Source organism: Cricetulus griseus, chromosome 7 (assembly GCF_003668045.3).
Source record: "Cricetulus griseus strain 17A/GY chromosome 7, alternate assembly CriGri-PICRH-1.0, whole genome shotgun sequence".
Lineage (NCBI taxonomy): Eukaryota > Metazoa > Chordata > Mammalia > Rodentia > Cricetidae > Cricetulus > Cricetulus griseus.
Genome location: NC_048600.1, coordinates 131,234,600 through 131,306,688, shown reverse-complemented (window position 1 = coordinate 131,306,688; position 72,089 = coordinate 131,234,600).

Below are 72,089 nucleotides of genomic sequence, written 5' to 3'. Positions count from 1 at the left end.
CTCTCTCTCTCTCACGCACACGCACACGCACACGCACACACACACACAGATATATACACAGACACACACACAGACATACACACAGACACACACAGATACACAGGCACACACAGAGACACACAGAGACATACACACAGGTACACACACACACACACACACACACACACAGTACTCCCCCAAACACCACCATACAGAATGGGAAGGCTAGGAATGGGCAGGGGCTGCCAGAGGGCCTCTCTCCTATCACAATCCCAAGGGGAAAAGATGGTACAGTGAGGCTTCTGTGCAAGCACCCATGTCCTTCCCCTCCCCCTGCCCCCACCTAAGGGCTGGGGAACATATACCTGAGGTTCTGTCCTGAGGTTCTGAGGCCACAGTGGAGGGACACCTGCGGATGGGGCTGGGTGCTGAGGGCAAGGCCACAGAAGGACAGAGCAGTCAGGGCACCTGCAGATGGGGCTGGGTGCTGAGGGCAAGGCCACAGAAGGACAGAGCAGTCAGGGCACCTGCAGATGGGGCCGGGTGCTGAGGGAAAGGCCACAGAAGGACAGAGCAGTCAGGGCACCTGCAGATGTTGAATTCCTGACCCCGTCACAGGGCCTCCCCCTTTCTCTGCCTCCTGCCTCTCTGAAATCAGCACAGCTAGTGCCCAGTCTCAGCCTTGCAGGGGTCCCCATGGTGATACCAGATCTTTAGGAGGCCAAATGTAGCTTGCAAAACCACACTGGGGTGATAGACTCATGTTCCTGTGTCTCCCAACTACCATACCCACCTTGTTCCGTTGCCCAACAACTAGTAGGCTGAGCCTATTGCTTCTTGTGCAAGGTATGCTTGTGTGCCACCTCCCTCATGGCCCATTTACTACGTGCTTTCTTCAGAGTGGAGAGGCAGGGGGGTGATGCCATGGGGTCCTCGTATGTTTGGCCCAGCCTAATTTCCTTCAGTGTCAAAGGGAGCCATCCAAGAGAGACCGCCTTTCTCTGACATCAGCCTTCAGTTCAGAGGGCTCCATGGCCATCATCAGGCTTCCTGTTGCCTAGAGGGACATACAGCCCAACAAGCCAATTGTCCATGGTTACGGCATTGCTGAGACAGCACAGGTTTGAGCTCGTCAAAGGGAAAGACACAAGAGGTGACAGAGAGCATGGAGAGCGGCTCCTAGGCCCCTCCCTCATGGAGTTGGGACTCACTTTCGTGACATGGTGACAATAGTCATGGGTATGACCAGCTGGAGATGCTCCTACCCTCGGGATCTATGATCTATTGGAGTCCTGCACAGAGACATAGGGGGACCCCCATGGCTAACCCCAGTCTCCAGCCATGTCTAAGCCCTACTTCACGTTACCTTGTTCGTATGGCTCAAAGCTCCAACCCCACCACATTATCTTTCCTTGGCTGACCCAAGATCCCAGGGCCATCAAGACCAGCAGACTACCTACTGGCCAAAAGACAAGAGCAAAAGCCTGATTCCCCTCCCTCCGGGCAGGATAAACTCCACAGTGTGTAGCCCCTACCTCCTAAAGCAACATGACCTTGACCTGCAGAGCTGAAGCTAGGGAACAAAGAGGAGCCCTATGCCATTCTGCTCCCTAGCCTGGCCTGCCTTGCCTAGGGTCACCACATAGAGACACACTCGGAACCCCAGGCAGGTCATTCTCCAGATGTCCAGCCCCAAGGGACAAAAGTGCTAGATAGATACAGGACATGGTCCTTAAGGAAGAAAGCCTAAGAGGACCCTTGACGTCCCACCCTCGTTTCTTTCTGCATCTCTCTTGGTGGAAAGTGTTCTCATGGGGAGTACCTAGCTGACTGGGTGCCACTCATATGTTCCGAGAGACTTGTAGACACAGTATTTCTTTAAGAGCAGTCTTTAAGATGGACTCAGATAGCCTTGCACTCCTGTGCAGAGAGGACCTTTTGGGAAGTGACTCACCAGCTAATTTCTAGGTCTTTAACACCAAATTTGTCTAAAAGAGGGCATACCTGCCAAGCATCCCATATCTCCCCCCATCCCCTGAGAAGGAGGAATGGGACATGGAATGCCTGGCAGCCAGGGCTCCCGCAGAGCAGCACTGCTTGAGGCTGTGTGTGCAGACCCTCACGTTGAGAGCCAAGAGCTCTGCAGAGGAAGGTGTCTTTCCCACAACATGGACAAGGTGATGTTGAGCTCTGGCTGCCACGGGGCCACTCCAATCCATTCTGCTTCCTGCATCTGTGAGTCTCAGGGCCCCGGGAGCTTCTGGAGTTCACAGAGGCCTTGCACATGTATGCGCGCACGCACATGCACACACACACACACACACACACACACACACACACACACACACACACACATTCATACATGCATGGGCACACATACACCATTCGTGCCCACATACATACATGCCTGGAAGCTTCTATTGTTATCATCTGTCCAGCAGAGTCTGCTTCCTGAAGTTCCTATCTCATCTACACCCACATGAAATGTGCACATGTACAGGTCTTGGCAGCTCTCAGGATCCGGTCTGTTCTTGGTGTTCCGGAACCCTCTCTGGTGACGGCCGTTGGTGGGAGGAGGGTTGACACAGGGCAGTGGGGTGAGGGAGGGTGATCAGTGCTCGATAGCCCCGTGTGGGGTACATACACAGCTGCTCTCACCATGGATGGTTCCAGGTATAGGCGGAGCTGCATCCCAACCCAGGGACAGGCTTAAAGTGGTGGGGGATGGGGAGATAAAATAAGCAACTCTGAGAAACAGAGCCACAGACGGCAGCGTATGCCACGCACACACATGCACCCGCGTGCACATGCGTGGAGGGCAGCATGCAGGCAGGGAGGCGGCTTGAGAGAAAATGAAATTGTGGGTAATTGCTTAGCTGCCATAGGGATGTTCCCTGCTAATTTATGGCGTTTGGAGGACTTGGGCTGCGATTTCTCCTCCAGTACTTGGACATACGGTCCCAAGACACCAGCAGCCGTAATTATCCACATTTAACCGAGGAGCTTGTAAAAATCTATTTGTCTAACAGAATGTGAGTATAATTGCTGTAAATTAAATAAAGACACAGTTGTGGCTGGGTCATGACCCAATCCAAGTTAGCAAGGGAAGAAGGGTGCAGGTCCCCTTGAACCTCCCTCACCAAAGCCCTGCTGAGGTCCCAGTGAACCAGCTATGCTGCCCCTGCCTGCCCTGTACTGCATTCCCCTCTTGTATGCTCAGGGCAGGTGTGCCTCCTTGAGCTGCAGGTTTGAACTGAGTGGTGTTTGCCTCAGAGACTTGGGAGACACCGTGTGCCATTGGCCCAGCCCCGTCCACCTCTCCTTGCCATGGCCAGCTTATCTCTGGGTTCCTCTTGTGACTTGCTCTTCTTGGCAGCCAGGTTTGGCTTTTGCTCTGGACTGACCACAGCCTACACACCCTGGTGTGACCGTGGCTCAGTGCTGCCTTCCTTTGTGTTCTCGGCCAAAGGAAGCAGGCCCCTGGTTGACCCACACATGGCCTGTCACCTGATTCTGTCAACATGGCAGCAATGAGCAGTTCTCCACCTGAGCAGCTTCTGTGACTTTTTGTGACGTTGCTGAAGGAAACTCAGATTGGAGAGATGCCGGGGATGGAGACCTTTCTGTAACACAGAGAAACTTGGCCAGTGTTTAACAGAGTGTGCATATGCGCACGTGTGTGTGTGTGTGTGTGTGTGTGCGTATGCGCACATGCGTGAGTGTGTGTGTGTGTGTGTGTGTGTGTGTGTGTGTGTGTCTGAAAATACGTTTTGGAGGCTGAGAAGATGGCTCAGCTGGTGAACTGCTTGTGCACAACCATGGGCCCTGTGATTGATCATGAATGACCAAGTGAGAAGCCAAGTGTGGCTGATGCCTGTTCATAATCCTAGCACTGGGCAGGCAGAGAGAGATGAGTCCCAGGGCCTCACTGGTCAGACAGTGTGGCCTAATGGGCAAGCCCCAGATCCCAACGAGAGATCCTGTCTCAACAAATGAGGTGAGAAATGGCATTTGAGGCTACCCTCTAACCCCAGATGCATGCACACACAGACGTGTTGTTTTTATGTACCTGTGTAAAGCATACTTAATAAAGTCTAGTGTCACTTTTTCCAGTATGAAGTTCAAATGTCATACAACACTCAGTGTTGAAATGCCAGCTGTCACTGTCCAGTTCTAGAAGGAATAATTCTCTGGTTTTACCCCCTCCCTGTCTCCAGCCACCCCCTTTCAGGCTCCTTTCTGTTTCTGTGAGTGAGGAACCTTGTAGAAGGGACCCTGCAGGAATTGACTTTGTGAGTCACTCCGCCCAAAGTATCTTCTTCAAGACATGTCTGTGCCATCGCAAGGGTCAGCAATGTCTTCCCTTTTCTTTCCTTTCTCTCGTGTGTGTGTATGTGCGTGCGTGCGTGTGTGCGTGCGTGCGTGTGGGTGTTTGTGTAGGCCTGAGACTGATGTCACACTGAACCACATTCCACTGTGGGACTATTCTGTTGGCAAATGGGTGGGCTCTTCTTCCTCCACCACTGCTTGTGTTGAAATACAATGAACTAAAATGTTCCAGGCCTCTGGGATTCTCAGGGCCCATCAACTGCAGGTGTGACACCCACAGAACCTGTCAACAGCAGATGGGGTGCCTGGCCTCAAGGTCACATAGTTACCTCTCACTCAATAGTGGCCTGACCACCACATGAAACCTGCAAGGAGGCCTTGGGATGTTCCAACTCCAGCCTGGTGTCTCTAGGCCCTGACAAGCATGCCTGGGTGCCAGGCTGTGGTTCTGGAAGCATGCATCTGCTCTTAAAACAACAGAGACTCTACCCTGGCTTGCTAGGCTTCAGCTGGTCACCTTCAGGGCCAACTGGGCTCTGATGTCTGATGGAGTCAGGGGTGGGAGATACGGTGGGGTGTCACTGAGCAGTCATTTGAACCCTGGAGACTCAGAATTCTAGATGGAAGTGTACCCCAGGAGGGTGGGATGGGTGTCTGTCTGTCTTACATGTGCACTGGTAGTCACTGTTCCTCATCTTCTAGCTAACAGGCCTGTGTGCTGGCTGCTGGCAGATCAGTGTTTGGGAAACGCTGGGAACAGAGGGCTAGACCACGGTGGCCTCTCCAGTGGCTGTCACTCTTGTCTTCATGGAGCTGAGGCTACCTTGGCTGTTTTCAGCCCACTGCCAGGCTGTGGCTAAATGGTTCTTCCTAGCCACAGGCAATTAGCAGCTGCCTGGGCTGAAAAGCACAGATGCCAACGATGAGGCATCATGTCATGGGACCCCATTCTGCCCAGCTGCTGGGTGTCTACGAATGCTAGGGTCTTTCCCCGGGGTGGGGCACTCTCCTCTGGGTTTGCTTCCTTCCACGTATGCTGCCCTAGAGGCTTCCTCCTGGCCCGCTCTTCCAAACTGTAACCTTAATTGGAGCAGCTGGCAGACAGACAGGCAGAAAGCAGACCGACTGACGCATAGGCATGAGGCCAAGAGAAAGAGGAGAGCAGGTGGGACCAGCCCGGATGGATCTGGACCTTCACCCTGTGTGTGTAAACATGGGGTGCACCTGTGTGAACATGTTGGAACAGGTCCATTCTGAGGGGCTCCCTCTGGGAAGTTCTGTGTGTTAATCCATCTTTGCAAGGAAAGAGAGAAATTATTCATAATTAAAAAGTAATAATAACGTGTTGTGAAGGAACTCGGCAGCACATTACCCAGAAAGAAGGGGGAGGGCAGGCAGTCTATTTTTAATGGTCTCCATGGCAACAGAGATTTTGTTTACACTGATTTTTTTCCCACCTCGTTCTTCAGTAAGGCAATTGCTGATTTGCATGTTACTGAAAAATGTGGCATGCAAGTCCCTGATGTGGACAAGGGGCCCTAGGGTCTAGAGAGCCCCACTCCCCATCCCAGGATGCTGCTGGAGCCTTGTGTGCAGCTTCAGGTCCTGGAGGAACTGCAAATCTGAGGCCAGTGAGCCTGTGGGAAGCCTTCCTTCCCACAGCCTGGACCCTACTCCCCTTGTCCACCCCCATCCTGCAGGGGGCACTGCCCTGCCCTCCATGCCCACTGTACCTGCTCTACAGAGACCCTCACCACCTGCACAGACAGCTGGTCAGCTTCCCATCATCTCCGTCTCCTGCTGTGCCAGGCAGGTGGGGGTTTCTGGGCACAGAGCCTAGGCCACCAGCAGAGGGGCAAATGGGCAGCAGCAGTCCACCTTGGGGAAGCCGATGCCTGTGGGTGCCGGGCAGGTCCAAGAAGGGCGGTGCAGACGGGGCATGCAGGTGTGCACATGCCCTGGGCTAAGGCCTCAGTCCTTGGCTGCACTGCCCAGCAGGCTGCCTCCCAGCGTCTGTCCTTTGCCCTTATCTAGTTGTGGACCTCCCTTGCTGTACTTGCAGCTCAGCCATCACTGGCCGCTTTTCCCACCAGTCTCGGCTCTGGACTGGACATGCTTGGGAGAAAGCCTGCTGGCCGGGTGCCTCTGCCTGACAGCAGGTGCACTGGGCAGGCTCCCGCAGCTCCTGAAGCATCCGTGCCCACCACACAGACAACAGCCTGAATGACTGTGCCTCCCCATGTCCCGTGACACCAAGATTTCTAGACGATGAGTGCAGAAGGCCTCTGACTGCAGCAGCTGGTAAGGGGAGCCTGCTATGTCTGCCATCCACTGAGAGGCTTAACTCTTCCTTCAGGGGACTGTGAGGAGAGTGAGGAAGTGTGGCCGTCATAGCCACATGCAGCTTCCCTCACAGACACAGGAACAGCCAAATATACACAGCACGTGTGTGTATATATAAAATGTTTATATTAAACATTCACACCCACAACCATGCAGCAGTGCAGCCTACACCTTCACACACATTTCTATACTTATACACACGTTCACATATTTGTATGCATTCAACCCATGTATGCAGAACACAGGCATTCATACAAAAGACATACAACACGTGCAGTGCACCACACACATTCTCACGCACATGTATCCATTAAACACACATCATACAACATACACAATACTATAAGCATGCATGCATGTTCCCATATGTGTCAGCACTCAGGCCATTCATACACATGTGCAACATGCCACACAATTCACAGTGTATGCGTCCACGCAACACATACCTTAGCACAAACACGTGTTAACATATATGTACATGCATGTTCATTTCTGTATTAGTTACCTTCTGTTGCTATGGTGAAATGGCATGACCAAGGCAACTTATAGGAGGGATTATTTTGACTCATAGCTGTACATCATGGCAGCAATTGGTGGGCACGGCAGTAGGAGCTGGAAGCTGAGCACTCACTTCTCCACCATGAGCACAAAGCAGAGAGATTGGACTAGAAATATGTATAAACACTCCGGCCATGCACATGCACCACACGCGTGCACACAAGCACACATTTAACACACTACACACATTCAGACGCATACATCCATGCAGTGCATGCCTTCATTCGCACACACACACTCGCATGTTCACATACATATATGTGTAAGCATTCAGCCTGTGCATACACACCACAGACATCCATGCAAAATGTACACCACACATGTAATAGGCCACACACTCGTGCATCCACACAATCATATACGTAAACATACACATGACACCACACACATTTGCATGCAGGTACAGCTACCCATGTGCACATGCACACATGCACACATGCACACATACACAGAACATACATACCTGTATCACACACATCTCATACTCTCTCCACACGTCACATTTCACTGGCCCCAGGCTAAGGGCTTGCCTGGTTCTGTGAGTCCCAAGGCTGGGCTTTCCTCTTGGCTTGCCCACGGAAGGTGTCTGGAACTGTTGGCTGGACGAATGAATGAATGAATGAATGCCGCTTGCTAGACCCTGAAGGTAACTGGAGAGACACAAGGGAAGGGACCCTGGGCCTGCTGTGGTGGACTTGCAGTCTTGTTGGGCAGGTGGAAATGTGGGAGCCACATACAGGCAGAGGCATGGAGGGAGAGGGCCCACAGAGGGGAGTCTGAGTCTGGGGAGCAGAAGGAGGGATACCTGCTCAGACCTGACAAAGGCTGGGGAAGCAGGATGTGCTTAGGTGGGGGCTACAGGCTACGCTGTCCGTGGGGAAGTCCGTACAGAGGGGTGCACTGGAGAGCTGGTCTCTAGTGAGCCACGGTTCCCCATAACTGCTGACTCAAGAATGAGTTTGGTGGCTTCTGGTATAGATGGTCCCCAGCTAACAACAGTTCTGTTTAAAACCCCTCCCCTTTATAATGATTCAAAACTGGTGTGCATTCCCTGGAAACCCTACCTTTAGTTCTGAGCTTTGCTCTTTCTCAGGCCAGGTTGGCCACAGGCAACAGGGTCATTTACCTGATGCTGGGCCCTGGTGCAAGCAAAGCTCTCAGTCAGCCCCATGGTCACAGAGGGAAAAGCCAGCATGCTTGCTCCAGAGGGTGTGTGCCAAGTTTGGGTGTAGGGTGGGTTGGAGGTGCAATGTGTGTTTTTGGCTTAGGTGATTTTCAACTTAGCACAGCCGCATCAGAGGTCAAGGGGGATTTCATTTGCATTTTAACCTCTGATGACTGTGGGGTGTGTTATGATAAAGTGCGAGGGGAACCTTGCTGGGGGGACTTTGGTAGGCGAGGTTGACAGAGGCTTAGGTACAAACCTGTCAGGCAGACAGAGCGGAAATGAGTTTTATTAGAAAGGGGAGGGAAAGAGAAGAGAGGTAAAGAGACACAGAGACAGAAAGAGGACAGAAGAGGAGAGGAAGACAGGAAAAGTCCTGTCTGCCCCAGGGGAACAGCAGGAAAGAGAGGAGCAGGAAAAAGAGAGCCTAAGAGGGCGGGGTCTTTCTTTTAATGGGGTCCTTTGCACTGGCAGACTACACAACCATGGAACCCTGGGCTGACCAGGGCACTGCCTGAGTGCATTCTGCCAGGTGGCTGGGGCAGGCCAGCATAATGCCTGAGTCCTTACAGCATGCCTAGGACACATGTGTCCAGACACAAGTACACAAGTGAGCAGAGCAAGATGCACGCGAGGCAGTCAGAGGCGGTCAGAGCCCCCTTGACCCTGATACTGAGCACCAGAGCCATGCTTGTGCTGAAGGCCTGGCAAATGACCCCTGCTCAAGGTGGCCACTGTTTTCCTTCAACAGAGGGGGCAATGGAGACACAGAATGTCCAAGTGACTGTCTCAGGCCTCACCACTAGGAGGTCAAGGCTGCGCACCACTGTACAGTGTTGGAGATTGACTGGGGGCTCTTAGTGTGGCAGTCAGGCACCGTGGACAAGGTTGGGCGGGGAAGGGGGGACTTTGATGTTGCCCAAGGCAGCCAGGCTCCGAGGACCTTGTGCTCCAAGGCACTTGTCTGACATTCCAAACACTGGAAAAGGACAGCTGCTGGCATGTGGCAGAGGAGTGGAGGTTTTCAGGGGAGAGGGACGGGGAGGAAGAAAGGGAGGAGCTGCTGTCCCTGTAGAAGCTACCAGGCATCTGTCTATTGGCATTGAAAGTCACTCAAGATACCAGCAGGCTGCCTTGCCCTCCCATGATGCCATGCGGCTCCATCAGCAGATTCCAGAGGTGTTGGGGTGAGGGGTTCTCAGGAGCCAGACAGCACTCTCGCTGCAGGCCATATGCTGCCATCTCCAGGGCACATGTCTTCGTCCGATGCCACAAGGCAGGGCTCCTGGCACCTGCCCACCTTAGCGGTGTGGTGGACCCCCACTGCCAACTCCAAGGCTCAGCACACCTGCTCTGGGCTTTCAGACACATCAGCGCCTAGATGCCTATTGTACTTATCGCCTAGAATGTTTCAAATGGACAAGAGGAATGAAGCCAATTTCCCTCTGTGTGCCACCAATGAGTCCCAGGAGGTCAACCCTACGGAGAAGTGGCTGATGGCCGCTTTATTTATACACCACTAGACTTTTGTTTTTTAGAAAAAGGGAAATAGCAAGTTTTGGTAGAAAGAAACTGGAGCCCTCTTACATGACTGGTAGGAGTTAGGAACATGAAAAGGGCTAATTTTGTGTTATGTGAACTTCACCTCGGTAAATAAAAAAATAATGAAAATGTTAATAATAAAATTACTTGTTGTGAGAGGCCTCTAACTCAAGGGAAATGATGATAATTTTAACATATTCGGCCTTACCTGTTGTTATAATTGTTGTTGTTATGTAGATAAATTCGGTGTTAATTCAGCCAACCTCTGGGAATTTCACTGGCTATACACCTCCTACTAATAGAACACCATAGATGTTCCTTGCTGTAGTGCCTCCTAGAGGCCACATCCAGATCATTTGAACTGGGTGTCTTTGAATTCGTGGGGGTCTCGGGTTCCTGGGTGGCCCTGGAGCTTGACCTGACCCAGGCTCCATGTTCTGGGGAAGCCTCTGCCGCTCACTGCCTGCCCGGACTGAAAGGCTCTAAACGTTTTTCTGTGTAAAGTTTCCTGAAGCTTCTGCCTCACAGACCAGCCACCCATCTGTGCAGCTCAAAACCACATGGGCGTCTATGTCCATCTTGCTGGGGATATCATCCTCTGTCCCCCTCTGTCCAGGTACGTCTCCCTAGGCTATGTAGAAATAGTGGCACTGTAAGGCAGGGGGTACCTGAGCCAGGTACCCTGCTACAGTCCCAGCAGGCATTGCTGTGGATCCCAGTTTGGCCTAGGAGACAGCTCCCTATGGGTCTCATTTTACAGGTGAGGAGATGGGACCAAGGACTAAGACAGAAGCAGCTGTGATGAGGTCTCCAAGCTGTTGAAGGGTGAAGACAGGATGGGACGGAGCACCAGCTGACTCCAGTGTCCTCACTGTGACAGGCCCAGGCAGTGCCTGAGCCACAGGGGTCTGGGAGGAAAGGCGTGGCTTTGCCTTTGCCCTGGCCTGGTTCATGTTACATAAGTGAATGAATGAACGAGCACTGCCCTTTCTTGTGGGAGCACAGGGTTCCCTCACGAGCTCTCAGGAGGCCCCCTCCCCAGGCTTTTAGAATTGGCAGCACCGTCCAATTCACCCTGAGTGACTTCCTTTCACAGTCATTCTCTCCTCCTCCCTCTCCACTCTTTCGTAATTCTGAGGAATTCCCACGTGTCTCATGTCCCCTATCCTGAGAGATTCCCCCTCCTCTTTGTAGTGAACTTGGGGCCCAGTGTGGGGTTTTGACTGGGTTGTGTCTTTCTGGATCCCCAATCAGATTGCTCTCGTCTGCAGAGCTGGGCAAGACTGACTCTGGAGCTAGTTGCTGGCCCAGAGTTCATCGGCTGCAAGCACACGCCCCAGTCCACCCTTCAATGAGGACTTCGTTTCACAATGAGAACAAATCTCCAAGGCTCTGTCCAATATGTGTATGTGTGTGTTGGGGGGGGGGCTTGTTTGTTCACTCACAGCATTTGTGTAGCTTGCTGCTGCCCCGGGCAACAGGAAGTGAGCCTGTACCCTACTTCCCCTTGGTGGTGGCTCCTCAGCATCCTTCCTGGAAGTCCACACAGACCCAGATCCCCCTCACACCCAATGCATACAGTGTGCAGTATCTTACATTTGTTTGTATCTGTCTGCCCCTGGGATACAGTAGTGATGATGGCGTGACATCAACCTTTCTCCTCAGGGACAAGCTCCTTAAGCAGAGAGAGGGCTCCTGAATTTGGTTAAGTGGGACCTTGTCACCCAGGGGCACGCCCATGAAGTTTGCCCAGTGGAAGATAGGGTGGAGGCTAGCGAGATAGCTAAGTGGGTGAAAAGGCATCTGCTGTCAAGGTTGACCACACGTCTTTGATTCCTGGAACCTATAGGGTGGGAGGCTAAAACTGACTGCTGCAAATTGTCCTCTGGCTGCCACGTATATGCCATGGCACATGTGCACACACACACACACACACACACACACACACACACACACACACACACTCGATAGATGATAGATAGATACATAGATAGATAGATAGATAGATAGATAGATAGATAGAGTAATTAGGACGGGAAGACAAGGCAGTTTGCAGGAGTGAAGGTGCCTTGGACACCATTGCACATGGTCTTTGTGCCCTGGCATGTCCCCATGCTTGGTGATTGGCTGTAAGGTAGAATTTCGTGGAGGGAAAGATAAAGCAGGAGAGTAAGAGGTGGCACCCTCAGTGGTCCTGAAGGAGGTAGCCGCCACCGTGGACAGGTACAGGTGCTACAGCAGACCTCGGAGGGCTGGCTGTTCCGGGCAGAATCGGGACATCCACTGAGAGCTGGGGCCTTAGACCCTGTGCTGCCTCTGACTCCGTTGCTGATGTAGGGAAAAGGTGTGCGAGGCTGCTTTTCTCCACTCGGTTCTGTCCTTGAGAGAGAAGGCACAACGGCATAAGAACACAGCTTCTGACATGGATCCAAACAAAAGATGTTTGTGTGACTGGATGAATGTGTACGAGCCCAGAGGGGGAGCCACCCAATTTCCAGCAGGGTCCCGGGAAGTAAGCCATGGCTATTGTCTTTTAAGGAGAAGTACATGGCAATGGCAAAGGAGCAAAGAGCGTTTGTGTGAGAGAGGGCTGAGGCTAGACCCTCCATGTACAGCCAGGTGCAGAGGGCGCGATTCCACTCTAGACGGTTCCAAAACAGGAACTTTAATCAACTGTGGAGAGAGCAGCCCCCAGGCCTCTGCGTGTTGTTTGAGTTCATTGTTACCGCCCACCGACATGCGGCTCCTCCTTTCTCCACCTCCCTGGGCCACGCCCATCACAGGAGCCCTCCGGTTCTTTCTCCAAGTCCTCTCGTTAATACCCGCCAGCAGCAAGCAAACAAACTCCCGCTCCATTTATTTCACGAGCCTCCCGATTTAATTAGGTTTTCCAGTTTTTCGCCTGTCCTGGGCCAATCAGCCCTTGAAACAGTGGAGAATTCATTTCCACCTGCTGTCGGAAGGCGGCTCTCCTCGGTTAGAAAAATAATTACCCCATCATCACACATCAGGGGTAATCAGTGTTTCCCGTTTGTGGAGGATCATTTGTATTGTAACCCCCCATACCGGCCAAGGAGGTGTCAGCTCGGTCCCAGCAGCGTCCATGTCCCCATCCCTTCAACCCTGGCTGGGAAGCCCTTCCCCCTCTCGGCTGGGGGTGGAGTGGGGGGGGGGGCAGCAGCCTCTGAGGACCTGAAGCCTCACTTTGGTTCTTGGTACCCAGCTACAGAGGTCACCTGTTTCTGTTCCCCCAACAACTTTCTGGGGACCACAGTAGGTGCGACCAGTAGGAGAGCCGTTGTGGCGCCTCCCCCCGGGCCTCTATTCCAGGAGTAAGCAGTGGCTCCCTCCATATCTCGTGCAGCCTGGAACCAGAAATCTAGGAACAAGGTTGTCTGCAGCCCAGGGCGGGATCCACCGGCTCCTTCTAGGCCTGTGGCCCCCAGCCTTCCTTGGAGTTCTTTGACTTGTAGACTTATCGCTCCAGCATGCGCCTCGGGTGTACCACAGCCTTCCTTCCTGTGTGTCCTTCTGTGTGTCCCTGGGTCAAGTCTCCTTCCGCTCTCTCGGTCCCTCTCATCACATCCCAACCCTCCTCTTGCCTTAGCTTCAGGGCAACGTTCCTGCCTGAGGACCTCTGCTTCCCACACTTCCAGTTACTGTGGCTCTCAAACGATGAAGCGGAAAATTCCAGAAACAAACCATTCATAATTTCCAAATAATTCTTATTACGGTGTACCGTCAGAATTGCTGCATTTTATTACTGTGATTTATCGTCGGTTATTATCTCTTACTGGACTTAATTTGTGGATTAAACCTCATCACGGGGATGAACATTTTGCAGGAAAGCCTGGTGGATGGATGAGTGGGAGGTTCAGTGTTCCCTGATGTCTCAGTCATGCGCCCTGGGTCTTGGATGTGACCTCATGTGGTGGGCATCCTGGGTCGTGTCCCCACGGATAAGGCCACACATCTGTGAAGACTCTTTCTAGATAAGGTCTGGTCATAGGTTCTAGAGGGCTTGCCCTTTGGTCTCTGACCTCCGGGGGCTCCTCATCCACATCTATGTCCCCTCCCCACAATCCCCCCATTGCAATGTGGGGAGGTCAACAGGCTGGGGCTGCAGTGTCCATCCAGAGCATCTGAGCCTGGCCATCCATCTCTAATGCCGGCTGCCATGAGGCAGGTGTTGAGGTGTGCAAGAGGGAGGGGCTCTAGGACCCTGTGTGGCCCCCAGAGGGATTCACATGCCTGTCTTGGAGCAGGCTCAGCATGGGGTTGTTGTGAAGGGGGTTCTAGAATAAACAGGGTCTGTTGAGGTATCCCACCCTTCAAATGAAACAATGGATCTGAGTTCCTTGCCTCCTGGGTGTACCCAGGTGTACCCAGACACTGTCTCAGGATGTTGGGACACACCAGAATGTGGAATGAAGTATTTTCATTTTAAGATCCTCTTGAGGTCATGTAATTGACTGGCTGACTGATTGATTGCTCAATTGATTGATTGACTGACTGACTGACTGACGATGGAGCCCATTGACTTCTGGCTGGAGTTGGCCTCTTTGAACGTTGTAGTGCCCATCGCTCACCACTGGATGGAGCCCACAAACAGCCAATGAGTGAGGGTGGTACCAAAATGTTGGGCGTGGCTGGGATCCTGCAGAACCATCCAGGCACAGAAGTCCCCATGTGCTAACCTTTCTGTTCATGCTCTTCTTACCTTACCCTCAGGTCCTAGTTTGTTTCTGTCACTGTGATAAAGGCCACAGCCCAAAGCAATGGAGGGTGGGGAGGAAGCAGAGAGAAGGAGGGAGGGAGGGAGGGAGGGAAGGGTTTATTTCAGCTTCTTACATGAAGGGAAATCGGGGCAGGAGCTCAGAGCAGGAGCCCAAGGCAGGAACGGACACAGAGACCAGTGGTGGCATGCTGCTTACTGACTTGTGCAGGCTGCTTTCTCACACACCCTAGGACCACCTGTCCAAGAGTGGTCCGCCCACAGTGGGCTGGGCCCTCGAATATCAAGCATAAATTAAGAAAATGCCCCGAGGGCAAACTGATGAAGGCGTTTTCTCAGTTGAGGTCCCCTCTTCTGAGACTATTCTAGCCTGTGTCAATTGACTAAAAAACTATCCAGGACTCCTCTCATTCCCTGTCCTCCCCTCCCCCTCACTCCGTTCTAAGCAGCTCTCTGCTGCCCCCACTTGGAACTGGCTCAATCTCCAGATGTGCTGACATAACCGTCCTTCTGGGAGGGGACGCCTGGCAGTCCCGTGCTCACCCAGGCAAAGTGCCCACTCAAGACTCATCTTACCTGAGGGCTTCCCAGAGCTGGGTTCCTGCCCATCACTAGAGGAATGGGCACATGCTGTGGTCCTGGAGCCTTCCAAGGGATTGGCCATCGTTGGGTCATTGAGCTTGCAGGCGTCAGGCATGTTGGACCTGTCTCACTAAGCAGGCTCAGAAGTTGTCACCTTTGAGGTAAGGGCCATCTAGTGGTGACCCTTGAAGTTGGAAATGAAATAGGCCAGGGGCCAACTTCTTCCTCGGGTCTTTGCAAAGCTTTAGTCCAGCTGAGCCTGTGTGGGACTCAGATGTGAGTCTGCTGTGACAGTCTGGCCTGTCAGTCAGCCATCAAACGTCTGTGGCCATGATGCTCCTTAGGATAGGCTGTTGATCCTGGGAGATTTCTGAGAAGTTATTCTTGAATTTGGAGCCCTGTCTCCTCTCTGTAGCACCTCCTAAGAACTTACCTGCCCCCGCCCCTGCAACTCACGCATAGAGTCTCCACACCCCTTCTCAGGCTCTCATCTGGACACTAGCATGAAGCTCCGGGCTCCTTGCATTGCTTTTTCTCTGATTCTTCTTCCTCAACTGCTCATCACCTTAGCAGGTGGCAGTCTGGTGCACAGAGGAGCCCAGCAGTGGGGAATGTGGCTCACTCTGGGGAGAGGAGAGGAGTGAGGAAGACCACATGGTGGTTGCTGTGAACATATATTTAGTGTATTTCCTTTATTCACTCGTCCCACTGGGAGGTCTGTATGCCACGTCAAAGACCTGAAGTGCACACAGAAGCAGGCAGGACTGCCCCCACCCTGGCTTTCTCCCTTCTCAGCTGAGCACTGAGGTGCTCACTTGTAGTACAAGCACAGTGTGGGTCTCATTTCCTGACAGTAACCTCCACTTGCACTTTGGGGACCACTGCACAATGATGGAATCAGTGTTGCTCCTGGGATACCCTCTGCACTGGCTTCCTGTCAGTGCAGCTGAGACAGGCTTGTGTGGGCTGCTCCCACAGCTCTGAGTGATGCTAACCTCTCGTCACCTGATGACCCTTTGTCCAGTGCCTTCTGTCCTCTCCTCTGGTGTCCAGGCTCCAGCTAAGGAGTCAGTCTGAGTGATGATCTGTTTCATGTTGCTCTAACATCCACAGATGGCCAGGGCACCGAGCAGCTCCAGTTAGTACCACCAGGTGGCACCAGGGACCGTGCAGAGGAAGGCATTGGTGGCTGGGTGCACCCAATTCACCACAGCAGGTGCTGGCTGGCTCAGCTTCCCTTGTTGGCATGTCTCATCTGGTCTTGTCTTCCAATAAATAAGTTAGGAGTGTGTGTGTGTGTGGGGGGGTCTTGTTAGAGAAAGAAGGTGACCCCAGTTTTGTCCCCTTTGCTATTACCAGGTGAATATGAACCCCAAATCCGTTTCCTTAACGGTTCCTCCAGCTCACATCAGATGTGTTTCGAATTATATAACAAGTATATGTTAAGTGAGGAAGAACTGGGTTTTGTTCAGAGGAAGCTGCATGTCGGTCAGCAGGTTCCCGAGATGTTCAGTAACAACGCCACATCAAAGTTCCATAAACTAAGTTCGTATCTGGCTCATGGCATTGTGGCTTGCTGAACTCAATGAGGCCTGCTATGACCATACTCCAGTGCCCAAGCTCAGGAAGCAACTGCCTAGCAGTTGATAGACAGAAAAAACAATGTTTACCCCACACTCCAGTTCTGCAAACTTCCGCCAGAAATAGAACACGCCCACACCCGTATCATTGGCCAAAGCAAGTCACGTGACACTGCCTGCCGTGAAATGGATGAGAAAGGTAGCAGAAGTGGCAGGAAGATGAGCACGGCTACAGGCCACAAAATACCAGCTGGTTCGTGGGTCCAGGTACCTGCAGGCGGCAGGGGCCTGGGTTCGGTTTAGGAATCCAAGCAGGGGTTGATTCACAAGTGGTCACAGCCCTGCGATGATCTGAGCGTAGCGCGGTAGTCAAGGCCAGGATGCCGGGTGGGGACAGCAACCTCTGCCTCCATTGCCTGGTGTGCACTGGCTGGGTAACAGCTGCTCTTCACCGGGATGGGAAGAGATGACGGGGCCAGGAGTTGCCATGTCCCTATTTATCTCTCCCCAGCACCGTCCCACCCTGACAAGGGTTGCCACAACCCCCAGCAACTGTGGGGGTGGAGCAGGTAGATTGGACTGAGCAGGGAGATAGAAATCAGAGGCAGCAAGCAGGAAGCCTGGCCCTCGGCAGCCTTGGTGGGAGCATTGCTATGCAAACTCCCTTCCACCAGGGGGCAGCAGAATCCTGTGCAAAGCACCGCAAAGCGCGCTTGCCATCCAGGAATTCCCAGACCAGAGCTGGTCGGGCCAGGCCGTTATTGCAGATCTCGAATCTGCGGTGCACATCACGGTGTGCCACCTCACACACTTGCGTAATGATCGCCACGTGGGGTCAGTGTCTCCATGTGCCCCCACTCCAACACACACACACACACACACACACACAAACCCCGCGTATGCATGGGTATGCAGACATGCGTGCAGCCTCATGTGTCTGTTTTCCCTCAGTTCTTCAATCATACACCCCTCCCCCACCTCACCCCAGCCCCGGGGTGGTCAGATTGGTGTCAGATGAAAAGCAGCGTCGTGACTGTCTTTTGGCAATCTGGTCCTGAGCTTGAAGCTTGATGTGGTACAAGGGGGCTATGTATGACGCCATTATTAACGAGGAAACGGAGGCCACCTTCCATGCTTTCCTCGGTCACACCTAGTCTAGGTGTGCTCGGTCTAAATCGCTTCCTCTCTGCCCCTCCGGCATTTCTTCCAGACTGCTTAGCTGGGTTAGCAGGAAGGCGCTGTGGCGCCGCCCAGTGGCTGTGCTGGGGAATGTGGTTGTCAGGAGGGAGGCAGGCGGTGTGAAAGATTGACTTCCAGGGAAACCAACCAGGACCAGCGTGAGAAAAAGAAGGCAGGAGCTGCGGGAGGAGTCACCCGCCACCCGCCACCCGCCACCCACCGGCCACCAGGTGCAAAGGCTCTGGTGACTGCGTGGAGAAAAGGAAGGAGCATGGAGGAGCTGCCTGGAGCGCGATCAGGAGGGCGGGAGGGAGACGTGCAGTTGGCAGGAGCCTCCGAGGTCTGAAGATTCCCCCTCCATGCTGGAGACGAGTGTCTCAGCCCTGGCGTCTGAGCAGGGAGCCCCTAACATTCCACCCCCGCCGGGGCGCCCTGCTGTCTGGGTGCACCCTGAGCTAGCCCCTGGCAGGTTAGGGGGCAATGCTGGGCACCACAACAGGTGTCAGGGAGAGAGAGCGTCAAAGCAGGAACATCCAACCACACAGCCCAGGCAGGAAGGGGTTTAAGAATCCCACTTGTAGCCTGGCCTGTGGCGCACACCTTTAACCCTAGCCCTCAGAGGCAGAGGCAGGAGGATCTCTGTGAGTTCGAGGCCAGCCTGGGCTACATAGTGAGTGCCAGAACAGCCAAGGCTACAGTAAGACCTTGTCAAAAATTAATAATAATAATAATAATAACGAATAGGTAAATTTTTAAATTTAAAAGCGCCCCTCTGATGTTGAGTTTACCTGAAGGATCAGACCACAGGCAGAGGGACTGCGGGGGGGGGAGATCTGTTATTGGTGAGGTTTCCAGGCACAGAACCCCAAAGCCATGGGGCACTTCACCCTCCAGATGAATGTCTCCCCTCCATAAATCCACTCTGCTGCCACCAGCTCCCGTACCCCAGGCTCTAATGGCCACAGACAACTTTCCCCTCAGCTGTACATGGTTATGTCCTGAAAACATGGAGAAACGAGTTCCCAGCCCTTCAGGATCAAAGCTGGCCTCCTGCCCCAGCTACTCTCTCTTTCTCCTTTGAAGCTTTTCTCTTCCATCTTTGAACCAACCAATCCACGCAATGCAGGTGGAAGGCTCCCAACGCCAGGCAGGTGGTCCTGGCGTTGTCCTACCAAGGAACTGCCAGAAATGTGAACCATGTGTCCCAGACAGAGCGGTGAGATTGGCACCCTGGGGGTGAGACCAGTGCCTTGGATGACAGCCCCCGGGGATGGAGACCACAGGGTCAAGCAGGGGTGTAACAACACATGTTTATTAATGTCAGCCTCCTCCGGGGGTGAGAACCACTCTGAGTGTGCCCGCAGACATGCGTAGCCACCAGTTCCCATGTGGAGATTCTCCAGGCCACAGGCCTTAGATCCATGTCTGCACACAGCAACAAAGGAAGTCTCAAGTCCAGAATGGGAGCGGAGCCTACAGGACCAAGGGGTTGTCTTAGGAAACCAATCCAGCCTTGGTGTATGTGAGCTTGGGCGTCTCATCTGCAGGGGCCCCAAACCCCAACTCCATTTTGTTGCAGATCCTAGGGGGTACCCTCAGTGGACCCCCTAGGAGCTGTGTGATGCTGGGGGAGGGGGGCTCCTCGTGTTGCTAACAGGGGCTGGAACAGGAAGGAGACACGCAGGCACTTCACACACTCCGTCCTTTCCACCTAGGAGCTCACAGCCACCTTCTGTGTTGGTCTGTGTGGTTAGGCTCAAGAACATGTGGATGGCAGGACACAGAGAGCCCTAAGTGCAGGTGACGATTACATGGATGGTGGCCCTGGCTCTGTTCATCTCTCTTGAACCCACTCTGTGGGGGGAGGGGGGTTGTTCTCCATCTCTGTGACGCCTGATCCTTCCGCTCCTCCCTCAACACCAGCCTGAGACTTGGTCAGAAATCCAGGCCTGTGCACCTCTCTCAGGAAGGCAAGAAGGAGTTGGGGTGTCAGCTGGCGGAGGGGCAGCTGCTGTCGGCAGGGGTGTGAGGATTGGCCTTGAGAACGAAGTGGAGAGAGGCCACAGGTCCTCAGAGGAGAGTCACAGGCTAACTGGCTGAGAGAGGGGTCGCTCAGTGGCTCTGACTGGAGTGAAATGCCTCACCCACCCGGGGAAGCATCTTGTTTGAAAGGTTGAAAGCTCTTGTTAGAGCATCCTGGGAGCCTGCTTGAGAGGTGGCTGGGGATGCTGGGTGCTCTGTCTCCTGTGGTCAGTGTGGACATGCACAGACACACAAGGGCAGCACACCCCAGGCGGTGGGGGGGGGGAGGCTCCTTTGAAATGCAAGAAGCAAGGAAAGCTGATGTGAGGTGTTAGCAGCAGGCTCACTACTAAAAGGATTAGAGGGCCTGGCTGCTGGGAAGAGCGAGGAGAAGGCTCTCCCCAGGCCTGAGGCCTGGAAGAAGGAGATTAAGGTGGGTCGGGTGACAGCAGCTGACAGATAAGTGGAGAGAGAAATTGTGAGGGTGTGTGTGGGGGGGGCTTCAGAAAACGATGTGGAAGCCAGGCATGGGCAGTCTTTGGCAGCTGCGGGGCACCTGGCAGAAGTGCTATTCAGAGAGAAAGGCTGGTCACCTGATACTGTGTCTTCGCCATAAGGCCTGTCTGAGGACACTGGCAGTCTTAGTGAGGACACAGGGACCCGCACAGCTGCTAGTGGGGATGAGTACGCTGACCCAGAGGGGCAAGGTGCTTGTGATCCTTGTAAATCCTGCAGGTCTGAAGGGAAGAGCATCTACAATAAATCCCCTTCAAAAGCTGCTGGCTTGCCGGGTGGTGGTGGTGCACGCCTTTAATCCCAGCACTCGGGAGGCAGAGGCAGGTGGATCTCTGTGAGTTCAAGACCAGCCTGGTCTACAAGAGCTAGTTCCAGGAAAGCTTACAAAGCCACAGAGAAAAAAGTCTTGAAAAACAAAACACAAGGAAGGAAGGAAGGAAGGAAGGAAGGAAGGAAGGAAGGAAGGAGGGAGCTACTGGCTTTGGTGGCTAAGGAAGGCATGCAGGCAGAGCTGGATCTGGCTGAAATGGGTTCGGTGTGGTGTTAAGCAGGGGCACTGGCTCCCTGAGCTGGGAGCCACTGTTCTCCAAACTGCAGCCAGGGAGCTTCTGATGGCTTTGTACCCAACTTGTCCATGGCTGTGCCTGAGCACTTTGGAGATTCTGGGAGGATCCTGTCATAATGGCATCCCAAGCCCACCCTGTGGCAGAGCCCCTAGTCATGACCTATATGGGAACCTCTGTCTGAGAGGCCTGTGTGGTCACGACGTCTGCTAACACGCGCGCGCGCGCGCGCGCACACACACACACACACACACACACACACACACACACACACACACTCACTCATAAACAGGTATGCATGCATGAACTTATGTGCACACATTGTACCATGGGCACAGTGTGAGTACCCGAATAAGCAATGTATATATGGGTGTGATATGTACTTAGCACGCAGTGTATCCTGTGAAGTGTACATGCACACATGTGTATAAAACACAGGCATGGAGTATAAAAGTACAAGTGGGCACACACTGCATAAATCACACATAATGAGTACACACACACACACACACACACACACACATCTGTGTGCACACTGCATTGACCACACAAGGTCTATGTGCACATGTGTACATGCATGCACAGAACACGGAAGCAGTGGAATGCATAGAATACATGCACTGCATAGTGCACCCGTATGACGGAGCATACATACTTGCACATACATGTCCACACTGTATACAACACACACACCCATATGATGGAGCATACATACATGTACATACATGCACACACTGTATAGAACACACATGTGAGTGTTCACACACACAGATGCACACTGTGCATGCACACACTCATGCACATACATGCACACACTGTATAGAACACACACATGAGTGTTCACACACACATGCACACTGTGCATGCACACACTCATGCACATACATGTCCACACTGTATAGAACACACACACACACGTGAGTGTTCACACACACATGCACACTGTGCATGCACACACTCATGCACATACATGGCCACACTGTATAGAACACACACACATGAGTGTTCACACGCGCAGATGCACACTGTGCATGCACACACTCATGCACATACACGCACACACTGTATAGAACACACACGTGAGTGTTCACACACACAGATGCACACTGTGCATGCACACACTCATGCACATACATGTCCACACTGTATAGAACACACACGTGAGTGTTCACACACACAGATGCACACTGTGCATGCACACACTCATGGTACAGCACGTAGTTGCACACACATAGAGCTACACGCACATACACATGTATGTGTGGGGGCCAGTGGGGTACAGGTTAACAAGGAGTAGGCCTGCCCTCAACCCTCAAGTGCCTGGGCCCCCTTAGGCGTGTTTTTAGGGACAAAAGCATCATTTTTCTGTTACCAGAGAAGTCATCCTGGGCAGGTTGGGTCAGTGGCTGACCCTGAGCGCATAGCATAGGGGTGGATGTCCCAGCCACAGAGGAGAGACTGCTGCCCCCTCACTTGGCTCTAACCAGGCCCAGGCCCAGGCCCAGGCCCCTCCCTGAAACCTCCATGCAGTGACTGCCAGCCGAGTCAGGGGCACAGTGGGTGTGGGGGCAGCTGGTGGCCGAGCAAAGCAGCAGTGTCCGAGGGTCCTGAGGGCGTGTGCCTGGGGGGTACTTGCTGCCTTGCACTCTGACTCACGCCTATGGGTTGCTGGCAGTGGCGTGATTCCAACGGTTAGCACAGGTCACTCTGGGGGCTGTATCAACTCAGGGTTATATAGGGACAGAGTTCATTACTGATGTGGTCCAATGAAAATGCCGTGTGCCTGCACAGATGTAACCAGAGTGTGTGCATGGGTGGAATCTTCTAGAACTCCAGGGGCCCAGGAAACAAGGAAGGCTGAGCTCTTGCTTCCGACCTCCCTGACCCTGGTCAGACCAGAGGTCTCAGCCTATGAATGGGGAGAGAAATAGTTCAAGGAATAAAAAAAGAATCTTGTGAGATGGGAATTTTAATTCTACTCACCCTCCCCTTGCCCACCCTCCCTCTGCTCACCCTCCCCCTGCTCACCCTCCCCGGCCCACCCCCCACCTGCTCACCTGCTGTCTCTGATGGCCTTGCTTTCCAAGCAGCACTCTGGGCTCTGCCATGTCACCGGTGATCACTGGTGTGGAGACATTACTCCCTCCTTCCGGGGTTGGTAGAGACAAGAACTCAGTCTTCAAGTCAGGAGAGACTGGGGTTCTGAGGGGAGAGGCTGGGCCAGGCCTAGAACATCAGCAAACTGTGAAGCCTTAGGGTAGAGACAGAAGGATGGGGCCGTCTGGACCCTGGACAGGGCTTTGGCTTCTCTGTTGGGACCCTGAGGAGAACGCACACCCGGTCCTTTCTCCGCTGACTCCCACGTGCGGTGCCCGTCACTCCCCAGCTCTGCCTCTCTGGCTGTTGACCAGACTAAGAGCTTTGTTTCTTGTCAGTGGCAAAGAATGGCAGGGCGTACCTGGAGGGTGACCTGACAAAGAGTTTCGGGGGGGTGGGGAGGGGTGGACGACACCTCAGTGTGATGCCCACAAGCTTTCCAGACAATGTGGGTCGGTGGGCATAGCAGGCAGGCCTGTTTGCCGTGGCCCTGCCTGCCCTGGCTAGACAAGGCCACTGTCACCACAAGGCTTATTAGCTATCCCTCCCCCTCTTCCTGCAGTGACCTCCCGTGTCAGAGCTAGTTGTTGAAGGGCTGTTGTGGGTACTGGCCCTGGCATAGGCATGGATTTGTTCCCTCCCCTGATTTGCTGCATGCTCTGGTTTGGCCCACTGAGTTTCCCTAACTCTTCACACAGGGATGATATCACACTGCTGAACCAAGAGGTGAGGGGTGCTGGGATCCACAGTTGACTCCTAAGCCACTCTCTTTCCGCTGAGACTCAGGAAGAGGCCTGGAGCAGCCTGAGAGTCCCTTGTGGAGGGGGACATAGGTAGGGCTGAGCCCCTGCGTCTACAGCACCCACGGGTGACTCACCCTTGATGACTTTCATGGTTTTGATTCTAACCACACAATTGTGTCCTCCTACTGGATGCTCATGGAAAGTACCCATAAGCCCTCAGTTGCCATGCCAGGCCCCTCAAGAAACTGGGAAGGAGCCAGCCACATGGAGAGGGTCCCCCCAAGGAGATGCGTTCCTTTTGTGGCACACATGTGGAGGTCAGGGGACAGCCTGCGTGAAGTGAATCAGTTCCCCTCTTCCACCATGTGGGCCCTGAGGAGCAAACACAGGTCATTAGGTTTGGTGACAAGCACCTTTACCTACTGGCCCTGCTCACCGATGAAATTTAATCAGCAGCAATTAATTCTTTGTCAGGAAAGCCCAAGGTTTGGTGCTGGGAGGGGGAGAAGATGACTCTATCTTTGATCAGTTGTATGTGCTGAGGGCTCCTTTCATCTGGCACTATGGTGGCTGAGGGGACAGAGAATGGCACCTCTGCCCTCCTTTAGGGTGGCTGTCTCAGACTTTCTGGACAACAGCTCTGTCAACAGGGAAACCAGGGCTTTGGTCAGAAGGTGAGTGGGAAAGGAGGTGGTGGCACTGGGGACTCCATGACACAGTGCCACCACCTCAGTCAGACATACCTGCTCCCTGGCCGACAGTAGGCAGATGGGGGAGCCTGGGATCTGCTGAAGAGCATGGCATTGACTTCACACTAAGTGAGAGCCTTAAATGTGACCCACACGAAAAACAATTGAACAACTCAGAAATGTGCACCACTGAAGGGGTTGTCCTTTTGTGTATGTGTTTCTGTTATTGGTTAATGAATAAAGCACTGCTTGGCTAGTGGCCAGGCAGGAAGGATATGCGGGGCTACCAGACGAAGAGAATTCTGGGAAGTGTAGGCAGAAAGGGGTCACCATGTGAGCCAGGGAAGAGAGGAGCAGGTCAGGTGTTCTCTGGTAAGATAAGACTTCATGCTAAATACTTAGATTAATAGAATGGGTTAATAGTTAAGACACAGCTAGCCATAAGAAGCCCATGACACCAGCCAACAGTTTTATAATTAATATAAGTCTTGTGTGTTTATTTGGAGCTCTCAAGGGTGGTGGGAACCTTACATTACACACCACAGCCTGGATGGTAAAACTTCCCTTCGTCAACATGACTTCCCCTGCCACCTTCAATGTGAGCTTAGTCTCATGCCGAAGACCCCCTCCTGGGCTCCTGAGGGTCCAAGTTCAGAATTCACTGGGAAATGTTCCAGCAATGTGGGGTCTCCAGGAGGGATGGATGTTGCCAGAGACCACCAGGATAAACGCTCTGACAGCCGCTTGCAAGGAGGGTGGGCAAAGCAGGCGTGAGTGTGCTGGAGCAAGAGTGCCTGCTTATTTTGGCCTGGCCTGGGTTCCTGCTGTAGGTATTTGGGAAGCAGAGTAGAGGAAGAACCGTGTGCCAGCCAACCTGTGTGTGCTCTTGGGGAAGACCAATTCTCTTGCCAATGTCATATAAGAATGAAATTTCTTAGTGACATCACCACTCGTGGAGACACGGTGTGTTAGTCTGAGCGAAAATGGCCTCCGGAGAAGCTTACGTTAGACTATTTGATCCTCAGCTGGTGGAGCTGTTTGGGAAGGAGTAGGAGGTGTGGCCTTGCTGGAGGAGGTGTGTCACTGGGGGTGGGCTTTCAGATTTCACAAGAATCAAGTCATTCCCAATGTGCTTTCTGTCTCCTGCTGTGGCTGTTCCCGACAACCTCTGTGCCTTTGCTTTGCCATCATAGACTTTAGCCCTCTGAAACTCTAGGCCCAATTATACTTTCTTTTATAAGCTGTCTTGGTCATGGTGTTTTGTCATAGCAATGGAACTTTAACTAATACACACAGATAGGCAGAGTTCCCTAGATGTCTGCCTCCAGGACATAAGAGAAGGCTTACCATCTGAGTGACTGGCCTCCATCTGGACTGGCTATCTGTGGACCTGTTGTCCAGCATTTGTGAGCTCCTGGTAACATACCGCTTCAAAGGAACCAAGTCTGAGTGGCCAGATGTAGCCAGGTGTAGACAGATGACCCAGGGACCTATATTGAAAACCCCAGGTGGATCTCTGGTTTTCTTAACCCCTATTGTATGCTAGTGGAATCCTTCTGGCGTCTGGCTGGATCTCTTTGAGTGCACGTGTTGGTGGCCTCTGTGTCACACGTTGCTTGATAGAGTCCAAACAGGACGCAGAGAGAAGAACGGACCTGCTAAGCCAGGGGTAAAGCTCAGAGGTAGGATGTTTGCCCATCATGCCCAATGCCCTGGGTTCAACTCTCAGCGCTGCAAAAACAAAGAAAAGAGAAAGGAAGAGGAGACAGGGCCCTTGGAGGTGTTTTGCATATGTTTAATGGTGGTGACAAAGCCAAGTTTGTTTCCTTCCTTGAGGCCCCTCCCAGGTGCTTTTCAAATCACCACTTCCAGGTGAGGAATCTAGGAAAGGAGAAGTTAAATCTGGAGACATCTGGTTTGGGAGTCAGCAAGACCCGCCAGGGAGGGACTTTTGATTGCCAGGAGACCCAAGAATTTAGAAGCCAGGAAAGGGGAAGAAACTCTGTAAGGACGGTTCTGGCCCCGCCCCCATTCTTCAGTGTTGTGCCACAGTACACAATCCCTCCTGTTAATTCATGTCACAGCACCCGAAGCCTGTGGCAGCTGATGAGACTGGCAGCCATAGATACCCCTCTTGACCTCGGCACACACTCTTAGCCTGGAATGCCCCACTCACTGTGGCAGCCACAAGCCCCACACGGACCGTGGAAGCTCCTGAAAAGCAAGAGGCCTGTGCACAGGAAATACACACTGGTTTCCCAGACTCTGTGGAGAAGGTGTTGTTTTTCTGTTCACTTAGTGGCCACACCTGAATCTGTTGGTATTTTAACCACTGTCTGCGTCCAGCTGCCCCGCAGTCAGCACTCCAAGGCCTAGTGGAATTTCCAACCCCACTGGCCAATAATGCACTGATACCAAATGTCTCTATAGTTTTGTTTACAAATAAAGGTTGGGGAGTCAGGGGTTGGAGTGAAAACGAGAAGCCAAGAAGCAACCAGCAACCAAAAGACCACAAATCTGTAAGTCCCTCCCCTAATCCTCCCACAAATCTGTAAGTCCCTCCCCTAATCCTCCCACAAATCTGTAAGTCCCTCCCCTAATCCTCCCTGGCTTCTCCATCCTCTCTAAGGCTAATTCCTGTCAACCAGTCTCTAGCTCCACCCCCTGATCCCAGGTTAATTTTATTAACACGGCCTGGAGTTTCACAGAGTGATGAAATACTCTGCAACAGAAGAGCATGTCAGAGGCCTCACCTACAGTGTCTATACCGAGTGCGTGTACAGGGATGACTGAAATCTTTTACTAGCGGCATTCTCACTGCTTTCTGTTGCTTTTGTGAACATCTCACGATGTGAGCCAGGCTGACCCTGAACTCTCTCGGTCCTTCTTTCTGAGTGTTGAACTCACAGGCATGCACCCAGGCAGCAGATTCTTTTTTGCTTTTCAATGCGGCTTCTGGAGACGTTGTATTGCAGGTCTACCTTGCATGGTGTTCCTCCTAGGTACTGCTGGTCTCAAAGCAGAGTTGCCTGTGGATAGTCACGGTGCCCAAGTGGCTGATATCAAAAGCAGATGTTCAGTAAGGGCCATGGCGGGGGTGGGATTGCAGAGGTGTCCTGGTCTATGGGCAGAGCTAGGGATCTTGGTTCTGCTGAAAGCTATGGGGGACAGGACTCTGCACTCTCAAACATTTAACTTGACCCCCAGCATGGTGACCCCATTCTGGCTTCCAGCCCCACTTGGTTCTCTCCAACTTCCCACAGACAGATCCACCCCCTGCCACTTTCCCGCCACCCCTCCTCAGGGCAGTGGCAACTCCAGCTTTGGGAGGCTGGGGCTCTGCGCAGACCTTTGCCTGGCCCAGGGCAGGCAGCTTGGGCTCTGGTCAGCGCATCCAAGAGGAGGCTCTCATTGTGAATGCGCGGCCTGTTGGGTGCCATCCCATGAGCCTCGGATAAAGTGTCCCTATGAAGAAGATAATTGAAAATCAAAAAAGACTTTGTTAATTTGATTAGGCAGAGCCATCGTTGAATTGTTCTTCATCAAAAGAAATTTAATTTTGACATGCAATTAAACCCTTCTGCTATAAGAGCTGCCCCCTCGTTGCTGGAGAAGGGCTTGGCAGCCTGGGGCGGGGTGTGGTGCTGGGAACTGTCAGGTGGGGGGTGGGGCTGAGAGGGGGAGAGGTGTGGGGATTTGAGGACCAATGGAAATGATGGCAAATGAGGTCACAGCAGCAGAGGAAAGGTTATCACAGGGTTGCCAGAGAGCGAGCAGAGTGTCTCAGACAGAATTTGAATATAGAATCAGAGTGACAGAGGAGGGGCAGGGCAGAGACCCTTTCCAAGAAGAGGGAGGTCACTTCCAGGAATCTGTGCAGGGGGCGGATTCACGTGCAAAGACTTGTGTTTCCCAAGGGAAAATCTGGGGGCACCTGGTTTTGTGACATGCAGTGGTGGTTTTTCAGGATCATGAAATATACCCTGGGGCCAGGTCTGGGCCTGGATCACGCTGTGAGGATCTGTGCTGGGGGAGCTGCAGGGATGGACCAATAGGATCTGAAAGACAGAGAGCAGAGCAGCATCAGGGAGCCGGTGTGGCCCAGGAGAGCTGGTCTGAGGCTAGCCACACCCCGATGACAGTGGGGATGGCTAGAAATTCCGCAGGCTTGCTGCAGAGAAGTTGAGCACTGTGAAAGTGTGAAGCTGGAGCCACACAAAGCCTTCTTAACTGCAAAGCAGAGGGCCAGGAGAGGCAGAGCTGTACTTCCAATGGGAGTCTTCTGTCAGCTCCAGGGTGTGGGCAGATCTTCCTTGTGTGGGTCACATTGTGCTGGAGAGGGTGGCAGTCTGAAGTAGTGGGAGAGGTGACATTGGTTAGGTTGAGATCCTGTCCTCAGGTAAAAAACAAACAAAGACAAATGAATAAACAACTGGCCCTCCCAGGTGGCTCAGCAGTACTGGAGCTGGGTCCTGGACAAGAAGATTCTTTCTGAGGCTTGGGCAGCCTGGAGACGGCCCCCTGGGCCCTGAGGCCCATTACAGGCTTCCCAGCCCCTTCACACTTTCCCCATAGGCTGGCTGTGCTATGGTGAGGAAGGTTCCAGGTTACCGCCAACACTCTGCAGGGCAGAGGCTATGCCCTTCTAGGCAGAGATCGATGTTCTGTAACTAGTAATTAGTAAATGTTTTGTTATACCCACCCTAGAAGCCAAGGTCATTGTGCAAACATCTGCCTTAGCTTCACAACCCAGCCTGGACCCAAGGGGCCTGTGGACAGAGGGTGCAGGGGAGAGCAGCCTTCCAAGCCCCACACAGCTCCTGGTGGACCCCCAGCTCCATCATGCCTGACTGGGAGGAAGTAGGTACAGTCCCCTGAGATTCTCCAATCAGCCACCACCAGCTTCCTGATGCTCCTGCTTGCTCTGAGAGAGGTTATAGGCATGGGCAGGCCTGGGGGTCCCTGAACTTAACAGAGTGACACCTCTCCAAGAGAGCCCCAGGGCTTCCCTATTCCCGACACACTCAGAAGGTGTCGGCCCTCCGTTGCCTTCCCAGCACCTTGGACTGGTGCTGGGAATGATTGAATCTGCAGTCCTCCAGTTGAGGAAGCTTCACTTTCTGGGGAGCAGAGGCTTCCAGGTTCAGGCGCTCATGGTGCCTGGGAGGAGGCTCTAACGAGTCTCCCACACTGTGGACATGCACACCAGGGCCATGTTAGGAGCCTTAGTGCCTCCAGACACTCCCATAAAGACAACTTAATATTATATATTGACACATTTTCCTCCATCTGGAAGTTTATGAACTTATTCTGGTGGTTAAAAACATGGCGTCTGCGAGATGAATCGGTGAACACGGTGTGTACTACAGAAGCATGAGGATCCCGGTTCAGATCCCCGACACCTCCATAGAAATCAGCTGTGGTGGCCGGCACCTGCAACCCAGCACTGAGAGGTGGAGAGAGGGGGATTCCAGAGACTCGCTGGTCAGTGAGCTCTAGGTTCAGGGAGACCTTGTCTCAAAAATTAAGTGGAGAGCAATAGAGGAAGACACTGACATTGCCCTCTGGCTTCCATGTGCACAAGCAAGCAAGCACACACACACACACACACACACACGCACACGCACACGCACACGCACACGCACGCGCACGCACACACATGCATATACTCCTTCTCTCCCTTCACAAAATATTTTCATGAACTCTGGTCCTGGTGGAAATATGCCCTGCCCTCCTGTGGGACGGCTGGGGATCCTAGCGTCCTGGCGGAAGGTGGTGACTTGAGGCTCCAGAAGACCTTAGATAGGAGCCCTTGTTCTGACTGCAGAGCTCTGGTGGAGAGGCCAGTATAGGGAGGTCCATATGTAATGTGTACCCCAAGGAAGGGTGTGTGTCCCCTGAGGTGTTCAGCGGGGAGGGGAGAAGGGATACAACAGAGGGACCACACAGACCCACACCCTCTCTATCTCACCAGCTCTGAGCCCTGGCAGCCCCCACCTCTGATCGCTATCTCTAGTCTGGCAGCCCCCACCTCTGATCGCTGTCTCTAGTCTATGCAAAGTTGACCCACCCCCACCCAAAGCTGAGCTTGGTGCTGCTTCTTACACCCAGCTCCATCTTATATGGGGTGGGGTCTCAATGTTAGATGGCTGAGAAATGTTACGATAAATCTTTCCGCCAAAGCCGCCCGAGCCCTACCACCACATGGGCGGTCTATGCCAGCCACCCACCTGAGTTAGGGCCCCAATTAATGCACAGAGAGACTTGTATTAGGTACAAAGCTGCTTGGTCAATGACTAGGACTTCTCATCTGCTAGCTCAGGCTCAATTATCATAAATCTATATATTTTATAAGACTTATCTTATCGGACGCCTTATTGGCGTCCCTCCTTGCTGGTGGCTCACATCCCACCGCTGGAGGAGGCAAAAGGGAAAAAGGGACACTTCCTGTTTCCTTTGCTTAAATATGAGTCTCCTTGCTATGTCACTTCCTGCCTGGATCACCACTTCTCTACTACATTTCCCAGAATCCTCTTTGGCTCCTAGTCCCGTCTAACTTGCTGTCTCATTGGCCATACAGTATTTTATTTAACAATCAATAAGATAAACAAACACAGAAGTACTTCCCCCATCAGAGAAAGGCTACACAGAGAGGTTAAACAATTGAATGCTGATACAGGGTACACAGAGAGGTTAAGCAACTGAATGAGATCACCCAGCAGGTAGAGACAGAGCCAGAATCAGACCCTATGTGTAGAGGTTGTCATGAAGCAAGGAGAGGTATCCCTTCAGTCTAAGGAGGGACAGTCTTGAGAAGTAAGCTCACCTTGGGGGTCTGCTGTGTCTCTTGCAGCTTCCCTCAGCCTCCACCACCCCACCCCATCTCTGCATCGGCCTGCAGTAATCGGAATGAGCACTGGAGGCTTCCATAGCTGCTGCTACATCCTGGGTGCAGACAGCTCTGAAGGGTTGGGGTTGCCCCCTCCCCCAGCCTGACACCTCACCCTCTGACTACCTAGTTAGCCTCCAAAGACACTCTGAGCCCCAACACAAGAGTTGCTCTGTGCCCACTATCGGGGTGTATGGTTGCCAGTCTCTGCTTGGATCCACAGCTCTTCTTAGGCAGAGCCACGGCGATCGCCCTCTGCGGGCACCAACCTCCCACTGTCCCCTGCAGCAGGTCGATCCCTGATCAATGCTTGTTGACAGACTGTCTGGGAAACAATCTTCCTCCACGGTCTCTAGGATATTCTGGGGAAATGACCGAATGCCCAGGACTGAGAGGACTGTGCCCCACTGTCCAGGGCGCCACAGGTGTGTTTGGCGCTCCTCAGTGGCAGCCATATGGAGCGGGGGCCCAGGGGGCCCTGAGGCACTGGAGCTGGTGAGAAGAGAGGGCGGCTCCGGTTAACGGGATGTGGATGGAGTGCTGAGCCGGCGTGGGGGGGGGGTTGAAGGAGCTGGCAGACGGGCAGGACCAGGCGGGCACCAGGGGGCTGCACAGCAGCTCAGGGGGCTCAGGAGGGCTTAAGGACGGCATATGGAAAGGAAGGGTTTTTTTTTTTAACTCAAATCATATTTTAAGTGAGCCACGGGAGGCTGAGTCTGAAGGACCTCAGGCTTTCTGCTCACTGTAAACATTGTCTGGTGCCTCTGTTTGTATGTGCAAGTTTCTCCAGGCAACACACGCCGAAACAGAAAAACAGTCAACAGTGGCAATCAATCCTGCAAGGTGTGTGTGTGGGTGTGCGTGTGTGGTGTGTGTGTGTGTGTGTGTACTGTGCGTGTGTGGTGTGTGTGTGTGTGTGTGTGTGTACTGTGTGTGTGTGTGTGTGTGTGTGTGTGTGTGTGTACTGTGTGTATGTGTGTGTGTGTGTGTGTGTGTGTGTGTGTGTGTGTGTGTGTGTGTGTGTGTGTGTGTGTGTGTGTGTGTGTGTGTGTGTGTGTGTGTGTGTACTGTGTGTGTGTGTGTACTGTGTGTGTGTGTGTACTGTGTGTGTGTGTGTGCTGTGTGAGCCCTTGCCTTGAGCACCTGGGTGTGGCCGCATGCATGTATGTGTCTCCTTGCTCCAGTTCAGTCAAATGAAAGCCATGTGGTGTTTGCTGGCCTGCATCCTTAGTAGCAAGTAATTAGCTTAATGACTTTTCTTAATTCTCAGCTAGTAGAAACCCTTGCTTCTGCAGGGAAAGCTGGCCCTTTGCAGTGGACTGGGGCTTGGCACTGTTCTGGCCAAACAGAGCATCCTGCACCCCCAACTCAAACCTTGCAACCCCACCACAACTTAAACAAATCCATAGAGACCCAGGAAGTGGCCAGTGGGAATGAGGTGCCTGGGGGAGAGGGATGGCCACTCCGGAGGCATACACTCTAGTGAGGCTCTGCTCCCTTTGGGGAACCCTGGCCAGGAGGGACCCCTGTGGGGAACTTCCTTGTCTAAGTGGCCCAGACAGATTCAGGGGGACAGGTCATAGAGGCCTCACATAGAGTCTTGTTGAGGGCTTGGTGGCTTCATACACTGCCTGCCCCGTGTCTCCATGCCTAGTTCATTGATGATAACACTGGAGAAACCATCAGGAGAGATGGCGCCAAGGAATGGAGACAACATTCCTGGCCTTTACTATGAGGTTTGGGGCAGGTGGCCACCTACATGGATATTCTGGATTTTTCTATGGTGGCTTGGGTGAGGTGCTGGCACTTTGGCAGCCTCATCTCTCTTTTCTGTCTTTTTCTCTGTAATAGAACAAGTCTATGGGAGGGGTTGACTGGGTCTCTGTGTGAGAGCGTGTGGGCTGTGGAGGTGAGGGAGGCTCATTGGGGTTTGGGGCCCACAGTTGCCCTGACCAGAATCTTTTCTCCTTGTGGCTGGGTTCTGTCACCCCTGGAAGCTGGGTCTCTGTCTGTCTGGTGAGCCACACACCCAAATTCTCTTTCAAACACGAAACAAAATCCAAGCCAGCTGCCCGTTATGGTGATCCATCTTGACCGTCAATTTGATTGGATTGAGGGGCACCCAAGAGACTATCAAAGTGCACTTAACCCTAGGTGCACCCATGAGGTGAGTGTGTTTCCAAAGCCCACTCAATTATGGACACTCTGACCTAATCCATGGCTGAATCCGTCAATGGGTTCAGATTTCAAAGATTCTGTTGAGTGGCGGTGAATCGTAGAAGGTAAGGCCTGACTTGGGGGAGGTGATCACTTAGGGTGTATCTTCAGCGGCCCCTTCCTATTATGGCTCTATTGTCCTTCCCGTCCTCTGTTGTGAACTCTCCTCTTCCACACACCCCTGCTGTCATGAGTGATGGGGCCACGTGGCCAAAGATGGAGACTTCTTAGAGCTGTCCATTGCAGCAATGAATTCACGTTGACCACGGCCATCTGCCACCAAGGCTGGGCTTGGCCAGTGGGACTTCTGACCCAGCTGGACACCTCCATCTTTACCTGTTGACTTCTGTGTCTGCAAGTTAGTGCCCCAACCAATAATCTATCTGCATCATTGATTCCAGACATGTTCATCCAAGGAACCCTAACCCTAACCCAGTCAGTATCTGCTACACACCTCACACACTCATGGCTTATTGGGCACCTATGGTGGCTCAGGGCTGCTCTGTTTCTTGTGATGCCCATATCAGAGTGGATGATGCCTCCTTTCTCTGGGGCAGGGGATGGTATGAACTGACATAATTGGTCACTGCCTTCCTCCTTGGCCCCTGTAAGTTGGAGCAAGCCTCCAAGAAGGCAGGGCTCAGCCTGGAGTCCAGGAGCCTCCTGGGGAGGATATGTTGGGTGGGATGGTCATCCCCCTGGCTTCAGGTGACAGAGCTTGGAATATAGTGGATAGTCTCCATGTGTAGGGACAGACATGGAGGTGAAACCATCAGACCCGGGGAAGCTTTGGGACCCAGTGACAGCCTTTTATGCCCCAGGGAGGGACTTGACTAGAGAGGTATTATAGTAGTCACTGCATGGTGTCTTGCAGATAGGGAGCATGTGCTGTGTGCTAGGTGTGGTCACATGGTCCATCCTGCCTCTGGTCAACCTTGCCTTTCATGGGCCTACTCCGGGTTTTGGATGGTTCCATTTTCCCACTATTAACTGGGACAATTCTGGGATAGCCACACTCCCAGATATACAGTACAAGTGTGTGTCTCACTCACCACACCGTCCTCTTGTGGGATGAGTTATGGGATGAGTTGTGACATGTGTTTGGACATTTGGTCCCCAGTTGGTGGTGCTGTCTTGGGAGGTTGTGGAGCCTTCAGGAAATGGGGCCTAGCTGGAGCAAGTGAATATTATGGTTTCTAGCCAGGCCCTGCTCCCAGCCCAGCATCTCTGCCTCCTACGCTGCTGAGATTTCGGTGGCCAACTCCACATTCCTGCTGTCACAGTATCCATGAATGCTACCGGGCCTGCATTGCTTACTTTGCTGTTACTGTGATAGAACCCCATGACCAAGGCAACGCATAAGTTTAGACTCATGGTTCTACACGGCTAGCATCCTTGGAGGTGGAGGCGTGGCATGGTACCCGGAGCAGCAGCTGAGAACATCTTGAACTGCAAGCAGGGGAAACAGAGAGCACATTGGAAATAGAGTGAGGTTTTTGGAAAAGTCCACCCTAGTGACATACTTCCTCCACCAAGGCCACTCCTCCTAAACCTACCCAAACATGGCCACCAACTGGAGAAAACAACTCTTTAAACATCTAAGCCTATTGGGGACATGATCATTCAAACTGCCACAATGCCTATCCCAGGGAGGCGGCCATGATGGACTGTATCCCCTTAAACCGCAACCCAGGACAAATCTTCCTTTAAATTGTGTATTCCAGGTGTTCTTCACATCAGTAACTCAAGTCCCATTGTTTCTAAACTTGAGGTCACAGTCTGTTCCCCAAGAAGCCAAGCCCAGCCACCCACCCTCAGGAAGCAGTTAAGACAGCCAAATTAATAGTAAAAATCAGAAAAGGAAATGTATTCAATTAAAAGTAAAAAGCAGAAGATGAAATGTATTCAATGTGGGCACATACGGAGGAGGGGTGAAGACAACATCAGGGCCCTAACATGACGGTAAGGTTTAAACAGAAGGCAAGAGGTGTCCCCGCCAAGGTGTGCTCTCACCCATCAAAGACCCTTCATTGTCTGGGCCCCAGTGTTCTCTGCAAGGTGATTGGTGGTTCATGCACTGTGTGAATAAAATCTCTTCAAGGGAAGCAACCTCCCCCTCTGACTGGCACTGGCTTCAACTCTCCCCTTCTTCCGGCATGAGATCCCGGGAGGGTTCCATTTTCTTGGTGTCTATTGTTTCAATAGTCTGAGAGTCAGATTGCCCTAGTTAGGGTTTCTATTGCTGTAATGAGACACCATGACCAAAAGCAAGTTGGGGAGGAAAGGGGTTTATTTGGCTCACACTTCCACATCTTAGTGCATCATTGAAGGAATTCAGGACAGGAACTCAAGCAGGGATGGAACCTGGAGGCAGGAGCTGATGCAGAAGCCATGCAGGGTACTGCTTACTGGCTTGCTCTCCATTGGCTTGCTCATCCTGCTTCCTTACAGAACCAAGGACCACCAGCTCAGGGGTTACACCACCCACAATGTGCTAGGCCCTCCCCCATCAATCACTAATTAAGAAAATGCTTTATGGGCTTGCCTACAGCCCAGTCTTATGGAGGCATTTTCTCAATTGAGATTCCCTCCTCTTAGATGACTCTAGTTTGTGCCAGGTTGACATAAAACTAACCAGGATACAGACTGAGGGACACAAGTGTCTCTTTAGAATGTTTTCATCTCTTGCATTATTTCCCTCCATCCTGTGGGTCATGACCCCAAACCTGTGCCTTCTACACTATTGAGGAGAGGTTTGCAGGCCTTTCAGTGTAAGCATAAGTATATGTGGAGAGTGTTCACGGAAAACACGTAAGCATGACTTACACAGATGGGCCACCAAAAAATGTATCTTGCTATTGCTACTGTGGCCAGGACACCTGTTGTATCCTGAGCTCTGTGAGCCCCAAGCTCCTTTAAAATATTAGTTGAAGTTTACCTGATGACAGTGGATAGATGAGAGCATGCCTGACCCTAAGGTTTTATTATTCTCTTGTGGTTTTAAAGGTTAGCAGCGGAGGGTTGCTGCTCACAGGGCTGAGAAACCAGCAGCTGGGCTGAAGAGTACGAACTCATGGTGGTCCACTGCTTGCAACTGAGCTGGACCGGTTCCAGCAGCTTCTCAGAAAATCACTGTAGTGCGGCGCCGCTCATTCCATGGTGTGAAGTGACCCGTGTGTAGGTGGGCTCCTGAGTCATCCTGCATGGGAGATGGAGCCACAATCGAAGAATGAGACTCACATAAAAACAAACTCACGTGTGGGACCCTCTTCTTCCCTTCTGTAAACACAGGCTGACTAGGAAAACCCTAGTTCAAATGGAAAGAGAAGCCCAGAGCAGAGCAGTGTCTCCAAAGTTTGCTCGCTTCCTGGTCCCCATCCTGGGTGACGGGCTGTGCTTCATGAAGCTCAGGCAAGGGAAAGAATCCCCTCTTCTGCGGCCCCCTCCCATCTTTGTGGCATCCCCTGATTATGTAGGAGCCAACAGTTCTGGAGGCCAAGATAGGCATGGGAAAAGGGTGTTATCTAAAAGTGCTGACACAGGGCTGGAGAGGGCACGATGGTTAAGGGCACTATTCTGGTCTCTTGAAAAAAACCCAAGTTTAGTTCCCAGCACCCACACAGCACCTCCCAACAGTCTGTAGCTCCAGTTCCAGGGGATCCCACACTGTCTTCTGGCCTCTATGAGGTGGGTATTCACATGCATACAGGCAAACACTCATAAACACAGATTTAAAAAAGAAAGGCAAAGGGCTGCCTTCTGTGTGGCATGACTCTTCGGTGTTCCTCCTAGCTTTGTAGTGTAGGCCCTCGAGTGGAACTCCTTAGATGCTGGCTGACAAGTGCGTGGGTCTGGTCTCCAGGAAAGGGAACAGGGGTCAGTCAGGAGGTGAAACTCAGGCCAAAGCAGAGGAACAGGGAGAGAGGGGAAAGGGGACATGTGTGGGTTCAGTTCCTATGGGAAGCTGCTCCAAGAAGGGCCATGACAGCATGCTTCACAGAAAGTGGTCTGGGCCCATGCCTGTCAGACAGCAGAATCAAGAAGAAAGAGGGGTTATGCTGTAATGTCACAAGATGTGACATCTCAGCTGGCCTGTGGGGAGCTCTGAGACAGAATACAGGAGGGTTTGACTTCATACGCTCTCACACAACTCTCATGGGGTGTGGTTACCCCAGAGTTTGTAAGCAGGTAGCCTTTTGCCATCATAACACCCAGGGAAGGGCTCATCTAGAAATGCTAACCAATGCTGGTTCCCACTGCTGGGGTGGTGGAGTGCTCCTCCATGAGGGGATCTGGGTGGGTAGCCATGCTGTCCACTAGAGCGAGGCTGTCCCTGGGGTGGTGACCAGGCAAGCTGGTGTCAGCTCCTTGCATATTTACTCTGTCAAGCTGGGTCCCTGCGTTTGTCCTCCTTTGATTGAGCAGATGCTGGCCAGTGGTGCGTCAGGCCAGCATCGAGCGCTTGCAAGGGAGACATCAACAAAGCTTTGTATGCCGGGCCAGGCTCCGTCCCCACAGACGGCTGAAGCTGGAGAGTGCTACTCTATTCACGATGCTTTGATTTCTCAGGCTCCGGGAACCCTGACTTTGAAAGATTGAGATGTGACGTTGGCACTATTTGCCACACAAGAATAGCTCTCTTTTGGAGCAGGTGTTAGCCACCAGAGCCCACCCATTCCTTTAAAATCAAATAAATACTTTACAGGTAGGGGAAGGGAGCCTTAGGGAAAGGAGAGCCAAGATCAGCTGTCAACAGGGAGGCACTGGCTGGGCCTCCTGACACAGTGCCTGAGATGCTGACCCATCCACTGGGATGACCAGTGCTGCACCTGATCACAACCCGGGCGGCAGACTCGTTCCAGGGTTGCCTGTCCACCAGCTATCTAACCGGTGTGGTTGGTGCCTGTGTTGTTCCGTCTTTGCTACATCATGGGCCTCTAAGCTTGCACCGCCGTGCTTTCCACAATGCTGATTTAGCAGAGGGGCACTAGTTTAGTTCAGCCTGGCTCCTTCTCAAACCAAATAAAACAGCCTGCAGCTCCACCAAACTCTCTGGGGTGTTACTGAGAGATGGGGTGCCCCGAGTGCTGCCCACCTCCCGCTGGTCCTGAGAGTTGTGCAGTGCAGAACTGTGGCACTCAGTGATGCTGAGGATCTCTCTGGTGCGAGAGGGTAGTATCCAGGAGGGGCTCCTGTCTCCATGGTGACAGGGCTCCTGGAGGTGAGGCTGCAGTGCTCTCCCTAGCTCTCAGTGTTTGCCTTGGCAGGCGCTGTGGCCCATTGCTTTTGCCCCCTTTACAGAGAGTCCAAGGAGTCCTAAATCAGCTCTGAGCCGTAAGCACCGAGCGTGGGGTAAAAATGTCCAATCCTCATTGTCAGGAGGGGGTGGGGGATCTGTTCCTTTAGTTTTATTTCTGCAGAAGGTGTGTTGTCAAATGTGCCGCTGGTTCATACACGGGAAATAGATTCTGTTAAGACATTTTTCACCTGCTGCCGAGCTGGCTTCGCGGGCACTCATTGTCTCCTCGCTTGCTATAATCCATTTATCTGGCGCACGTGTGGGAGCACCGGGGCCGCGCTAGAGCGCCACTGGAATTAAGTATGAATTAAATGTACCATTAAAATAAAGTGTTATCACAAGCATTTAATGAGTTTTATTCTTTAACGGTTTCGTTTTGTGATTCTTGATACCCAGGCAGCTCTCTATTTCATTTCCTCCTGGTAACAGTTTGTCCTGTTACTTACCTTGGTTACTTACCTGCTTCCCGGGAGCGATGGTGGCCTTGAGCTTCTGCTGGAGCTATGAGCGTGTTCGCTTCAGAATGAAAGTAGCATGAGCCAATGTGATTGCTTTGAAAGGGGGTTAAAAAGACCCAGGGGCTGAAAATTCCTCCAGAAATAGTATGTGTGTACCCGTGTCCACAGAAGGAAGCGGGGGTGGGGGGTTGGTGAGGGTCCTCCACAGAAAACACAGACGCCTCCCCAGCCCCCAAACCTACTCAGTATGCCCAAACCTGTTGGTTTTATTTAACTTATCCTGTTTCCTACTTTCCATTCTGCTATGGTTTCCATTGCAGAGTGCTGGATACCATGGAGACCCAGTGGCCCTGTTGGCATTTGATTGCTAGTAACAAGGGAAACAGATTAGTGACTGCCAGATCTTTAGCGGAGTGGCTAGGTGAAGGGATGCTGTTTGCAAAGCTCCCCTAAGGAGGGAGAGTGGGAACGGGACGTGTGAGACCGAGTCTTGGCTGGGCATGCTGTGCCCGTGGGTTTCTAGGAAAAACCCACAAGGTATCCAGGCAGAAGAGCCCCTGCGTGGAGTGGAGAAGAGTTTCCCTGGAACAGCATTTCAGTCCGTTGGCATCTGGAGAGGGGTTAAGCCAGGCCCAGGTGAAATGAGACAGTGGCCATGCCTCCATTTCTATACACAGCAGTAATGTCTTCTAGAAAAGTCTGGCAAACTCCAGCCCACTCGTGGATCCTGCGATAGCTACTATCACATCTGCCTTTGTGGGAGTACCTTAGGTCTTCTGCACATGTCCCCGAGATGTCAGCCAGAGTCCTGCTAACTTTTGTGTATGTCAACCTCAAAGGGGCCTCTCATCACTCCAGGGCCTCCTGGAGGGAGATTGGGTGTTATCGCTGTGTTTCTTACCCTGAAGTAGATGTCCCTCTTCCTGCCATCTCCCCGGCTCCCCCTGGTCCTGGAGACCCTGTCTGTGACAGCTGCACTTTGGGATTTTGTTCACATGTGACTATGTGCCCGGGGCAAGGACTCTGGCTTCAGAGACGTCTCCGATGCCCACCTCATGTCCAACCTATTGGGCACTGGCAGGGAACAAGGTAGTCCCATCTTTTGGGGGCTCATCAGGCAGTGAACACCTTGTTTCTATGTATCTCACAGTCTGGGAATCACTTCCTGGGTCACAGCTGTGTTGGAGGCTCCATGTTCCTGTTAGGACATCGGTGGTACTCCAGCACTGGTTACTTCAGGGAGCCACAGGGCTGTGCAGCTCAGAACCTGGAAGGTGACCTGCCGGGAACGGCTCAGTCACCTGATGTAGTGGCCCAGTGGGCCCACTCTCATGAGCCAGGTATTTCAAGCCTTGCCAAGAGGCCTCTGGACATCACCACATGCAGGTTGTAAAAAGCTCCCCAGCCCGCTGCGCACAGCAGCCGAGCCAGCTGGCAGCATCTCCAAGCCCAGCTTCAGGGCCAGCACAGGTGCCGCCCACACCTGCCCCTCCCTATACCTGACCTCCTGGCTACCATCAATCCCCATGCCTGGGAGTCCAGGCCCTGTTTGGCTCCTGGAGCCACTGCTCGAGGCCTTGCACTGAGCTGGTCCAACCATGAGCGGGGATCCCAGCCAAGTCCTACCTGGCCTGTCTTCAGCTGACACTGAGCAGACAATGCTGACTTCATAGAGTGTGTAGTGGTGATGGCGGGGCACAGTCATTTCCCAGACTATGGGAAAATATACAAGAGCCGGGGAACGCTCTCCGGTGCTCACCTTGGGCAGAGGAGGGGCGCTGATTCTAACCCTAACCGTGCTGTGCTTTGCTTGGATGGCTGAGGACACACAGAGGAGGCGGGGGCATCCACCCAAAGCTGATGGATTATTTACAGGGTGCCGCGGAACAGCTCAGGGAGGGCCGACACCACTTGCATATTAAAATGGAGATGGCAATTAACCACCAAAATAAGACATTTTTATAACGCTTTTATTGAAGTTTTAATGAACAAATAAAGAAACAGGGAAATCTGCATACGCCTTGTGAGCCATATAAAAATGACTAAATCAAGATGAAATGCGGGAACCAGCAACACCTCAACTTCCGTGCTCTTCCAAATTACTAAGTACCGGCTGCTGGGCCTATGGACACACGTGCTCTTAGCTCAGAGGGCAAGGGATGGAGGAAGACGTGAAGAACTGTTCTAGAACATGGTGAGGCTGAGGGGAGATGGAGCCACCGTGGACCACTGACAAGTCCCCAGAAGCCACAGACAGTGAGTGCCAGCTGTGGCGGGTGAATAACCAGGCATCTTCTACACAGAGGCACTGGGAGCCACCTGTGCTTAGTGAAGAAAATGGTGGCCAAGGGAGTAGCTGGGAACACCGGTGCCTCCACTCTTTCTGCAGGCCCAGGGAGACGTCTGGGCCACAGGGAAGATGGAGGGGAGGTGAGTCAAGCTTATTGCTTAACCAAACCCAGCCCACTTAACAGGAGGGTTTGTGCAGACCAACAGGAAGCATTCCATGAGGGGCAGAGGACAGGTGGGGCTGTCACAAACTGAGGAGCATGTACAAGAGGGGTCAGGGTGTGGGGCCAGGGGGACAGCTGTCAGCCACCTTCTTCCAGACCTCTGGGCTCTGCTGGAGTTCTATTGGTTTGCTTGTTTTTGAGACAGGTCTCATGTAGCCCAGGCTGGCCTTAGATTCTCTGTGTAGCCAAGGATGACTGAGTGTTTGATCTTTCTGTCTCTACCCTCTGAGGGCTGGGATTACAGGGGTGTCCCACCACACCTGTATTATGTCATGCTTGGCACTGACCTCAGAAGGGCTCTGGGAACCCCAGTAAAGGGCTCTGCCAGCTGAGCCACTTCCTAGTCCTGGAAGAATGTTTTGCTAACTTGAGGAGTTCCTTTCTGTTTTGGGGGAAAGCGAGCTGACATTAGTCCGTGCCAGCAGTGTTCAGCAGGACCCGTCGAACACACCGAACATGCATTCCCGGGAGCAACTCCCGATAGTCAATGCACAAATCGGTTTACAATCACACCTTCGCTTTATTACAAGTAATTTAAAACTCATATTGCCACTCTCCTTCCTCCCCCCCCCCCCCGACACATGATTTAATCTACTTCTTTGAAAAAAAATCAAGGAATCTGATCCAGGGCCATTTTTCTCAATTAAAATTTGTGATTACATTTCTGTGCTTCCGAGGCTGAGCTCTGAGTGGGGCTGGCATATAATTGAACTCTTCCTAAATGGCTGACACCAGTCGCCCTATAAATTAACAGATGGTGCAGGGAGATCTCCTGGCTTCCTCCTTGCTATGTTTTAATGGTTTGATTTTTATAATAGGAGTTTTGAGTCCAAGCCAGGAGCCCCTTCACCAGCTGTGTGAGAGCTTATCCTATTTTGCTGTTCCTGAAACAGGCTGTGTGGATTTCCACTCAAGGAGGCTGTAGATTCAAGAACAATGTCCCTGTCCCTGCCCAGTGTAAACACCTTTGCAGATTCTGACCTTAGACTGGTGTGTGTGTGTGTGTGTGTGTGTGTGTGTGTGTGTGTGTGTGTGTGTGTGTGCGAGCACGCAAGCTTATGCATGCATGCATGCATGCATGTGCCCATGTGTGTCTCTCTGTGTAGAGACCAGAGTTCAACTTTGGGTGTTGCTCCTCAGGATCCATCCACCATTACGTGTCTAACCGAGACCTAAGGCTTGCCCTTTGGTCTAGACCTAAGGCTAGCTGGCCAGTGAGTCCAAAGGTCCCTCTGTCTCTATTTCTTCAGTACTCGAATTACAAGTTTCAGCCAATGTCTGGATTTTTTTTAATGTGTGTACGGATCAAAATCAGGTCCTCCAATTTGCATGGTAAGCACTTTACTAGCTGAGACATCTCTGGCCTAGATCCTGGGCTGAGAGGAGAAACATACAGCTGATACCTATCCAGAGACAGGGATATGGATGGCAGGCAGGACTAGCACTCTAGCTGGTACCCAGCTCCATCCTGGCCAAGGCTGGCAGGAACCTCTGAGCTCCTGTCAACCTTTGCTTTGCTTTTGTTGACATGATCTCAGAGCACTAGAAAACAAAATCATGTACACATACCCTTTGACTCCCCAGTAACCCTGAATACAGTTGACTTTCTGCACCCATGGATCCCACATCCACAGAATGAAGCAAGTGCGGATCAGAAACACCTAAAATGATGTGTGCTGAGCCCGTTCGCTATGCGCTAAAGAACACTGCAAATAGCAGCTATCCACATAGTGTCTGCATTGATTGAAAGCTCATGGAAGAATGGGCGGTGATCTGTAAACACGGCTTCCTATAGAATGGAGCCGGACGTCCTTTGAGCTCGAGAGCTGCTGAGTCCTTGTGCCCATCTCTTGGTTACCCACCATCACCGTTTCCTGCTCCTTCCTCCCTGTGTGCTTGCCATGTCTTATTAGCTAAGGTGCATTGAGGCCAGACAGGTAGGGAAGGTAGAACACTGTTAGTGACAGAGACACTGGGTACCAACGTGAAAAAAATAAACAAGGGTGTATCTGGTGCCAGGTACTAGAGCCAGGATCCTGTCTTTGGCCTACCTTGACCCAGGTTGCAGATTACAGTGTGCCATCTCTGTCAAGTGTTGGCCACACCGGGCAGTTGCAACTGAAGCCCGCAAGGCAGGATGTGGCCACACACTGTTGTAAACTAGCCACCACGTCATGAGATGTAGAAGTCCCCTATCACTGGGCTTGTTGACTGTTATCTTAGCCCCTGTTCCATTGCTGTGAAGAGATGCCACAACCAAGGAAACTCTTACAGAAGAAAGTGTTCATTGGGAGCTGGCTTGCGGATTCAGAGGGCTAACTTTGACAGTGACCACCATGGCAGCCTGCCTGTCAGCATAACGCTGGAGGAGTAGCTGAGAGCTTCAATCCTAACCCACACCAGGGACACACCTCTTCCAGGAAGGCAAACCTGCTAATCCTTCCAAAACAGTTCCACTCCCCCTGGTGACTAAGGGCAATGAAATAGAGGAGCCTCTGGGGGCCATTCTCATTGGGACCACCACACTGTTGACATTTTATCATAGAAGAAGGGGTGGGGAGGGTCCCGGACTCTCACCTGAGTTACCACACTGTTGACATTTTATCATAGAAGGGGTGGGGAGGGTCCTGACCCTCACCTGAGTTTCTAGCCACCACCACCCCCGCCCCAGCTTTTTGTATGCGTTTCTGCCTTAACAGCACGTGACCACAGTATCTCAAGAAGGGTCAGAGCATACGGGTTAGGGACAGTGAGCACAAGGGGTCACCATTAACCCCTCACCCACGCTCAGTAAAGAAGTCAGACAAACTTATCCCTAGAGGGGACTCTGGAGGAATCCTACTTCAGTTTATCACTGGGACCTTGTGAGTCTGGGGTAGAAATTGTTTATATGTATAGAATTCCCAGGGAAGAAACTCTCCCAACGAATACCATCTCAGGGTTGGCTCCTGGCCTGAAACCGAATATGTCCTTTGGGAGCAGGAGGCCCCTCAGGAGACTGGATTACTACCTAAAATATACACGCGCTGATGACCATGAAATTCAGAGGAGCCACCAGTTGTTTTTAGCTTAAGTACTCCCCCTACAGGATGCACGTAAACTGAATTATTTGTTTAAATTTCAAATTAAAATTTAACTCAACATTTTTATTCACTAACTCAGGCAGCCTCCAGGTGGGCAAGGTAGCCTTGGACATTTAGCCAAGTCACTTTTCCCTCCTGCGCCAGCCTCTGGGGATCCCTATGAAGTGAATTTGGACAAGCTTAAATCCACCAACTCCAGAAACAAAGTTACTGAAAGGGTCAGAGGATGGGTGGATGGATGCCATTTGCATAGTGCCCACCTGGAAGAGGCAATGTCCTAAGATGGTTAGTATTGTCACCCAGGAGACAAGCCTCTAGCTTTGCCTATGAAGAACTATCTAGAGTAAATTAACTGAGGAGAAAAGATCCACCTAAAATGTGGGTGTTTCCATTCCATGGCGTGAGGACCTGGACTGAATGAAAAGGAGGGAGTGAGCTGAATGCCCGGGTTCATATCACTGCTTCCTGACTGTGGATGCCGTGTGGCCAGCTGTCTCATGGTCCTACCACCTTGTCCATGCAGGGACTGAATACCCCCAAGCTGTGATCTTAATAAACCCCTTGTTCCATAAGCTGTTCCATGCTCAGTTACTTTGTTGCAACAAGATAAAATAAGTAACAAGGCCACCTATGGGAGGTGCCAAGTTCTGCCCCCTCGTCCGCTGTGCAGTGGTGTTTGAGCAGGAGGGAAGAGGACCAAAGAAACACTTGGGGACAAGAGCCAAGGACAATCTTTTCCCCTGGTCCCCAGCTTGTCCTTGCTATTGGTGGACAGTACAGCCCAGTCACATGAGAATCTGTGGAGCCTGAGGTGTAAATGAGTGGTCAGAGGGGTGTGGGAACATTGTGTAACTGGAGCTGGAGACAGAGAGATAACAGAGGGACCACGAGGATGTGTGGGAGAGGAGGGATCCCCGGCTGGGAGAAAGGTGGGGTGATAGGATGCTTAGGGAGTCCCTAGGAGGGGTGAATGTGTCTAGCTCAGACTCCACCCCATCCTCACGAAACTCTATCTTTCTTAAGATGCAGTCTGTGGGCATTCCAAAGAGAAGTACTAACACACAGAGGGAAGACCGTTGCACCTAACAATTTGAAAATAAAATTTCTTGATCACACGTTTATTGATTTGGAAAGCTGGGAGTTTTAAAAAACAAGCAATTATTAAACCCTAATAATAACCTGTTGTATTAAGTATTTCCCTCTATGTGTTTTAAAATTCACAACAAGCATTTTGTATTCATTATTTTCTTTCTCTTTCTCTCCTTTGAGACAACGTGTCGCTATGTAGCCTTGGCTTGCCTGGAACTCACTCTGTAGACCAGGCTGGCCTCAAACTCGTAGCGATCCACCTGCCTCTGCCTCCCGAGTGCTGGGAATAAAGGTGTGCGTCACCGGGGCAGGCACGTTGTTGTATATTTGCTGTTGTAACAAAATGTTTGACAAATGTAGTTTTTAAAAAGGGAGTGTTCACCTTGGCTCACAGTTGAAGGATCCAGTCCCCTCATGATGGAGATCTCGGAGCGAAGCCTGAAGCAGCCGTGCACATTGCAGCTGTACTCAGGAAGCACAGAGGCGGGAATGCTGGTGCCCAGCTCACATTTCCCTTTTTATTTAGTTGGAGACTCCCACCTGTGGGGTGGATCACCTGCTTTTGGGATAGGTCAGGTCTTCAATCTAAAATTCCCCCTACAAACACATTCGTGTGGCTCCTAGGGGGTTCTGGTTCTTTCGGGTTAGCGCTGAAGGTCAGCCACCATGGGCTCTGTCTGCTTTCCTTCCCGTGTCAGCTCTTGTGCTTTGCGCCTGTGGAATGACACGTTTTTTTAGTTATTTAAGCAGTAGGATCAAAGTTTTCTTAAGTACCTACCTAGTGTTTGCTTTGTTTTGTTTGGAGCAATTTCATATCATCCTCTTTCCATGACAGTGAGCATGGGTTGTCTGCACACCTTCACATGTGCACACACCTTTATACACACGCACATATACACACATACTACACACATACACACATATACCTTCACACACACACATGTACATACACACCTCACATATACATACATAGACATACACACATGTAAACATACCTTCACACACATAAATATATGCACACACACACGTACATACACACCTCACATACACACACACACACACACACACACACACACACACACACACAATGGGAGTGTATGACAGTCAGCTTGCCTTTGGTTTTAGGAAATGTGAGAATACATTTTCTTTTCTTTTTTTTAAATTTTATTTATTATGTATACAACATGCTGCTTTCATGTATATCTGCACACCAGAAGAGGGCACCAGATCTCATAACGGATGCTTGTGAGCCATCATGTGGTTGCTGGGAATTGAACTCAGGACCTCTGGAAGAGCAGTCAGTGCTCTTAACCTCTGAGCCATCTCTCCAGCCCCTGAGCATACATTTTCTAAGGCAACTTCTATGCCATCTGTGCAGGACACTTGTGACCAGCAGATGTGGAGTGTCTGGGACCAACGTGGGGCTGGGCCAGAGTGCAAGTGCCATGGGGGTGGGGCAGGCACCCCCTTCCCAGATATCGTTTTCATGTCTCACCATGAGTGTTGGGCAGGCATTTTAGACACTAGCTTCTCATGCAACAAGCCAGTGGCCAAGGTCCCCTTTTCATGTGGCATCACCCAGCCAGGCGTGGCGGCAGGCGGGGTGGGGAGAGGGAGGAGACTGCAGTGAGGGCCCTTGAATGCTTTTACCTGGGCTGTGAAACCGTCTTTACTCTTCTTAACACATTCTCTCACCATGTGTTTATTTATTACAGTCTTATATTCTGTAACATTTCAGGAAGAAAACCGAGTTCTCCAAACAGTTATTCAATCCTACCACTGAATTCAGGGTAATTTGGGGTCCATTTTGCTGCTTTCCTGGAAGCTGCTCCTGGAGCCTTGTGCATACCAGACAAGCGCTCTGCCAGCCGAGCCCCCCCCCCCTTTTACACTTCCTATTTGAAATGGCTCTCATCTCACTTTCTCCTTTTATTCTGTTTGGGACCCTGGCCTGTAGGATGCAGTCCACATTTGGAAGGGGTCTTCTCTCCTTAGCCAAACCTCTCAGGGAACTCCCTCATAGACACACAGGCTGGTGTGTTTCCATGGTGATTCCAAATCCCATTAAGTTGACTAAGAAGCTTAACCATCCCGTCACCTTCCCTACCGTACCTTGTGTTATCATCAGTCTATTTTCCCCTGGACACATGGGGAGGGACCTAGGCCCAGCACAGGAAGATTTGGTGGACTTGGTGGAGCCCCGGTTGGGGGCCCTACCCTGCCTGGGGAGTGGTGGGTGGATGGGGTGGGGGTAGGTTGGAGGTGGGGGAGAAGGAATGGGGGTGAGGGGAGGGAGAGGGAGAGGGGAATTACATGTGAAACAAGCCTGTTCCCTAACTTGAATTATTAATAATAATAATAATAATAATAGAGAAAAAAAGTGAAGTGAATCATGGGAGGTATTCCAAATGACAGAGACAGTGGAATCCCTGAGTCAAAATGATCCTATTTGGAGACACGAGGGGTGACGTGGGCAGGGAAGAGCCCTCATTAAAGGGGTGGCCTATTAACAACAGCACCCATTAATAACCCCGCTGCAGGGGAGGGGGGAGGGCTGTGAGGTGGTGATGAGCCAAGCCGGGTTCTCTCTGAAATGAGATAATTACATCCCTTAATTCTACTTTCAGAGCATCAAGACTACCTTGCAGAAACGTGGGCACATCTACAGAACTAAAAATAATTATACTAATGAATAGTAATGACATGTAGACATTAACCCCACCATGGGGAGGGGACTACTGCACGTCTGGGAATAGTGGGAAGAGCAGTTGTCTTGGGGCTGCCCATGTGACTAAGGAAGACTCAGGCATGTGAGCTGGGCCATCCAGGCACTGTCCTGGCTGCCTTTGCTTCGGAGCCCTTCCTAAGCCCTTCCACCATCACTAGCAGAGAGGCGCCCACCCCAAGGACTCAGGAGAACCTGTCAGGCAACTCTAAAAACACAGGCACAGCAGCATGAATGGCTGACATACAGAGACAGCCAAGGGCTCTGTGGTGACCAGGACTGGGGGCGGGGTATGTGATAGGTAGCACACAGATGTTCAGGGTTGCACAACTGCTCTGCATGACAGTGCGATGGAGCTTACATGTCACCAGATACCTGCCCAAACCTAACCCGTGTGACGCCCGTTGCTCTGCCAGCTAGGTTCTTCTCTTCTGGGACAAATACCCCAGAGGACCTCACGGGGGAGAAAACTGTTCTTCTGGCTGATGGTCACATGGATGGTCAGTCCATGGTCACTTGCCTCCGTGTTTACACAGAACATCATGGCAATGGAATCTGTGCTGGGCACTTGTTGACTTCATGGCCCACCAGCAAGCAGAGAGATGAGAGTGCCAGTGGGGCCACCAACTTCTATCTCTTCCTTTTATTTCTTTAGCCCACAATGCCAGAGTGGGAAATATGCGGTGGGGGGTGGGGGTGGGAGGGAGTTAGCTGCTGCTCAATGACCGTGTGTTAGGGGTGGGGAGAGACTGGAAGCCTGTGGTCACCAGAGTGGAGCCTGGAATACCAGCTCTAGGTGCCGCAATGACAGGGAGCCAAGGTGCACCTCTTGGCTTTGCTTGTGAACTGGACACAGGAGAAATGAAGCGAGGGTGATCTTCACACCAGCAGTTGCAAGCCAGATACCTGGGGTGCTTTTCTCCTGGATGCAGGGCCCAGAAGGAGCAGCTGGAACTCTAAAGAGAAGGGGGCAGGGGTCACTGCTCTGGACAAGTTCCGTGTGAAGAACTGTCAATTCTATTGCTGAACATGGGGCTTCTTGATTCAAAGTCACCCAGGGGAGTGGGGTGTCAGTTCAGTGTGAAAAAGCCGTGGCTTGGGTTGGGCCAGGGTGGCCAAGCACAGCTGTGGGACAACAGTTATGAAGGGGAATGCCAGATTATTGTGGCTTTTCCCAACTGCTGCCATCACTGACTTGGGACAAGCAATGCCTGTAGCCACATGCCACACCTACAGCTGCTTCTCACACTTGAGGCTACACTGTACACCTGCAGCCTCTTCTCACACCTAAGATCATGTGCCATGGCCACGCCTCACCTTGTAGTCTCACGACACACCTGTCTGGTGACCATGAGGAGGTGTTGAACATACAGTCCACCACTAGGGCGGCGCCAAGCTCCTTGCTCATGGGAACCAAGCAAAATAGGCATGAAGGTCTTGACATGGGCAGCCATTTTGAACCTTTCCCTACAGGTGACTGGGTAGCACTCTGTATGCTGGGGGTCCCCTCTGAGAGGAAAGTGATCTCTGACCTAAGGAGTCAGGGTTAATACAGCCTCTATACCCAGAATGCAACTGACACCCCCACCTCACATAGGCAACTAAGCTGGCCTTCTCTAGAGGCCCCTCCCAGGGACTCCAACCTTTAGTGTCAGGAGACAGTTGTGTCCCCCCACCAGGGCAGCCTTTAGTGTCAGGCAGTCAGCTATGTCCCCCCACCCTAGGGACACCAACCTTTAGTGTCAGGAGACAGAGAAGAGTCAACCCAGGGCAAGAGAGAGCCAGCAGAACTATGCCCCAGAACATAAAGAAAAGACTCCTTCCAGGAGGCGGGAGAGCCCAAGTGAAGTGTAAGGACAGGCCAGCAGTTCTGTGACCTCTGCAGTCATCCCCAGGTCAAGGTGACCTGTGGAAGGGCTTTGGAGGAGTGGTGTGGAGGTAGGGGTGGGATCTAGAACAAAGGGAAGGTGACAGTGTGGGGCCATCCTGTGTGGGAAAATGACCGTGGAGCTAGGCTTGGAAGAGAGTGGGTAGAGAAGGCAGACCCCTGGGCGGGAGGAGTCCAGTGGCATGCTCAGTTGTTCTGGGTTCTGCTGCTGGAGGGTGTGTGAAAAGCTGCTGGACTCATAGGTCCTCCTGTGACCTTACTGACAATCTGCATTCAAATTAGCCAGCTGAAGAAAACTGAAATCAAGGAAACGTTTAAAGTGTACAATATATATATTTGCATTTCTGCATTAGGCCTTGGCCCCAGGGGTGTGGAGGGAATGTGGGTGACCTCGGTTCCCGGGTGTGTTCACCTGGTTGTGTGAATGGCCTGGCACTCAAGCCCTCAGTCCCACCCTTGCCCACCTCTGACTAGACGGTCTAGACCAGCCTCCCAACTGTCTTGGAGAGAAACTTGTGCTTGCATAAGTGTTTTTGCTGTAGACACAGAATGAATTGTGGCACCTTCCCAGGGCACTTCTCACTCCCCCAAGCGGCCATGGAGCAACTATGCTTAGATTCATGGCCCTGCCCAGGCAGCTCTGGAGTGAGAGCCTGGAACAGTAGCTCAGAGCACCACGGTGTCCAAGTCCCCAGGGTTTGCCTGTTATCTTTCCTCAACCTCTCAGCTTCAGATGGATGTGGCATGGACAGGGAGCACTCCCCTGGCGGGATTGGGGACTAAAGAGGTCATTCTCTTGCTGATACATGACAAACCCCAGTGGCTCTGTGTCTCCTGGAGAATCCAAGGAGGGAGGCAGGAGTTCTTGAACCAGTGGTGATCATGCCTAGGAAACTAAGACATGTTTTCCTCTCACTCTGGAGTGACTAATGGGCTTCCCTGCCATTGGTGAGGATGCACACAGGGTGGCGGCTCCCACAGCCACATAGCTTTGCACTCAGCCTCTTTACCAAAGGACCAGCCACAGGACCAGCCACAGGGAGTCACCGCTGTGGTAACTGGAGTCACCACACAGGACACACTGGCCAGAGTCTTTTTAAAACATCTTATGCATATGTGTGTCTTACCTCTTTACGTCTGCACAGTGTGCATCCCTGGTGTTCCCATAGATCAGACGAGGACATTGGATGTCCTGGAACTGGGCTTAGAGATAGTTGGGAGCCTCCATGCGGGTTCCGGAAATTCTCACCTAGGTTCTCTCAAGAACAGCCAGTACTCTTAACTGCTGAGCCATCTCTCTGGAGTCGTATTGAAAAAAAGGTTTCTTAAAGTTCATTGCTTGATTTCTAGAAAAGAGAAAGATTGAGTATATGTGCGCGTGCACGTGTGTGTGTGTGTGTGTGTGTGTGTGTGTGTGTGTGTGTGTTACATGCATGTGTGTGTATGTGTGTGTATGTGTGTGTGTATATATGTGTGTATGTGTGTATGTATGTGTATGTGTGTGTGTATATGTGTGTATGTGTGTATGTATGTGTGTGTGTGTGTGTGTATGTATGTAGGTGTGTGTGTGTGTGTTACATGCATGTGTGTGCACACGTAGTGCGGATGCACATGATATGCAAGTGTGGAGGCCAGAGAAGGACACTGGATTTTTGCCTCTGTTGGTCTCTGCCTTATCCCTTGAGACAAGGCTCGCTATGAACCTGCAGCTTGCCGCTTCTCAGCTAGTGGCAGCCAGCAACCCTCCTGTCTCTGCCTCCTTTGGCCAGAAGCTGGGTTGCAGGTGGTAACTGACTCTTGTTTTAAATAAGGGGCTGAGGAGCCAAACTGAGGTCCCCGTTCTTGCACAGAGTCCCTTCACCCCAACAGCCATCTTCCAGCCGAGAGGTGTGAGCACACCATTGCCTCCTCCCTCCCTTCTTTTCCTCCCCACCCTATTTATCGATTTATGTTTACTTTTAATTGACATGGAGCAAGTGTATGTGCTTATGGGGGCATGGTGTGACATTTCAGCACTTGTGCATAGTGGGCAGTAGTCATTTGGGAAGCTGGCGCGTCCAGGACATTAGCATCTCTTTGTGTTGGAGAGTCTTCTATCAGCCATTTTGAGATGTACAACTAATTGGTGTGGGGCCTCATTAGCCCATTGCATGGGAAACATTCATTATTTCTCCTCTTCCAGGTTCTGCTCTCTCCGTTACCCACCTCCCTCCATCTTTTCCTCTTCCGTACACCCTTCCCAAGTCTATTCTCAACTCTGCTTCTTTGAGATGAACTCTTTAGTAAGTGAGAACACACAGTCTTATCTCGCTGGGACTGAATTATCTCAGCAGACATAATGACCTTGAATTCTGTCCACTCCGTGTTGCAGAAAATGATAGGACCCTGTTCTTTTCCATGGCTGACAAGCACTCTGTTGTGTAAACATGCTGTCTTAGTTGATATTTATCTACTCCTTAGCTGAGAGACATCTTGGTGGGTCCCACAACTTAGCTGCTTGTTCTGTGACTATTGGGTATGCACCTTGTGGTGGCACTGACATCCCTCCCTCCTTGCCCTGTCTCTTCCTCCTTCCTTCTCCTCTCTCTTTTGTCTGCCCCCCCTCTCTGTTTCTTTCTTTCACTTAATAAAACCTTTAGGCCCACATGGAGGAACCCACACTCAGGTGTGCCCAGGATGACTGAGACAGAGCAGCCTGTGTGAACTGATTTTGCTCTCCTTTTTAGACTGTAAATGTGGATTTTCTGATCATGTGGAGTTTGCATGAAGCCAGAACCTTTGTTTTATTTTGTTGAGAGTCTCTCCCCCTCTCACTCCTCATTTATCCACTGTGCCATCTCACTGAGACCGCACACCCGTTGCCACACCTTTGTCCATCAAGCCATCAGCACTTTTGGCTTCCAGGTCACTTACCTCATCTGCTCACATGATGAGAGCACCACACTCTCTGGCAAGTGAGCGCCCACATGTCAGACCCCAGACCTGAGAGAGAGCCCTGTGCTGCTCACCCGAGTCCCCAGCTCCTCTCCTGGGGCCCAGGACCCCAGTTCTGTCTGTCTCCTGTTTAGCAAGTCACCCTTCTCAGCAAGTGGAGGCTCCACATTCATTCAGACAGAAACAATTCTCCTATGGACCCACACCCTCCAGCCAAGTGTGGAGGGAGGGAGGGAGGGAGGGAGGAGGGCGGGAAACAACAATAAATGCCCAACAAAATACAAATAAATTTCTCTAAAAATGCAGTCGTTGGGAAAAAGGAAAAGGTGGTTTGTCAGGCTGACATCAGGGGCCCCGCACTCACCCTGTCAAGACGCAAAGTCTAATGTTTTATTCACTAGGCCTGAAAAATAACTTCCCGACGAGAGCCCCATAAATAAACCAGTGTGATGAATATTACACAAAATAAAAACTGATAAAGCAAGGGCCCTAAACAGGGGCTGTACAATGAGGTTAGGGAAACATATGTTCCTGGAGGTCTGTGGCAGTGGCTGCCAGCTTTGGTGGGTGCCTCAGAGGGGTGGGGTGCTGCCCACCCAGGGAGGATGACCTCTGAGGAGGCCTAGTGGGACAGTTCTCCTCTGCCCCAAGGTCTCAAGTCACTTCTACTTTTCTTCTGGGGAGAGTGGGACCAAGTTTCCTTCCTCAGATTCTCCACAGCCCTAGTTCTTGGGAGAAGAGCCTGGGAGAGGTGGTGAGACAGAGCATCGAGACAGCCAACCGGCCTCAAGACTTCAGTGTCTTTCTCTGCCATTTTGCCACTCATCCCGTGCCCAGCCCAGAAGCACACACAATCTGCCACATGCTAGCAAGAATTGATCAGTGTGAGGGGGCACTGACTCCCCTTCTCATGGGAAATAGGGTCCCAAACATTCCCAACTAAATAGTTGGATAGATGACCTGAGGCTGGGAGTGCACCCAATGAACTGTTTCCCTTGCACATTTTATTTTAACTTACCTTCTGGTGAGACAAAGACGCTGTGAACCCGCAGCAAACTAATAAAATGAGATGTTTGAAAGAGATGTCACCTGGGTCAGAGGGTATAGATGCTGCTTGCACCCGGGAGCATCCAGCCACAGAGTAGCTTTCCTGTGCCCTCAGGGTACAGTCTGGGGTCATGCCCTCAGGGCACAGCGTCAGGCAGTCATGCCCTGGGAGTGTCTGGGTTGTGCCCTCAGGGGATAGTCTGGGGTCATGCCCTGGGGTACAGTCTCAGGAAGTCATGCTCTGGGGTAAAGTCTGAGGGTCATATCATAGGAGCACACCAGTCTCAAGTAGTCATGCTCTGGGGTGTCTGAGTCATGCCCTCAGGGCACAGTCTGGGGGTCATACCCTGGGGTACAATCTCAGGAAGTTATGCCTTGGGGGTGTTGTCTGGGGGTCATGTCCTAGGGATACAGTCTTGGGGAGATCATTGATTATGAGCACAGACAGGCCCTCTTTCCCACAGCCTACTAAGATGGCTGTACCAAGAACTCAGAACTCAGAGGGGATGGAGGGAGAGGTGCCCTGAGCTCCACACCCTGCATGAATCTACGGCACTCATGATCCTCTGCATAGAGGGGCATAGAGACGGGTCCACAACCCAGTCTAATGGGGACACAGCTAATGTGAGATATCAGAAAGCCAGCTGGGCGGGGGTGTGTGGGAAAGATGTACCACCCACGCTAAGCTCCCAGTAGCACAGTCTACTTCCTTACTCTTATAATTTGATCCCTAGCACCCTCCCCCTAATCACTAAGTATACACAGAACAGGCAGAGCTGGGATGGACTTGTTAACAGTGGGAAGGTGTGGAGCACCCAGCGATGCACCGGCCAAGGAAGAAGAGGAAAATGGATGTCAGGCAGGTTGCAAACTTAGGGAGTTCTGCGCCGAAGTAACTGTGAAGCACATACATGTGAGCCGTGCATGTGAGAATGTTCACACATATGTGAGCCCATGGCTGCATATATGTGCGTGTGTGAGTGTTCACACATATGTAAGTTCATGCCTCCAACCAGACATGCATGACTATAAACATGCATCCACACCCCGTGTGAGGGACCAGGTTGCACACACAGCCTGGGTGTGCACACACTGCATACTTGTGTTGCCGTGCAGCTGTAGCTATGTGTCTGTGTGGATGCCACACCCCCACTCACAGACACTTGGATACATTGACTGCTTTGTTCAAGTAACTTTTGCGGGGGAACCGCTGGACAAAGCCCAGAGGCTACAGTTGCTCTACGTCCCCTGCTGCTCAGCCTTCCTGCAGAAGCTAGGGCTTCCCTGTTCTGAATGCCTCTGTGCAGGAAGCAGAGTTGCCAGGGGCATCTTCCCATTTGAATTCTGCATTTGTTGATGAATACTCCTTCCCCTTCCCCCTCAGCGTGCTGACTCCGAGGAATTGCCCATTCTGATTCACAGCAGAATCCAGATGTTCTTTACAGATGTTTTCATCTTTTTCATTTTGGGGGGGGGGCACTTCGTTCATCACATCAAGTCAGGCTGTCACAGAAAACTGCAAGAGCTCATGTCTCAGGGACACTGAGTGCCAGGCCTGTGTCAGGAAGCAGTAGCCAGCCATGTCTCCATCAAAACTGGGCTTGCCTTTAGTCACCCTGCACCTGTCATTTCCCCCACACATGAAGGTGTACTGAAGTCATTTTCCAACAGAAGGAGTGAAGCTGAGGCTACACACACACAGCTTCACACAGATGCTGAAGGCAATGGCCCTGGGGGAGCTGAGGCTACCCCTCAGTGAGACCCCACCCAGAGGGGAGCAAGTGTTAAGATTGGTTTCAAGGGAAAGGGGGCTTATGGGAGGCACTGGCTGCCCAGCTCACTAGAACATTCCAGCGTGCTGACAGGTGTGATAGCAAGAGGAGCCAGGGCTGCCAGCAGGGCTCTGCTCCCTGCTGACCACCTGTTCTGGGGTGAGCACCTCTCTCTTTTCAGCCCTTCTGGACCCAGAGGAAGCAGCAGCTGGGAGGGCCCCCATGCTTGTTGAAACCAGGAAGTGAAGGGACTTGGGTTACTTATCAAGATCACACAAGAGGGCTGTGTGGGCATGGACCAGATATGGAATGTTTGCCTAGCAAGCAAGAAGCAGTGGGCCCATGCTCAGCACTGGAAAACTCAGGGCAGGGATGTGCTGAAGTGGCTGGAGTCTGCACTGGGCTTTCCTTCTCAAAACCTGGCTTCCACAGTGGCAGCACCAGGGTCATCTGGAAGCTTCTTGAAAAAAAAAAATCCCAGTCCCAACCCCAGACCTAGGAGTCAGTAGCTCCAGGTACAGCCCAGAGGCTGATATTTAAGGGGACTCCCAGAACTCCCACGGGACTTGGGGTCAAGCAGGTGCTTTTCTTCCCAGTGCTCCATCGGTGCTCTGTGTTCCCGCTGCAAGCAGTGCTCACTCAGAAAGGCAACTCCAGGCCAGCAGCTTTGCAAGCTTGTTCTCCAGCCTGAATATAAGATGGATCATACCCCCCCAGAAAATCAAAGTTGGGGGCTCCAGAGGGCCGGACCCCTATTTCCTCTGAACCAGCAATTCTGCCAACTCTAACCATACTACCAAAAGCTAGACCCTCCCAAGAGCTACACTGAGAAGCCAGCTCTTGCCGGCTCCTTTTTCATCTTCAGGGTAGAGGAGGAGAGTGACAGCCACACAGAACTCCTCTCTCCAGCACTGCGTAACTCTCCTCCCCGTGCTCATCTGAACACTCTGCAACCGTTAGTTCAGAGGTACTGCTGGGTACATAGAGTCCTCATCAATTCTGCTCTGAGTGATCTGTATCCACCCCCAGGTGAGTACAGTCTGGGGGAAGTTAGGGCAGGTGGGGCAAGACTCTCCCATAGATTAAGTTCTCGGGTAGCCAGGGCCTCTAGCAAGTAACTGAGCAGAGGTGGGCTTCACCACAGCCTCTGGAGAACCTATGAGAGGAGGAGCCTCCCCAACTCTGGGAACAGAGAAGTGTCTCTCAGCTGTCTCCTTCTGTGACAGAGTTCTGTGGACTGCAGAACCATGGACAGCAGCCACACGCATGGCTGGGCCAATCTATCCCTTGTCCCATCACTGTGGGCTGTAACTAGGACAGCAGAAAGAAACCCCACTCCTTTTGGGGCACCGGAAGCTGTCTGTGGAATAAATGGGAACAGGTAGAAATCAAGTGGGAGGGAGACATATGTTGGGTGGGTTGTTTTGTTGTTGTTGTTTGTTTGTTCGCTGAGACATGGGCTCTGAGTGAGGAGTGTGTGTAGCTGTGAAGGGAGGTTTTGTGCATAGTCACGGTTATCTGCTCTTTGCGTGATGTCCTTCAACACACAAAGGAACACAAAATTCGCACTCCATTGTGAACTCTGGAGAGTGCAAACATGTTGATTCCATGTGGGCAGCTATGGACCAGGGTTCTGTGGATGAGTACGGAGCCGGGGGATGTGTAGGAAGCTCCTTGGGATTTCATCTATCCCAGCTGTGCTCATTTGTTTGTCAAGCAAGCAGTCTTTATTTGGTAAAGTCCTAGCCAAGAGCAGGTCTGTGGAGAAGCAGGAGGTGCAACACTCAGGCCTGAGGTGTGAGAGGCTTGAAATATGAGCACTTCAATTTTTTATTGTGCCTCTTAATTGCCTCCCGAAGGCTGCCAGCCACCAATAAAAGCCCCTAAGCTCTGGAGAATGATTATTCCCTGTGTGTCTACTCCTTCAAAGGCACCCCTTGTCCTGGCTCTGATCGGGGAGCCTGGGGGAACCCAAGGTGGCACTCGAAAGCTGTAGGGCCCGGAGTCACCTCACCCTGCTTGGTCTCATATCCTGGACCTGAACGTCTGCCACGGTCCCATTCTGGGTTTTGAAAAGTGGAGTTATTACAGAGCATTCAGGGTAAAGCATCCTGGCTCTGAGGGAGAGCTGAGGGAGTGGAGAAGGTGAGAAGCCGAGGAGATGATGGGAACCCAGTGCTGCATGGAAACATCTAAGTTGCAGAAATGGGCCGCAGGCTGTGCGATGCTCAGGGGTTGCTCAGACAGGACAATCTCAGGAGCAGGGGACTCAGGCTATGAACTGCAGGACCTGCGGGCACTGGGGAGGTGGTCACAGCAGGCACAGCACAGAGTCTCCCAGCAGAGGCTGGAAGCACCTGAAGGACAGTTCATTCCTACATTTGGAGGGCCTGGAACACAAGATGGAAGACTGGAAGGAGTCTTGACTGTGAGACCCACACCATCAGGTCCTGGTGCTCTGGGAGCCCCGCCCTCCATTGTGAGATGAGTGTGGAGTGAAGGCATGAGCCTGGAAACCGTAACACAAGAATGTGCTCAGGTCAGGGCTCCCAGAGCAACAGGCCACAGATCTAAAAACATGCAGCCACACCTGAAGACATATGGACACAGACACACATATGAATATAGACACACCTGAAGACACATGGACATAGGTACACACATGAAAGAAATGACTCACATGAAGACACATGGACACATCCACATACCTGAAGACACATGGACACACCTGTAAATACATGCACACATATCCAAACATGTGCACACATGTATATGCATACCCACATGGAAATATGCACAAGTCCTCTGAAACATATGAACACGTGCATACGTAAGCACACGCATGCACGCTCCCAAGTACATGATTGCACATACACATCCAAAACATGTAGGCATGTGTATGCATTTCTGAAAGTACATATACTGCAAAGCATGCAGGTACATGCCAGTATTCCTGAAAATATACAGACATGTGTTCACATGCTTGAAAACACATGCTTCTGTCAGCACAAACGACGGCTTTTATCCAATCTCTGCCTTACTATGAAAGAATTCTCGTGCAGTGTCCATGCCTACTCGTTAGGCATACCCTTGGCCATCCACAGAGAGCACCCACTGTGTTCAATCCCTGAATTTCAGAGCTGTGGCACTGGGGCCACCTGTCCTATCCCTCAGGACCTACTCACTCAGGGAGAGGGCCCATAGTGGGGCAGACATCGTGATGTCAGTAATTCCAGAAGCCCACAGAGGGATGGGGCAAGAGCCCTGAAGGCCAGCAGCATGTAGGCGAGGAGCTGACATCGAAGAGTTTGGAAGCACAAGCGAGGGTCACTGCAGAGAGCATTCCAGATGGCTCGAGGCCTGGTGTTGGGCAAAAGAGCCCACTGTGTGCATCTATGTGGAGTGGACTTGCAGAGAAGGAGACATGTTTGCTGTCTGCCAGGCCAGGGAGGACCCCATGTGGTTCCATATCTGTCTCTAAGCTCAGGCACGCCTTTGAGAAAGCCTGTTCTGCCCCTGCTTTATAAAGGATGGAAGCCGAGACTTGGAGGAGATGGCAATCCAAGAGTGGCCTGGGTGGTCTGGAGAGCAGAATGTCCTGCAGGCTGTCCTGCAGACCTGGGCTTTCTGTCTGGAGCCTCTGGATGCTCACAAAATGCAGTACCTGTGCACAGCTGTGTCTTTGGGGCAGAGCTTTTTAGGATCTCCCAAAGATAAGAGCCTGCGGGTGGGACCCGTGGAGGTGGAAGATTCTTAAACAGCAGGCACAGGGCTGAGCAACGAGGACACTGTTCCAGGATTCCAGGCACAACAGCTACAGCACAGGTGACTTGAAGAGACAGAGGGAAATGAGGGGGAGGTGCAGCAGGCCTGGAAACCCCACTGAAGTGACTCAGGGGTGTGTTAATGCCAGGAGCCTGGCAGTGCCGTGATGGATGGATACGTTGAAGCAGGAATAGCATCAGGCACGATGAGACCGCCTGGCCATTCTCTGTGCACCTGCTGGGCAGCCTAGTGTGGAAACTCCAGCTGGGCAGAGAAGTCTCAGCTAGGTAGACTGTGATTTCGGAGGAAGTTGGGTTGTGTGAAAGAATCCCACAAGAAGAGCAATGAAACAGTGGGGAAAGAGCATCTCTGTAGACAGAAAGCAACGGAAAGAACATCAGCATGCTGGGCCCAGGGGGAGCCACGGGTGATCAGGAGGGGAACTTCCAGTGAGAGTTGGACCCTGTTTCATAGGAAAGGGTGCTTGCCCTCTGGAGGACTGGGGGACCCGGAGTCAGGGGAGAGCTGTAGAGGCTGAGCACAAAGGGAAGGAGAATGTCAGGGGTGGGTGTAGCATGAAAAATAAAGACTCAGAGGTTGATATTGGGGTTCAAGCTGAGGGTCAGAAAAGCAAAGCAGCCAACCACTAGCTCTTAGCTCTACCAAGCTGATATGGCAATCCTGTCTCCAGGAATCCTCTGAGGCAAAAGCTCTGAGTTCCTGTCTCCTCCCGCCTTATAACCCTTCTCTGCCCAGCCCTATCTTCCTGTCTCCACCTCCCTAGTGCTGGGATCAAGTGCATGAGCTATGTTACTCTTCACTCTTGTGTAGGCCAGGGTGGCCTTGAACTCAGAGAGATCCATCTGCCTCTGTCTCCTGAGTCCTGGGATTAAAGGTGTGTGCTACCACCACCTGGCTAGTATGGCTGCTGGGATTAAAGATGTGTGTCACCATTGCCTGACTTCTATGGCTTGTGGCTGGCTTTGCTTTCTGAACCCTCAGGCAAGCTTTAATAAATCATAAATAATATATCACCACAGGTTGGGGCAAGAAGGCTCTGGTGAGGTGGGGGGGGAAACTGGGGTCCTGGAAGCTGCTCATCCGTGGGGCTGGGCTGTATGGTTTGAGGAAAATCGTTACTGCCAGATCAGCCCTCTGGAGTCATAGTCTGTCTTTCCCTGGGGACCTTCCCCCTCTTCACTGAGTTCACCTCAAACCCTTTTGTAGATGTGGAGACCCGCTGAGCTGGTGGCACAATGCCAGTGTCTAACAGTTCTGAACAGAGCAAGGGTTTCGCTCGAAGCCTCCTGAGAGGCTTCTGCAGCCCCTCTCTTCTTCAGACTGTCCTCAGTCTCCTTTTTTTTTTTTTTTTTTTTTTTCTGGAGTGAAGATAATGGCTTCAGATGACATGACACCAGGTATTGATTTAAGGATGAGAATTAAACAGTTCTGTGTCTCTGGAACAAAAGAAAGTGAAGCGATCACCATTCGTGATGCCCGGGAGGCTGCAGCTGCAGAGCCAGTGCGGGCAGCCTCCCCTTCTTTGACAAAAATGCTGTAGGAGAAAAACGTCTCCCAAACCTAGTGATGGGTGCAGCCCTGCTGAGGCCGCAGGGTTCTGTCTGTGTGTTAATTCGGGTTTCAAGGGCCATACCTTCTCTAGAGAAGGTTCACAGCCCATAGCACCCCCTTTCTCCCTCCCTCCTTCCACCCCCACCATGTCTGTCTCCCTAACTTCCCCTTCCTCCCCCCATCTCTCTTCCCATTCTGCTGTATTGACTCAGGAGCTCAGGTGGGTCCTGCATCTGCCATCATGCCAACCCCAGGGCTCCCTATCTATCCCTTCAGTCTCCTGCCCTGGGCAGGGTAATGATTGATCACAGAACACCTCCCTGCCAGCTGTGCTCAGCTTGCTCTCTGCTTCGCTCAGCAGCATAAAGAAAAGAAGAGCAGCACATGGCTGCCCTGCCCCGCCCCACTTGCCCCAAGCTGCCATCCCAGCCTAGGAGCCTGGAGAGCTTCCTCTTTTGAGTCAGAATTGTGCCTGAAGTGAGGAAGTGGCCACTGGGAGGATGCTAGGGGCAGCTTCTCTGGCCTTCAGGTGACTCTGTGGGTGGTAGCCGGCTAGGAGCGGAGGCATCAAATAGTCTCCCAGAACCCTATGGGATGTGTCAGCCTGTCTAGACTTGAGATGGAATGGGAAGACAGCAGTACAGGGCAGAAGAGGACGAGCACTGGCTGGCAGTGGGGTCTCAGATGAGCCTGAAGTCAGCCCTGTGACTTCATGAGTGTCAGGACCCACACTGTTCCCCGGAGCAGCTGTCAGGGACCTCAGCTGAGATGGGGGCCTCTGGCTTCCTGCACAATGACAAGTTGTATGCGTGGTTGATAGGCCACTGAAGGCAAGCCACTGTATGCACGCCATTAAAGGTTGGCCACGATGACCAGATCATTTAAAGTTGGCTATGGTAGGCAGGTCATTGAAGGTAGACCACAGCAAGTGAATTCCATTGAAGTTTGGCTGCAGTGGGCAGACCGTTGAAAGTTGGCCCTGGTGGGCAGGCCATTGAAGATTGGCCATCCGGAATCAGGAACCAATGAGAATAGGGGCTGTGGCATGCATAGCTCTCTGATCCTCTCTCCATGCCAAGCCTCTTCTCATGATGAATGGAGAAGGGAATGGGAATGTTCTTTCCCAGGCTCCATTCAGAACTCTGGAGCAGCAAAAGATTGTTCAGTGTGAAAAGGAAACCATGGTAGGTGGTATTGTTGGCAGACATCTGGGGTCTAAATGGGGGAAACTAGGCAGAGCCCAGGCACTTCTGGGGGCTCCTAGGGAAATCCCAGGAGGAAGCCCCCTTAACTTATTTTTACTTACACAAGGGTCAAATGTGAGCCTCTGCCGTGAACTTGGGTCTTGCAAGAAAGAAAAGGGCTATTCTTGTCTTAAAGTAGGGTCAGCCTCAGATTTGCATGCATATACTAGTACATTTGTGTGTCCATGCACACACCTGTGCACACAAGCATATGCTCTCATGCCTGCACACATTGACACACATGCTTCCTCACATACAACAGTTCTGGGGTTCGTGCACTAGTCAGCCTGGGGGACAACTTAGCTGTATAGGGAAAGAAGACAAACAGACACAGACTCACTCACCCTAGTGGGTAGGGGCTGGTTTTTTGTCTCTGGTTCAGGGTTTGAACAAAGATGCTACTGAACCCTGAGATTTTTCCTCCCACACTGGTGAGGTCAGCAGGAGGGGTCAGGCTGTAGGGATTGGAAGGATCTCAGAAGGATTTCGAGTCCTGGCGGTGTGAGTGATCTGGGCCTGGGAGTCTGCATTCGTCTTCATTCTATGCCCCCAAAGGGTGCACTGAGAGGCCAGTGTCCATCCAGGACTGCGGGGTGCATGTGGTGGGTGAGAAGGTGTGAAGCACCCAGCTGGTCTGCAGTGCCTCTCTGGAGGAAGCAGGAGGGGGTGGGGTTTAGAATAATAGCTGACTTATCTAGTGGCTGCTTTAATGAAGAAAGTTCTGAGGTGATTGGAGTTGATAGTGTGACCATAAAACATTGTCAGCAGAAATTGTCACCACAGGAGAAGTGGCCCCAGGTGAGATACTTGCATACCTTCCCCCCACACTCCGGTCTGAGTTGAGTCCTGGTAGAGGGCAGTGCTGGGGAGGAGCCCTGGGAAGGCCATAATGGGCTCCACGTTAGAGCACACGCTAATGAAGGCACTAATACTGAGAAGGTAGGAGGGGAAGTTGCCTGCAGACAGCAGAGCTGGCCTGGAAATAATAGAGATCTTGAAATTCTCCTGTGTGTGAGCCAGAGATGCTCATGGGAAGGGCAGAGCTGATAGCCATGCATCTCTAGGGCAGTGGTTCTCTACCTTCCTAATGCCACCGCCCTTTGATACAGTTCCTCGTGTTGTGGTCACCCCAACCATACAATTATTTTCATTGATATTTCATAACTGTAATTTTTCTACTGTTATGAATCATAATAGAAATATCTGATATGCAGAATATATGGTATGCAACCCCCGTGAAAGGGTCATCCCATCCCAGGGGGTCACTACCCATAAGCAGATAACAGCTGCTCTACAGAGAGCCTTCCATGTGAAGCACTGCTGTCTGAGGAGCAGGCTGGGAGGCTAGGATGGGAGCTGTCTGTCCTGGCCTCCCACTTCCTGTTGGATGCTCCCCACTTCCTGTTGGATGCTCCCCACTTCCTGTTGGATGCCTCCCACTTCCTGTTGGACATCACCTCTCCTTCCTGTCCCTTCTCGTCTTGTCAGGCCTCACTCAAGCCTTGCCTGCCCAGGCAGCCTGTGGATGCAGTCTTCTGCCTACCTGCCCCTCCCAGCGGGAGTCAGATGCCAGGACCTAAGCCTTTGGCTTCCTGGTCTCAATCCCTAGGCAGCCATGGAGGATTTAATTTCTCAGAGTGCAAGAACTGGCCATTCATCAAGCTGACGCTAAGTCTCAGGGCCCAAAGCTGCTCTCCCGCCCTCCCCTCGCTTGGTGCCAACAGCTTGCCTGTGTCTCCAAGCTCTGGAACCCCAGGGTCATGTCAAAACCCACGTCCCACTAGTGCACACAGTTCTCTAGGCAGTGTGAGACCCCAAGGTGTCTAGGACCACTGCTATCCAGATGCAGCCATGAGCAGCCAATTCCATGCCAATGAGCTAACAGGGAATACGATTGTAAATTCTGATTTTCAGGCATACCGTGCTCAAAATCCATGTGGGTAGTAGCTGGGAGGCTATGCTGGGATGCAGGCTGGTTCAACTGTCTATCAGGCATGCTCGTGAGAGGAAGGCACGGCCTCTCGGTGCAGTGGTGTACAGAGTGTGGTAACCCACGGATGCCCCTTCGGCTGGGTACTAGCAGGTGATGCCACATGTTGCAAGCAGAGGCTGCAGACATGGTCATAGAAACACCCCTGTGGGCCCTGAAGAACCTCCTCTCTCCTCTGTACCCAACACATGGAATAGCATGCTGGGATTCAGCCCTGCCTGGCTGGGCACTCACACCTCCTCCTGCCTGACACCCCTCCCCTGTTCTTGTTCTCTGCTCCATTGGGCTGAGCCTCTTGGGGACAGTCTTTCCTACTCCAGAATGGAGTGTACACCCTTAATGTACAGTGTGTGTGAAGGATCAGAATTGTAATAAATGAATGACTGGGATAGAGGGGCGTGGCAAGTGACAGACAAGTGCATGAAGAAATGGATGCATAAATAGTCCAAATGGACCAAAGGAATCTCTGCTGTCTCCATGGCAGCCAGGTCCCACTCAGATGAGGACAGGGTTCCAAAACTCTCAGCAGCAGCCCCTGCTCCTGCTACCATGACCTCACCAGGCCCCTGATACCCTATCTTGGGGGACTTTAGGGTCCTTGTAGGTGACCAGAGTTGGGTAAGCACATTTTCTGTATCAAGATTTTGGACTGGAGTCTTAAAACTTGAGCTGGAGAAACCCAAAGTCCTGCATCTAGTTGGATGAATCCTTTTCCATGGAGGAGTTTGGAGCCCAGAGGTCCCTCAGAGAATGGTCACTGCTTTCTTTGACTTAAATTCTGATACCTCTGCTCTGACTAGGCAGGTTGTCTGTTCATGGGGCTGAGACTTAGAGAAAGTGGAATCTGGGAGCATAGAGAAAGCCCAGGTTAGTCCCCAGGGAGGAATGAGCTCTGGAGTGACCGCACTGTGACAGCCTCTGGTGAGCAAGCACCCAGGACAGGAGGACCCTGGGTGCAGAGCCAGGAGGCATGGGCTTGATCCCAGTTTGACCTCTGTAGGTCTTGGTGTCCTTACCAACCTTTACCCACTGCGGTGGGCTCTATCAGATCAGCCAGTGTCGAACACCTGAAGGTCTTGACATGCTATAGAAATGGGAGGATCTGTTTGCTTGTGTGTGTTTGTCTGTCGGGATCTTTTCTAGGGGACCAGAGCCCTGGGGAGCAGAGCCTGGAGATCCCCATGTCACATTTGCACACCTTGACCATGTCTGAGTGTAGGGAGCCAGAAGCAGGGTCAGGAGGGCTAGGGAAATGAGAGCCAGTAAGTAGAAGTCTTTCTCATGCAAATATGATCTCCAGAACCCACACAGAGAGCCAGATGGGTGCTTCTGTAACTCCAGAGGTGGGAAGAGGGACTGTAAGAATGAAGACCCTGGAGCTCATTAGTTAGTCTAGCCAGTCAGTAAGTTCCAGGCTCAGTGAGAGACTCTGACTCAAATATATTCATGAAGAGCTTTAATGTGAGGAAGACATTGATGTTTACCTCCGGCCTCTACATGTAAGCAAACATATACATACATACATACATACATACACACACACACACACACACACACACACACACACACACACAGACACACACACACACACACACACACACACACACACACACACACACACACACGTGAGGTGCTGACACGGGCTGCTAGAGGGCTGGTGGGGGAGTGGGTGCTGGCCATGGGGAGCAGGTACTGCTGTCTGCATAGCCATCTGGGCTGATGGCAGTAGTTAGGCTGCGTGGTACAGACAGACGTGGCTGCAAGCCTGCACTTCCGTGGACTTTCGTTTCCTCACCCATATCATAGGGAGAGCATACAGAGCACCAACTCGGCTACCTCCCCACCCCTGCGCACATAAAAATCAAAGTGAACGGGTGGCCAGAAAGCCCCAGATGTCACCGCATTCTTTGCCTCACTCCAGGCTGTCAGTAAATCTCAACTAGATCCCCGCAGCATCCTGGCACCTCTTATTTTTCTCAACACCAGTTGCAAGAAATCAAGAGTCACGGTGCAAGCGGAGACAGTAGGGAAGGCTGAAGGGAATCTGGTCCCTCCATCAGCTGCCCCCACTCCAGCCTCCCCCTCAGCACCAGAGCTCGGCAGCAGGGGGTCTGGAGAGAGAAAAAAAAAGGAAAAGAAAAAAGAAACAACAGCCTAGAAATACATAATTGATTTCCCCTCATGCTAGTTCCCAACATGGGCTTTTGGGTCGTAGGAAAGGTGCCTGATTAGAATATCTCTGAAGAGGGCAGTGAGTTATGGCAATGGATACTCTCCTAGCTGTCTCTCCTGCTCATAAATCTATCCCCCTCTGAAAGTGCAGATGGTCCATAATCGTCCATCATGTGGAGTTCAGCACCGGACAGCTCCCGGGCGGGTTTTTCCTCTGAGGATCTTTTTCTGCAAGCTAAACGGAACTGCGACTCCACGCAGCCTCTCCCTGTAATGGAGTGTGAGCAGATCAGCCGTCGGGAATGATTTAAGAGGGGACGAACAATAAATATCCAAGAGGCTGGAGCTCAAATCCAGCAGGCAGTGGAGGAGGGCGCAGTACTGGGGAGAGGGAGGGAGTGCCCAGGGTGCCTAGATCATGGGAGAACAGGTGGCAATGTCCCAGGAAGAGGTGTCTCTCCAGTGGCTTTTGCAGGAAGAACCCTCTAGGCACCTTTCTCTGCCATCCCAAGGAGGATGGAGGTCAAGGGATCATTAGGCTGTAATCACCTTGACATTTAGAGAGAAGTAGATTCCGCACCGCCTTAACCGCCTTCATCCACTGTTCATTCCACAGAACTGCTGGCTCCCCACCCACGGTTGCCTGGCTCACCTGTTCCTATCTTGCCATCTTCCCAGGGGAGGCAGGGCACAGGAAGAGGCGAGCTCATATAACCTTCTTGTTTATCCTATTGCTCCTTAATTGCACCTGGCATGGGAGCAGAGGTGGCTCTGTCCGGGGTTGAGCTCCAGTCTCAGAATCCCCAAAAGGCTCAATTGCTAAGCACCCTACAGCTCTTTGGTGACAGGGAACTGTAACTAATAACTGTCAGAGGACAGTCATTGGATGGTGGCTATGCCCTGGATTGGGGACAGGCTTTCATGGCTCTTCAACCCCACTCCAATCTCTGCCCTGAGGCAGAGGGAGTGAAGGCTGAGGGTGATGGGTGAGCACCTGCCTCCTACAGGTGCCAGGCACCCTGCCAGGTGGTGCCTTGTAGCTGCACTGCAGAGGGAGGCTGAAGCTCTCCCCCCTTTAGTTCTGACTCCCTGTTCCTTCTCCCTCTCCCCACACAACAGAACTCCAGGCTGGGGGCAAGGCATTTCCAGATCAGCAGGGCTGAGAGGTCACAGGTCAGGCACCTGCAGATCCATCTGCAAGAAAGCTTGTCAGCTCTACCTATCTGTGTGTACACCAGAGGGGATGCCTGGAGGATGCCAGAGGTTAGCCCTGTGCCCTCCCTCATAGAAGGGACACTGCTGGGGGGTAGGTCTGGTACCCACTGTGGCTCATCACTGACCCTTGGAAATAGAACTCACATCAGCATTTCTCTGTGACATTCTGGAGTAGAGCACACCTATACACTTGCATGCATGCATCCCAACTGAATTCTTGGACTCACTCACCATGCACTAGCTACTTACTGCATGGTGGCATGGGAGCGTGTTGCATTCTTCTGAGAGACTAGATGTTGCTCTCTACAGAGACCAACCCCCCCAACATCTCCTTTTAGGGTTCCTGCAGACAGGTGGGAGACTCCCTCCTCCTCCTTCCATCCTCTCCAGGAGAGAGGGGAGGTGACAGTCCCTGTTGACATAGAGAAAATACAGAATATAGATCTGCTCTGCCATGTGGCTTCAGCTAGCTCCCAGACAGAGCAAAGCCCCTGAGAGGAGCTTGAGGGGAACAGGCAAGTGCCCACTGCCTGCACCCAAAACCTACAGAAGTCCTACAATGATTCGCCCCCTCCTAGAGACAAGCCCCAGTAATTTGTAAATTCAATGGGTCTCAGATTTCCCCCACATGCTGCTGCTGGTGAAGAACCTAGGCTGTGAGTTTGCATCAGTGCACCACTCCACATGCTACCAGCCATGTCTCTCTTACTGATGTCTGACGCATGGTGGGGGGCACCCATCCTAGAGCAAGGCCACACTTCCTCTACAATACAGGCAGCACCCAGCAGGGGCAGAGGTTAGGGGCCTCCAATTCAGAGAGGCCAGGGCATCTTGTAGGGTCAGTGTGCTTGTATCTGTTAGTTCCTCACGTATGCTGTTCTGGTCTTGTCCCAGGCTATGAAATATGCTCTCTTCAAACACAATATGCTGGCCTGGGAATGTGGGCGTCAAAACCCAGTTCACAGTGGAGCTGCGTCTTAGTGGCTGGCTTGCCTTGCTTGTCCTCTTCTCTAGAAAACTAGTCTGGAATGAACCCGGGGTCTTCACCCATCATCTACAGCTCCAGGAAATGAACTCTTTAGATCCTGTGGTCTAATTTGATGGTCCCAGCTGTCTTAGTTAGGGTTTCTGTTGCTGTAAAGAGACACCATGACCACCTCAACTCTTATAAGGAGAGACATTTAATTAGGGCTAGCTCATAGTTTCAGAGGTTTTAGTCCATTATCATCATGGCGTGAATCGTGGCAGTGTGTGCAGGCGGATGTGGAGCTGAGCGTTCTACGTGTTGATCTGCAGGCAACATCGAGTAAAGTGGGTCCCACGCTGGGTGTTGCTTAAGTGCATGAGACCTCCAATCCTGCCCCCCCACAGTGACACACTTCCTCTAACAAGGCCACACCTACTCCAACAAAGTCACACCTCCTAATAAGCGCCACTCCCTATGGCCAATCATTCAAACACGTGAGTCTATGGGGGCCACACCTGTTCAAACCGCCACACAGCCTATATTGATGTTACAGAAGCCAGCATCAATACTGTTCAGTATTCATTGTGTCTTTCAACAGCATTGTTACCCATCACAGTGACAATGGGACAGGAGTAAAGACCTCCAGTGGCAGCCAAGAGGGTGAGGTTGCTGTGAGCTGTGCAGAACCCTCTGCTTGAGAGGGCAGAGTGGGAATCCCACCCAGCCCGGGCACCACATCTCTCCATCCACCAGGGTACCCACATGAGCTTCTCACTTTCCAGTGGCTGCTGAGGGCCAGCCCTGGCCACACCCAGCTCTCACTAGTCCCATACACATCTTTGGAGGCTGTGTACATGGCCAGCACAGAAGCTGGGAGATGCCTTTCGGCAAAGGACTCTGGTACTGGTGATCGGCTCACAGAGCATCACCGTCCTTGTGGGGAGCCCATGTTATTCTCCTGCAGGATGTTCGTGTGTGGACAGGTGCTCCAGCAGTCCAGAGCCAGGGAAGCCATTTGGCCCTCAGCCCCTCAGCCCCTCAGCCCCTGCTTGAGAATCCTGGTCTTGCTGACTGAGTTGCAGGCCTTCTCTCTCCTTCATTTCAGCCTTGGGAGTCCTTCTCTCTGTAGGATGCAGTCTGGCACACACAGGGGGAACAGGATTCTCCAGTCAGATTGCCAGCTCTTAAGTCACTGCCCTGAGCCTGCCTCACCCTGTGTCTTAGTTTCCTGTTGCTGTGGTAAAACACTATGATCAAGACAACTTATGAAAGAAAATGTTAACTTGGACTTGCAGTTCCAAAGGGTCAGAGCCCACGACCTGGAGTGGAACATGGTGGCTAGAGCCCACACCCCAGCTGCAATAGGAGACAAACACCACACATGAAATGGTGCGAATCTTGAAATATCAAAGCCCATTCTGAATGACATACTCTTCCAGCAACGCCACACCTCCTGAGCCTCCCCAAACAGGCATCAATTGGGCACCAAGCGTGCCCGAGATTTCTGGAAGATGTCTCATTCAAACCACTACGTCCCACATGGGAAAGACCAGAGCCGACCTCTGTTGAGGACTTTCTGGGGTGGAGGGGGCATCCCTGTGCTTGGGGCTTGCACAGTCTGACTCAGTGACTAGAAATGCCCTCCCAACACCGGCAACATAGTCTCCATGAGTCCACAGCCTCCCAACCCAGTGTCACCCACTGGCTCTGCATAGCTACTTTTGTTCTCTGTTCTTTGTGGGATACCCTCCACCACCCCATTTCCTAACCCAACAGGGCCTTCCTGGCTCCTCCTATTGATGCCTTCTCTTTCTGTGCTCTGCCATTTTTCTTTCATCTCGTCATATTTTATTTTCTTAACCTACAGGTAAGGGTTCCATTGATAGCAGCTCAGAGGACAGCCAGGTCCCCTGAAACTCACGGTCCCCTATGTCTGGTGCTCTCTGTAACCTGAAGATGTGAACAGCAGTGACCACTCTCTTCTGTCTCCCTCTGTCCCCTTCCCTCTATCTCCTCTCTCCCCTCCCCCACCTCCAGCACACTGGCTGCAATGCCTATGACCTTAATGAGAACCATCATGGCTATACTCTGTAGAGAAACTGGCCACAGATGTTTATTCTTTGAAGTGCTTTTCTGTCCCTGATGACCTCAGAGTGGGCATGGGCTGGGCAGGATCTGGCAGAGGGACAGGGGCTCTTCCCTATGCAATGTCCTCACGTTCTCTTACACAGAAGACACAAGCTAGGAGGCTCAGAGGCCCCGACACTGTAGATGGAAGCTCGCCACTCCAAGACCAAAGCATCCACATCTCCAGGCTCTGTCGTTTCACTGGAGCACAATAGAGCTCGAAGCTGGCCCACGTTTCTGGCTCACAAGGGCTATGCATCACATTCGCGACCAGTGTTTGGTGGGAGTGGGCGGTGCTGTCTCAGAGTCTCCTCTCCTGGAACCCTGTGCATGATCCCCACAACTGTAGCACACCTACCCCAGAATGCACCTTGCCTTTCCCAGAATGTACTTGAGTCTCTGGTGTGGAGTCGGTGGCTCCTGGAAGATGAAAGGTATCATTTGTCTATTTCCCAGGAATGGTGTGACTTAGGCTGCAGTTTTGAGACCTTGGCTGGATCC